The sequence below is a fragment of the Egretta garzetta genome, unplaced genomic scaffold, assembly GCF_000687185.1.
Source record: "Egretta garzetta isolate BGI_Z169 unplaced genomic scaffold, ASM68718v1 scaffold46, whole genome shotgun sequence".
In the NCBI taxonomy this organism is placed as follows: domain Eukaryota; kingdom Metazoa; phylum Chordata; class Aves; order Pelecaniformes; family Ardeidae; genus Egretta; species Egretta garzetta.
This window is the reverse complement of record NW_009260268.1, coordinates 7,144,044-7,210,172: the sequence shown is the minus strand read 5'-3', so window position 1 is coordinate 7,210,172 and position 66,129 is coordinate 7,144,044. Positions and strand designations below refer to the sequence as shown.

Genomic DNA, 66,129 nt, shown 5'->3' with positions numbered 1-66,129 from the left:
GCGTGGCGGTAGGCAGCGGGCGTCGGGCACACCTCACCTCCGCCGCCCCTCGAGGTGTCACCCGTGGGCATCCTGCTCCGCTTCTCGTTTCTGGAGCTGTCCCAATGAAACCTTTCTTTTTCTTCAATAGAACATACTATTTTGCCAGTGGAACTGCTGCTGATGGTGCAAAACCCGTGTTTGTCTGCTTTACGCTTAGGACAATTTTCTTTTTAATACAAAGTTTTCTGTGGAGTGACGGGTTTACACAGCGCTTCGTAAGAAGTGATAGCGTAGCGCTTGGCGCAAATAAGTAACGCTTCAGTTGGACTGATGCAGTGATAACATCGGCTGACTAGCCGTGCGTAATGAAAAACAGTTGACGTGAACCTGGAAAACAAAGTTTCCTGTGACAGGGAGAAACTCCTGCACAGTGCCGTATGTAACGTACGGTAACGATGGGTGGGTTTTTTCGTTAAAAAATTAGCTGTTTCTAAAAATGTGAATAGCTGTGATTGTTTGTCAGTAGGGTATCTGCTAAGACTGGAAATCAGTGGTGCAAACGGCCCGCTTTCTGTAGATCGAGTTTAGCTTACGGCATGTTTGGGAAGAGGTTCTACATGTTTGCAGTGGAGGCCTTGGGCTTAAGTATGAACGTCGTTAGCCCTTTTGCCCTGAACTGTTAGCCAAAAGGCAGATTCTGTTGGCAGCATCCTTTATGAAGGGAAGTTGAGCCAGGTATTTTTGATTATTCATGTACTTGTTGTCTTGAGTGTGTTAATGTGGCACAGAGGACCAAAGACAAACTCAGCCTTTCAAACTCTTTTGATTTGACAGAACTTTATGCTGTTTTACTTATCCAGTCTTAATTATCGGTCATCTTCTGAGGGAAATATGGCTGCTGCACCACTGAAAAGTCAATAAATTTACTGTGATGTGTAATTATGAATTTTCATGCACATCACTATAAAAGCATTGGGGTTGCAAAGTCAGACTTAAGGTTATATTTGAATCAATGTAAAATAAAAAAACCTATAAAATGTGTCTTCTATGTATACATAGACTGTTTTTCCAAGACAAACACTGGGGGGAAATAAGGAAAGAAAAATATTAACATGCTTGGGTTTATGTTCCCATGTGGAAAGAGGCTCTAATTAATTCTGTTTTCCATTTGGATAGCAGAAGATGTTAAAGATTAAGTTGAAATATGCCCACTCAGTCTATGTGGCCAGACTAAATGCACAGACTGACATCTCAGAATACTCACCTTATGTTGCAATTTTTTATTTTTGAGTGGTCTCGTTGATTTCAAATTGCAGATCTGAGCGCTCAGCATTCCTGAAAAAACATCCTTTTAAGTCAAGCCCCCCCCAAATGAGGATCAAATAGCTGTGGAATTTTTGGTCTGAGCTAGTGTGTTGCTGTGCTTTTTTTGTTATTGACTGTTGTGCTGCAGAAGGGCTTCTGTGCTCTTTGGGGAAAGACCACAGTTTGAGACCAGATCAAGCTGGTGATCTATCAAGAGAAGTTTGACCATGAGCTCCACCCGCGATCTGTGCTCCATATATGATTGCCCTCTAGATCTGTGATGAACACCAACTTTTTCATTGCAGGTTTCTATAACACCTCCAGAGGTATCTTCCAGGGGAAAAAAAAAGATGCAAATACTGTGTTCAAAATGCATTGAATGGTATTTGTGGTATTATGCAATGGTATTGTATTGTAAAGTCCTTTATTAGAAGGCTGAATTCATGTTGCCCAAGTGACAATAACTTTTTTACTTCCTAATTTGAAGTGCTGAGCTTAACAACCTTAATAGTGTTAACAGTGTAAAAAACTTAGTAATGTTTGAAGTAGAAAATTCTGTCATGGAATTCTGTCATATTAGTGTCAGTGTTACTAGGATCAAGGTTGGAGGTCTTGGGTCTACTGTAGCGTGTGTTTGGAGTAATGGCTGGAGAACGATAACCTGCAGTTTCTGTAGAGATGAGTTTGATGGAAATGTGACGCACATTTTGATAGGGGCGGTTAGGATTATATCATGTACTGACCAACAAAGAATGATGAGGCTCAAGTGTGTGGGGATCCTTCCAGCTGATTTTGGAAGGTCAAGGAGGAGTCAAAGACAAGTCTCCTTTATTCCTGATGCACAAAGTCTGACACTGTTTCCTGGGGCTTTCTAGGTTTGTCCTCCCCCCACCCCTATCCTATTTCCCTAGCTCCCCATTTCATACCCAGTCTAAGTCTGCTTTCCATTCCACCACGGCAAATTATCCAACATCAGGATTTTTTTTTCCTTCCATCGAACCCAACCTTTTCTACTTCATCCTAATATTTCCATTTGCATGCTCCTTCCTAATCTTCCCTCCAGCAGGATGCTTTTCTCAGGTGCTTTTTACTTGGATCATTGGAAGCAAGAAGGAAGTGGTGCCTCTGTTCTTAATGTCTTGCTATAGAGATCTACAGCAGCTGGAGGAAGCAGTTACACTGAATGTTTCTTGCATCACCCCTGGGGCTCTAACCTGGAATGACCATCTGGCAGATTGAAATTTTAGGGGGACTTAGCTAACAAAATGAGTATTTTGGGGTGAGGTTTGCATAGGCGCATAATGTATTTACTTCTTAACAGAACAACCACTAAAAAACCCCGTCCTGACACTAAAGTGACTGCCCCTTGCAAAACCTGAAATTCTTTCCTTTAAAACATGGAATTGCTGGAGATTCTTAAAACAATTTAAAATGTTATAATGTAAGCAAAACAAAGTCTATCTCCTCCCATAGTTTTTGGTTCCATTCAAAAAAATCTGTTCTGAAACATTAACTGACGATGCATAATTTCATTTTTAATGGTTAATGCATAGTAAGTTTATAAATTAAAACAGTATCACAATATAAAGTATTCACATATTCAAAGTGTTCAGGAGTATTCAAGATAGCTATGGCTGTCTCATCCATATTGTTGGGGTTTAACCCTGGCTGGCAGCCATCACAGCCGCTCGCTCACTCCTCGATGGTGGGATGGGGGAGAGAATTGGAAGGGTAAAAGTGAGAAAACCTGTGGGTTGAGATAAAGACAGTTTAAGAGGCAAAGCAAAAGCTGCACACACAAGCAAAGCAAAACAAGGAATTCATTCACTGCATCCCGTGGGCATGCAGGTGTTCAGCCATCCCCAGGACAGCAGGGCTCCATCACGTGTAATAGTAACTTTGGAAGACAAACGTCATCACTCCGAATGTCCCCCCCTTCCTTTTTTCCCCAGCTTTACGTTGCTGAGCATGATGTCGTATGGTCTGGGATACCCCTTTGGTCCTTTGGGGTCAGCTGTCCCAGCTGTGTCCCCTCCCAGCTTCTTGTGCCTCCCCAGCCTCCTCACTGGTGGGGTGGGGTGAGGAGCAGAAAAGGCCTTAGCTCTGTGCAAGCCCTGCTCAGCAATAGCTGAAATATCCCTGTGTTATCAACACTGTTTTCAGCACAAATCCAAAACTTAGCACCATGCCAGCTACTGTGAAGAAAGTTAACTGTCCCAGCCAAAACCAGTACCCGCCCGTATCTGGTCTTGAATTCCCATGTGTTTCTTACTTCTTGAGGTGAATTTTTGTAAAAATGTAGTAAGTGGAGTGGCCTTCTTGTTTCATCTAGGCAGCTCCAGCAGACAGCAGAATAGATTTCTGATCCCCCTAAATACTAAAAAGGGGGAGTTAACCTAGTTTACGGTCTTGACTTTCAAAGAACAACTTTCTTCTTGCAGGTCACCTCCTTCCAGATAATGTTCCTATGGCCTGTGAAAGTATCTTGAAAGTTGTGCTGGGTCCAGGTAGTATCCCTACAGGCCACTTTTCTTCAGATTCTATCACCAAGTCCAAATAATGCTTGGTAGTAGTGATGGAATATTTAAGAATATAAGGTTATCGTATATACCGTGATGATTAGTTGCTTTTGTCCTACTGCTGTCATCTAGTAGTTATTGATGCTCTAGTATTTATGGAACTGATACATTTTAAACAGGCTTTTAGATTCCAGGACTAACATTGATGATTACACAGATGTTGATGAGACACTTTCCCATTCTTGGACAGTTCAGAAATTAGGTATATCATTTGAGAATAACTGTTTGAGTCTCCTAGAGAAACAATGTCAGAATCGTCTGCAGATTTTTCTCCCTGTTCTATGGAACTTACAGTATGAAACTTGATGAGCAACAAATTTGTGGATTTATGTACAGGTGACTAAGAAGCTGCTGTTTGCTAGAAGTCAAGTAAGCTATGATATGTGTCACCAACACGGGGTCAGTGGTGTGGCAAAGTTCTTGAGCAGTCAAATCTCATGTAGTCAGTACAAAAAAATACTTGCTTGACCAACCATATCGTTGGAGGTCTTCTGGTAGAGCGTAAGATTTGTTACAGAAGCAGCATGAAGCTAAGCTCCCTACAGGATTCTCTTTTCCTGGATGCTTTCTAGGGGTTTATCTGTGATTACCTGGAGCACAGTCTTCGACACTGTAATAAAGCAACAGTTTGAATTTCAGGATTGCTGCCACATTACATTTCAGAACCAAAGTAAAAGTCTGCACTCAGAGGTGCTGGTTTTGTGTCTGAAGGTTTTGGTGAAGACTTGGAGAGCTCTACTAACAGACAGCTCCTTTGAAGGACAAAGGGAAATGGTTTTAAACTAGAACAGGGTAGGTTCAGGCTAGAGGTAAGGAAGAAATTTTTTACAATGAGGGTGGTAAAACACTGGAACAGGTTGCCCAGAGAGGTAGTGGAGGCCCCATCCCTGGAAACATTCAAGGCCAGGTTGGATGGGGCTCTGAGCAATCTGATCTAGTTAGCAGTGTCCCTGCTCACTGCAGGGGGGTTGGACTAGATGACCACTAGTGGTCCCTTCCAACCCTAAACATTCTATGATTCTATGATTCTATGATTCTAAGGTTAGGAGATGCTTATGAGAGCAGGAAACTTTGAAAGAACTGTTATTGTGACACAGATTCTCTGTACTGACAACTGAGAACAGTATTGACCCAAGAAGAGCCTTGATCCAACATACTGCTTATGAATTGTTGACCTTGTTGGAGCAACTGTGTATCATGTTTTTTTCAGAGAAATATAACAATTTTAGAAAAACATAGTTCAGGGTCAGAATTCCTCAGAGGAATTCGTATTTGACTTCTAGTTCCTTGCCTCCATGTTCCTTACTTCCACAATTCCAGTGTCATTTGTAAAGCTTATTCAAATGGTCTTGGAAATACCAATGATGCCTCCTTGGACTCCAAGGAGATTTTTTTTATAATCATGTTGTCATTGTGTAAAGGTAGTGAACTCCAGGTCTCTGTTTATTTTTACGAAATATCCTCTGAGAATTACTTCCTTCAGAGGTAATTTAGGAATTACAAGGGAGGCAGGGAGAAACAGACACAGAATATGTGCTTTATCACGTTTCTTGAATGCACACTCATTTCCAGGAGAAGGAGACTGCATACTTTGGATGTTTCCAGAGGTTTTTTTCCTAACACCTCAGCAGTACTGTCAGACTCTCTCTTTGTGAAAATACTCGAAAGGTCAAGTTTATTTGTAGCAGCACATTTCTAAATGGATTACATCATGTATTTCCATCTCTCTGAAATGAAGAACAAGACTTTAACTCCAAAAAGTAAGGTAAACTCACCTAGGGAGGAGACCCTCCTGCCTGCTCAAAGAGGATGCTGTTCCAAGAGATGCATAAAGCATCATTTTTACAAGATCCACTTGTGGCTAACCTTTTTTCATAATTGTTGTGCATCTCATGTCATAGGTCAATTGCGAAATGTAGGAAGATGGTTTGCCCTTTGGCTGATGATATCTGAAGCTCCTTGCTGTTGTCATCCTGAGATGCGAGAGCCATGCTGAAGGAAAATGAAGGCTTACCTCTCAGCATTAATTCTGTGTTCCTCAAGACGTTAGAAAAGGATGACACATGTTTGGGACAGACAGATCCAGCTACTCGTATGTTTTCGTCTTGCATGCAGTGAAGCGTATGGACATGTATAGCAGGCTATACACACTGAAGCTTCCTGAAGAACTGCTAGAGGTTAAGTAACTTCCATGTGAAACTGATGTAAGAAGGACTGTTGGAGAATATTTTAGCATAATACTTATTTTGCAGGATTTCTGGAATAGCTGTGCTTACAGGTAAACATTGTTATCCCAAGGATTTCCTGTAACAGAATTGTATTTGAACAGGGTCCTTTTTACAACATTTTAAACACACTTCGGCTTCCTATGCTTGTAGATATTTTAATATAATAATGTCCTTATCTCAGTGAAGTGGCATCAACTAACAGAATTGTTGGCTGTACTACATCTAAGTAGTCTGCTAGAAATACAACTTCACTAAGCATCAAAACAGTTTTGTCTACTTTGGGATTTTCCCACACTGAGAACTTGACGTTTAACCTTTTGGCCACCCATCATGAAAACAAAATTGTGCTACTTTTATCTACATGGGAGCATATTAAATAAGCCTGAAGACAAATGCACACGAAGGAAGTAAGGAACAGCATTGCTTTGAAAACCTTTTTATTTTAATAATTTGCACAGATTCTCATTGATGGAAGACAGATTACTTTGCAAGCAAAAATTCAAAGGAACTCACTCACTTGAAATAAATTAGTTAAAGATTAAACTACCATAACAGAACATATTTTTGACTGCAAGCAAAAGGTACTTTTAGTAGTAAATGTTGGCTTCTTTACCTAAAATAGTCTCACCTTTATCTCAGTTGGAAAAAGCAAGAGAACACTGATTTGACTTGGAACACAGCAAAGTTGTGGGCTTTTATGTGATACTGTTGGAGCTTTTTGCCTCATATGCATGCACACACAGCACATACATTTTTACCTATTTGTTCTGTAAAATATTTTGCATTATTTGTAGATGTTGTCGGATTCTCGGAGTTGGAGTATTGTTCTGGGTATTGATAATGGATTCTTGTGGATTACTTCTGCAGAGCTTGTAGGCATCATTTTTTCTAATTTTCAAGTGAAAAAGCCTGTATCTGACATTTAAGCTTGTCTCTATGGGAAAACTAGATTTTTGCCACAGAATAAAACTTCTGAATTAATGTAATATGAGAGTTAACACTTGACAAAGAACATTTCTTCTGTGTTTTTTTAATAGAAAGGGTAGTGATGTCATGTTTTATCTTCTGCACTTTACTTACATTGAACCTGAGCCATATTGATTTTTCAGATAGTTTGGGGTCGTAACTACTGCAAAATTTTACTTATTTTAATGTCACTCTGTGAGCTCGTATCCTGTGTTAGGCCACCTTACAGCAATTTAGTGTTATTGCATGGATTTTGCTGAAAGGCCATACAGGTTAATTCATGTTATACCAAATTCAGACAGACCGTATCTCCGAGGTAAGACAGACAGTAAGACAAAAACGAGACTGGAAATGGAGATCAGCCCATGCTTCAAGGAAGTTCAAGTAGTACATGGAAATCTTTGGTGAGAGCACCAGGCTTTTGGGACTTTTTGACTCATCTCTGTTCATAGACATAGTACATGAAAGATGAACCCAAAATGGGAGTGGGTTTTTGGACACTAATTTTGCTTGATAGAAAGCCTAGATTTTCTTAACTCAAGTTTTTGCTGTGAATAGAAGGAGAAAATATAGAGGGGTATCACTCTAAAAGAGGCTCTGCAAGGAACGCTTTCAAGGTTGATTGACTTTAAAATGTTGAGTGTCCATCACAACGACAAAGGAAACAGCCCATCTAAAAGGCTACTGCTCTGTGAGACATGTGGTGCTGTCATTGCAGCTTTAGGTGGCCCGCTCTAAATGCAGTACTTCTAGAAAACAGTTTTTAGGAATTATATTAAGTCCTTGAAATATGTTAGTGAGAGAGCATTATCATCATATTTTCATTTGCATAATAAATTTGTAACTTTTGAGGCCTTTTCCAGATATTTTAGGCTGTTTGCAATACATTTGTAGCATAGATTTACAGTGGAAGCACACATAATTGAAGAGTGATACTCTCCACTCAGAGAAGTACCCTGACCTTGTTTTGATAAGCTGACGTTAAAATGGAGTTTCTTATGGGAAATGTTTCCCTATTTCCTTTGCCTGGTGGTGGTTTGCATACAAGTGCTGAATCCATTTAATCCATTTTAGAAAGCGCTTTGAAATGTGAGAATTAGGTATGTGTATATACATTTCTGTGTTAGGGAATGGCAAGAAAACAGGCTAAGATCATTTTTTCTCCTCAGCTAGTTTAAACTGAACTTAGAAGAGCCACACAGTCTCTGTTCCTGCTTTTGCAGAAGGCAGATGGAAGCCAAGACCATGCATAGCAGCACTCCAAAAAGGTGCTGTGTTCCCTCTGCAGTCCTTCTGCAAGGGTATGGCACAGGAGGACAGGGGGTGAAATACAGAGCAAGAAGGTACCAGAGCTTGAGGGAGGAAGGGCAGAGGGCTGACAACCCTGAGCTGTTTGATTGCAGCTATTACTGCTTGGATTTTTTTGAGAATGGGGAAAAAATAATATATTGATTGTGAGTGCTGATGAGCTTCAGTCCTGCCTCTTTTTATTTACTTCATGAGTTGTGAAGTTGGAAGGATGGAAATTCTGGCTACCAGCTAGATTCTTGGTTTCAGCTGTGGGGCTTTTTTTTCCTCTAAAAGTTCTAGTAACAAAGTAGGCTGGTGTACATGTGCAGGTAAACCAGAGCTAACCTGCTATGCCTAAAATTAAGATAATATTGCTATTGGGAGATTCATGACATTCTGCTTGAAGGAAATGGCTGTGTCCAGTTTTTAAAAGGCAGAGAACCAAACATGATACAAGATCATAGTAATTAGTAGGCAGCATTGCCAAGAGGATTAGTAAACAGAAGCATAAAAAAATCTCCCTCTTTTGTTTGTCAGAGAGATGTACTTTCATGAAAGTTTTTGAAGATTGTTGATAATTACAGAGAGATTTAGTCTGGATAAGCTCTTGAAACTTCAAATAGAAATTGGAATCTTATTGAATCCTGTTCACTCCTTCACCAGCAGTACCTTCCCTCAGGTAGTCAACATCTTTCTGTGTCTTATTCATCTGTCCATTGGATTTGATACTAATATTGCTACAATAAGATTGCCTAACCTGGGCATAAATATGAAGTAAATCAAATGAGAGCAATTGGTGACACTAAGATTCTCATCCTTGCCTCACTGGATTATGATCTGCTAATGTTGGGGAAAACATGAGGCGTTTCATAGTTAGGAGTTGAGACGAATTTCTTAAATGAATGCCTGAAGAGCTGTGAATTGAGGTCAGACTTTAGAATGGCTTGGCTTTTAATTAGCATATGATTAATTCCTAATAATTAATAAATTGATAAGCAGTAATAGAATAGGGAAAGCTCTGAACAAGAAATTTGGACAAAAAATAATACTATTCCCAAAGACTGTTGTATTTGTGAGTTTTCTAAGGTGTGTGTCTGGATTATTCTGCAGACAAACCTTGCTTTTATTTGGACGTTTAGTGTGTAGACCAGTGATCTAATACACATTAAGCCCTGTATACTTTTGTTTGAATTCATGTTGGATCAACAGAAGAAACAACTTGTTTTGATTCTTTCAGATAAAACCACAAAGTTCAAATTAAAGTGGTATTTTTCTTCCTTGGAATAAAATTATGCCTAAGCCTGTAGTTTTCCCATCACTTCAACTTGAAGTAAGTGGAGCTTGCTGCTGGAACAGGTGATATTTTCTTTTCCATAAGCTGCAAGTTCCTGTTGCCTAGGTTTTGAAACAAATAACTGTTCTTGTGGGGTAAATCCAGGCATTTATCTGGCTGAAAAACACCATCACCAAACCAAAAAGTTCTCAGTCAGACCAGTTCCCTTATCCAGTTTGACACTTGGAAAAATGAACATAAAGTGCCAGAGCAAGGGCGTGCAGGGTATTGAGCCTTTAGGGAGGTACTGTTCTTTTTGGTGGCAGGCTGTATTCATACCAGGTTACAATGACTTTGAGCCAGAGCATGAAAGAATGGCAGAGGGAAACTGTAGATTGGCTAAAATGAAACAGAAATTAAGGTTTTGCAGACCTGAGTACTGGCATGAGTTAAGTTTAAGTGTGTCTTGAAAAGTCCATGTTGCAGTATGTTATTTTATACTTATAGTAGCATAGAGTACTTAAGATAATGTTGAAATATATGTCTGAGAATTTAGCAAATGCTTTTCTAAGTGTCTCAAGTGAAATATTAAGCAGTAGTTCCTGAGATAGTGTGAATTTCTTGAGAGAGCGAAGAATCTCAACATGCTTTCCAGGTATTAGCCGTGATCAAAACTAAGATGATATTTCTTGAGTGATACATTCTCTACAGATTCTCCTGAGTATGTATGTTTGATTATCATAGAGTCATAGAATGTCTTGGGCTGGAAGGGACCCCTAGAGGCCATCTAGTCCAACCCCCCTGCAGTGAGCAGGGACACCACTAACTAGATCAGGTTGCTCAGAGCCCCGTCCAACCTGGCCTTGAATGTTTCCAGGGATGGGGCCTCCACTACCTCCCTGGTCAGCCTGTTACAGTGTTTCACCACCCTCATTGTAAAGAATTTCTTCCTTATATCCAGTCTAAATCTGCCCTGTTTTAGTTTAAAATTATTTCGATCGATTGTACATACTGCATGTGTAATGTGGCCTTGAAGCAGTTTCTTTTCTGAAAATTGACTTTGCAGAAATATTGCTTTATTACCCATGCTTACAATTTGCATGTATTCAAAAGCATGTTTGTAATAGTGGTAAAATAACATATGTATCAAAAATAAGGTAGATTATTAAACTTTAAATACAGAGATAATCAGTCATGTCGCTACAAGCTCTACCAAAACAACTGAGTTGCGTAAATCCCACATGAAGGCATAGCTTGAATACCACTGGACTCCTGAAACATCAGTAAGGCCATAATATTCAGTGAGATAGGAGAGAAGTATTTTGGCTTGCATGTGGTTATGTCAAAAGAGAATTCAGCTTGTTTCTGTCATTCTGAGGTGAGTTTGTAGGTCTGGTTGTTAGATTTTTTTTTTTCCTCCCCATATTTAATTTGGTAATAATTTGAAAACGATAAAAACCACAAAGACCAGGTTTAAAGCTGCTTCTCAGGCAGAAGTGCAGAATGCTTGTATGTAGAGCAGTCTACTGAAAATTAAATGATTGTATAAGCATTTCTGTTACTCTTACTTTCTATGACAATTTTTTCCATCGAAACAAAACATCTTCACACACCACCACACAACAGAAGCAATAATTTCAAAAAGATTAGAAACAGTCCAGGAAGAGAACTATGCAGTCAATAGTCTTTTTTCCTTCTAGAAGGCTGGATAAAATGTCCTGAAGTATTGAAGTACTAAAACTCCCAAATATAAAATCAAGAAATTGTGAGTCTTCTGTTACATTGTGATTAGACATGTGATTTTTTATTTGTTTTTTCCAAATAGAAAGTGTTTTGTAGACACATTCATTTTTGATGTGTCTATTTTACAAACATAATTTAATCTCTTCGTTACAACTGAGGCCATGAAATTTTGTTTCACTGCAACAGTCTTACTAATGTTCTAGTTATTAAGGATGATGTTTGGAAAGCAGAAGGAAAGAGAGCCCAGATTTTGGACTGCCCAATATAAGTGTGCCTTTGCTTCTAATTGCTGAAGCCTGAAACCTATTCTTAGAAAGTTTTTCCATCTGTAGTTGAGGACTGTAACCTCTTAGCGGACAGCAACTGCAGACATCTCCCAACTTCTCTTTGTGTCTAGATGCCTCTCTGAAAAACAAAATGTATTTGGCTGTTTTCTTAGTTGTTAAAACATAGACATTAGTTAAACCATGTGCTACTTGTTGCCTTTCCTTGGTTTGACACTTGAAGAATTTTAGGGATGCTGTATGAAAAGACAAGAATAGTGAAGACAGTGGCAGCTTGGGATATTTCATTGATAAGATGCTGCATTCCTATTTGAGCTATATCATTGTTCTTCTTTTTATGAAACAGTTTGGGTTGGTTATTTGACCTCTGAAAAAAAGTTCAAGATACTTAGATTTTCTTCAAGATACTGATTCCACAGAGGAGCTTGCCTTATTAGGGCTAAAAAACTTTTTCAGATAGTGGTAGCGTATTTCCTGTTAAAAGTTTTGACAATGTAATACAAAGATGTAATAATTTACCTACAGTGTTGTTCTACCAAGTTTACATGTAAATCAGCTGGATGGTAACTATACCAGGAACTCCTGACATCTGTAAACTCTCATGCCACATAGTACTTCTGTAACCCTGGAGGAATGATTGTGCTCTTCTCTTCTTCTATTCCCCCAAGTACGGCAGCTTTAATTGCATTGGATACTTGACATAGCAATATCCGTAGGAGATTTACACTGGAGTGAATTATGGAGGTGTCTTGCCTATTACTGTCAACAGCTGTACTCTACATTAAGAAGCAATATGAAAAAAAGTGTTATTCCATTCTCTTCTGGAAATGTCAGACAACTGAAATAGTTTTAGCAGAGTTGTTTGAAGTCTGACTGCTGAAGTTACATGGACTCCTTGAGTTGAAGTTGCCCTTTTCTGTGATTCAAGAGCCTAAGTTCTCTTTTTTTTCTTCCTTTTACTTTTTTTTTTTTCTGAGCTTGGGTAGTGTCAACAATTTCAGTGGATAAAAATTCATTGCTAAAATTATAGAATACTGGAAATTGTAGCACAGAAATCCTGATTGTAGTTTCAGCTCTTACCATACAAAAATATTTGGATGCATTTGACTTAATGAATTATCACCTTTACATTTATAGTTCCTTTATGGTGAATGGCAGTAGCAATTGTAAACCCAAACTTTTTTTCATATGTTAAAATTGTTTCCTTCTGTCTTTGAAGGTTACAGAAAACAGATCAGACCTTGAAGATTTACACCTTTATGCAACTCCTCGGGAGCAACGGTTTCGTAGGTTTGCCAGTTTAGAATTTGAAGGACAGCTGTATATGACTCCATATGACTTCATTCAGGCTGTCACAAATGATGAACCCAAACGTAAGCAGGACTTTTATATTGATAAAATTGCTAGGGAAAATTCCAGTGGTGTATGTTATTTTTCCATTTGCTTTTGGTTACTACTTCTGGTTCTGATTGTGGTAAAAAGGTACTGCATCTTCCAGAATTTAATTTTTAATGGTATCCAAGTGCATACAACCCTGATTTTTATTAGATTGTGAACACCTGTATACTAGTCATTAGTTCTTGTCTTAGAGGTCACAGAGCTCAACAGGCGTGACAGTCAAGAAGTTCATTTGTTCCATTTATATTGACACAGTTACAGTTATGGTTTCTTTCTGAGCAGGCCAGTATTGCAGTAGAACTCTTGCCTCCTCCTCTGTATAGTTTCTGTGCAAATAGGCAGGCAAGATGGGAGTTCTCTAAATAATTTAGGATAGCATTGTTTTGCAATTTTTGCCAACTTAAATTGTCATCTGCTATCATGTTGGGGTTTTTTTGCCCTACAGAGATTGCATAACCGTATCACGGCTTTCTAAATAACACTCTTTGAGTCAGAGTTTCAGTCCCCCAGGGGATCCACTTTCTACACTTGAAAGTTGCCAGAGTTAGCATACATGTTAATTAAATTAATGAAAAATAAACTATTGACTTTAGTTCACTTACTGTAAAATTTTTGCTTTAAGTATCAAAGAGTGACTAAATAGTAAGGTGATCCATTTCTGATCTAGTTTGATTTCCTGGCCCTCAGGCTTGCAGTGCATTGGTAGCAGCACACAACTTCTGGGGAAAGTGAATATCTTTGCTCAGGTGTGACAAGTATAATAACTCACCTTAGGTCTTTCTTCCTAAAGTCTACACCACAAAGCTAGTATAGAGAACAGTCAAAAGCAGCTAAAACAGTCAGAGGAGAGCTCAAAGCTCTGTGCAGATGTTAGATTTTTCCCCTTTGTTCTCTTAACGGTAGTGAAACAAGAGGAAAGAATTCAGCCATGGCACATCAGTGATCAAAACTTGTGTAACTTTTGAATAAAGATATAATCTCATTGTAACAGTGAATACAGAAGACAGAGCTTAGATAGTGAAAACTTGCAAAACTTTGAAACTATTACCAGAAAGCAAATCTTCATGGTCTATTTTTTTTTTTCTCTGCAGTTAAAAGAGAGGAAGCAGATTCCTTATCACAGAAGTTAATACAAATACACATCAGCTCTTTGTATCTACTCTGCCCAGATCTCCAAGTCTTCCTTTTTTTGTTACTGTGGAATTGGGTTTCACCATGTATGGTCATGAAGCATTCGTGCCATGTACTGGACATCAGTTAAACATTTCATTTTAATTCCCTTTTATGACAGTGTGACTGGTTTGACCATATACTATATATGGTTTGCTATTAAGATTTTTCCATGCTGATTAAATTTATGCTTCCTTCTCTCTCACAGCAAATACTCAGATTTTAAAAACCAAACCAAACCAAAAAGCATTAAGCTCACAAGGAGATTCTGTTCATCTCGTGCCAAAGGAGAAGAGATTTGGTCAGGCACACTTCTGAGTTCAGTGTAGCAAACCTTGTTTGTATCAGAATCCTTCCTGTACATCCAGTTCATCTCTTGAGACTGAAAGCAAAAGTAACCTGGATGTCCTTTAGTTTTATAGACTACTATCAGAGGTTACATGACTGAGATAATAATTATAAAGGATAGTGTAAGAGGCTGTAACTAAGTAGAAGGGGATGGCTTCTTTGTAGTGGAAGTCATATTGTTGTGGACATTTGGACAGAAGGCTGACAAGTAGGAAGTAATAGATGAAGTAGATGACCTGCAGGTTTTACCACTTCCAGCTTCTAATCTCTGACTGCGTTAATTCTATCCTCTGTACTGTAGTTTTGCCAAAGTACCGCTTGGTCTGTTTGGGGCAAGTCTTAATTTTCTGTCTTGCTCTATGGAAGGCAGTAAGTTTAAGGAAGGTATTTTTATGAATAAAATAATATACATTCTAAACATCATGTTTTGTAGGTTTGGATCATTTTGTAAATAAGTCACAAGTTGTAAATAATTGGTTCCATTCAGGCTGACATACTGGAGCATCTGTATTTTGCAGAAAAAAACAAGAACATACGCTTGGGTTTTTTATAGATGAAGACTAGAAAGGTCTTGAGTTTTGTCAGAAAGCAAAAATGCCCTTTGAAGAGCAGTAATAGTAGCTTTTTATGTCTGCTTTATAGAAAAGCTAATAATACTAGACCTGAATGAGATTTGTGATGGAGTGAATGCACCTATTGTGATTGATTTACTTTGGAAATCTTGTAAACCCTACAAAAGTCAAGAGGGTGTTCACTTCCTTTTTTGATTAAACACTGACTAATATGGTAAGAGTATATTTTCTTTTATAAAATGTAACTTTTGACTCCAGACAGTTATAAAAAATATAAAATAAATGCTATAATTTACTTGTTGCTGCTGCCTTTATGGTGCAGGCTTTCATTTGGGAAAATATAATATTTTTAACAGTTATGCTTGATACATTTTTGTCATCTGAATATCCATTTATATATTTAGAAAGCCAATTAAGAGAAGCTTAGCTTCCCTTTAGCTCTAACTATAGTAATTTTAGCCTAATACTGAGCTGTAAGAAGTAGGTGTATACACTAAATCTTCACTTGCTTGTCTAGAGAAGATCTATATATAATGTATGCGGCTGGGAAATTACCTGATTGGAAAGTTAGATGTATTTATTCCCCAAGTTTCTTATGGTAGGCATAAACGTATATCAATTTGTATGGCAAATGAGGTTGTTTTGTTGGGTTTTGTTTAGTATTTTGAGACAAGACTTTAATTGACATTAAAAAATTAAACTGGAAAGTATATGAAAATCTGTTGGCTCACATTATGGTATTGCTGGTTATAACTCCACCATAGTTGGAGTGGGATTTCCAGACAGTCTTGGTGCTAACCTTTACCAAGATTTAAAACTGAAATTTCAGTGAGTTTCTAAGCATGAACTAATGAAGGACCATCATGAGTAGTTTCTATATCATGGTAATTATTTAATAGAGCATTAATTATCACAAGGAAAGGATTTCTAATATCACAGAGTGGTTTGCTCTATAAAAATGAGCCTTTATCAACCAAAAAGTTATCAATTTGACCACATACTATGCTACTTTTTCTACCTTTGTGAATTCTGATATTCACAGTGCTTTATCTTAATATTGAATTTGTGCAAATGTTTGTCTTGAGAGGGTGGCGATGAACCTCAAGTTCATTCTTGGGTGGCTGTGGATAACAGTTGTCAAATGCGAGTATCTTTTTCTCCTCCTAGAGTCTTTCATGTAAGGCCTCAGGAAGAAAGCATCTGCTCAGTCTTACTCATTATCAGTTTTCAGTGTTAACAAGCAGTTCCAGTCCTGAACCGGAGGCCCTTTTCAGCTCCTCTGTTAAAACTCCTTACAAAAAATTGAGCCTGACAGAGGCTGTAAAAGGGAGCACGAATCTGTGTTACTAGGAGTGGCTGAGGGAAGTCTTAGCACCTGGTGTAGTTTCAGTGATTTTTTTCTGTATTTGCTTTAAAAGGTATGAGTAGTCCCTGAAGCAAAGGCCACAATCCAGGTCTCCCCACAATCTGCACTCTAATACTACTGCTCCTAAATAATAATTTCAGAATATTGATACCACCGGTTAACATTAATGCCCTCTATTTCCTGTTTAATGTTTTAGTGCTGTATTTTGGAGGTAGAAAGTATTTTCTCTCCCTGAAGCAGAGTTGGATTAAAAGCTATACATCTGAATTGGTTCTTTAAAGTTAGGAGTTTAGGTATGTATTAAGCTAATTTTTTTTTTTTAATAACATAAGGAGAATTTTTTGGAACCAGGTTGAAGATTAGCCTCACGAAGTAGGGAAAATACCTCTTCTTTGGCTAGAAAACACAGAGTATAGATGCAGTCTAATTTTTATGACACCACATTGGTATAACTAAATTCTGTGCATTCATAACTTTGTCTTTTGTTGCAGATGCTAAAAAGTGGCGATCCCTTTCAAAGCAGGTGGGCAATAATTCCTGTGTTTTCTTATAACCATAGATTTTGATACACTTACTGTCTTTCATTATATGAACTTAGAGTCACAGGAGAAAGAAGGGAGTTTTTAAATCTTTATTTTTTAAAAAAAAGAGAGAGAGAGATTTGATTTCTTTGTTTTATCACTTCAGACTTAGCTGAATCCAGAATCTCAAAGATACTTGAGCAGCTGTGCTTGTTATATTGGATTTACTGACTTTCTCAAGCCTCTGTCAGTTCCTTCCTCAGCCCATATCGGACTGAGTTTCTTTACTGTCTAAGTTTAACAGGTGTATCCAAAGCTGCCTGAAATACTCATGCCACTCTCTACTGCTTGTGATGTTTAAGTGCCTCTTACCTTTTTCCTTTTTTTTTTTTTTTTACATTTGTACAACTGCAGAGAGACTCTGTCTGCATCCCTGTATTTTAAGTAAAGTACATTCATATTAATGGGTGAAGTTTGCTTTAGTCCAGGCTGGGTGTTTTAAAAGAACAGTTACTTGGAGCTTGTATGAAAAACTTACTGAAATCCAGGGGGATTTACCCTTGGCTTCAGTGAATATGGGCAGTGGTGAGTAATTTCAGCAACAAATACGTGTCTCTCCAACTTTGCAAACTCTTGGTATTCATGCAGATGATCAATTCTTGGAATAACCATGTGTGCAAAATTTATGTATGTGCTGGAGTACTTCCAAAGTCATTGTGGTAAACTGTAGCTAAATTAACCGGTAGATTTGCATGCACTTCCTTGTCTTTTATATTGATTTCCTAGCATTTACTCATAATGTGTTAACTACTTCATTAAATATTTGAGTATATACTTTTATCTTTTTTAAATCTTACTTTTTAGGAACTGAATCAGATCCTTATGGACACGCCACCAGTTTGGAAAGGATCATCCAAACTTTTCCGTAATCTTAATGAGAAAGGTGGGGGATAAGAATTTATTCTCCTGAAACAAATTACCACTTGTACTAATTTATTATGACTAAAGTGATGATGTACTTCAATCTGAATCACATTTTCGAAGAGATCAAAAGTGTTTGTTGCTTTCTACATTTTGCAGCATGGAAAAGTTCCCTTTAGTCTCTACAGGGTTTTAATCATGCCATCTTACGGTTAGCCTCTTTAAGTTAATTGGTATCTTAGAGTTTGTAAAACCAGTATTTGAATGTTTCAAGTTCAGTTTGTTGTAATGAAGAATGATCTATAGACCATACATAGAATATTCTAGTAAAGACACATAGTATCTAGTAAAGTATCTCTTTACTTTTTTTAGTAGGTTCCATGATGTGATTATTTTTAAAGACAGTAATGGTATCTTATATCACTGAATAAGCATTTTTGTCACAACACAAAGAGACAGTTTCAGAAATGCTATATATCCCTTTACATTCTACGGATGAAGGCTTTGATAGTTTTTAAAACTCGCACGACTGGTAAAGGAAGAGCCATGAGCCACATTCCCGGTTTCCTCTTTTTTTTTTTTTTTTTTTTTTATTAATAAGCTCTATCACTTCAACAACAAAAAAAAAAAACAGGAAAAAATATGATGGCTTGTATACAGACATTTCAAAACTATTTGTGGTAAATAATCCACATATTCCTTTGCTTATATTCAGAATGGCAAAGGTCTGGTGGAGCATTTTAAATATTTTTAAAAGCAGCCACAAGTACTTGCTATAAAATAGACACTTTATGAATGTTTAGAATACGCATGCCAACAACAAAATTCCAATCAAACGTGTGCATGTAGTTGATGATTCTAATTCAAATGCAGCTCAAATTTATTAAAGGAGTAAGTACGCACCAACTCTCAGACAGGGGTCCTGGGCTCCAATATCTAGTGCATGGATGCGCTCAGTTTTTTCTCTGAGTCTGCAGCCAGAACTCCAGAGGGGCAGAGATTGGCCCATCCTTGCACTGTATTTCCTTGTATTTCTTTGCACTAGGCTGCTTTCTATATAGTCAGAACAGCTGAATTTTGAAATATCAATTACATAAAAATTCAGCTTCAAAATCTGTAAAGTCAGTAGATTATCAGTTAAAAAAATAATCTGGATTTTGCTTATTAAATCTATAATAAAATGTCTGCAATGTGCAATCTTGATTCAACAATATTTTACTCCAGTTTTCTGCCTGTGAAATTCTACAGAAGTTGATGGAATTGAGAGAACTCAAAACTGGTGTAATAACCTGGTAAAATTAGTAATAAACTTTACTGCTTACATAGCTTTTCAGCGTGCTTTAGGAAAAAGTGGGTTCCATTATCTCATTTTGTAGATAATGATAAGAAAAGATGATGGGTCTTATGACTGCTAAGGTCATTCAGTAAGCCAGTGACAGGAATGGGAATAGAATTCAGGTCTCCTTAATTCTGATTTAGTGGTTATTTAATTTACTCATTTTCTTTAATATGTGCACATTTTAATATGAAGCAAGTAGCAAAAGCCAGTCAATTATTTAGCCATAGATTCATTTAAATCAGATGAGCCACACAGATTTATGCCAGTTGTCCTGAAGTTTTATTTTTGTTTTACCCTTGAATGACATCCCTCTCTTCTTTCTGATCTTAGTGTAAGCTTTTCTTTCTGTCCAATTGACATTTTGGAGCCTCTCTCCCATAACACTCAGAGCAATCAACCAGAACTATCTGTCTACAGCTACAGTATACCAGTAAAAACAAAAGGAGAGAATGCTTTCAAGGCCTTTTATATTGCTCTCTTCATGCCTGTGATGGACTACTTGACAATTGCACTTTCTTCCTCTGTTTTACAACAAAGAAGGTGTCATCAAACAAACAAAAATACTTATTTACATTTATTGACTGGCTATTAAAGAATGTTTTACATCACTGAATGAAAACCTTTGAGGTATCTGATTACTTGATAGCTGCTTGTCCAAACAGATTCAAGCAGGCTTTTGAAAACTTAATTTCTGCAAGATGCTGTGTAAAAACAAGAAGATGAAGCATAGAGCATGAGTTACTTAAATGGTTGCATTTAATCTTGCTAATCTTCAGTGTGGACCTGTGTGTAAATTGAGGAAAAGAGTAGGTGGTATTAAAAATACTTAGTAGCCTTCCTAACTAGATGTACCAGCAGTAGTAAAATCTTAGTTCTGAAGACTTAAGTTTGCTCTTGGATCAAAAGGTGGGAAAATACCCTTTTTTTCCATGAATTGAATGGAAATTGGGAGGGCAGCATTTCAGCTGGTAAAGGTTGAGGGTTTTAGTGATTCTTTCTAATACGTGATTTGGTTCCAAAGACAATTTAGTTAGCTGTCTTTCTTTTGTATTGTCTTTATATTCCAGTCTCTGTGATATCTCTGGAGATCTCTGTGGTTGGTTGTTTTTTTCTTTTATGTTTCAGGATAGTAGACATGATTCTCTTGAAGGCTCTCCTCTTTCAGGACAGTTGGCTTTTAGGGAGATGTGTTGCATGATCAAAGGTTTGGGGAGGCATTTGGACAGATCCAAGCGAAATATAGCTGAGATTTTCTTATCTCAGCTCTTCAAGAGCACAGAAAGTCCCTCCTGAGTATTATTTTAGGACAGAATTAATTCAGGACTTTTTCTGCTGTAAATATTAGTAGAAAATGCCAACGTTTCTTACTTTGGCAGTGTTGGAAGTGGTGATGTTAAATGTGTTCAAATCCACATGAATGATACAATGTTTTGATTTTTAGTTTTACAGGTTTTTCAGTGAAAAAAAAATCAGATTACTATTTACATAGTTTTGTCACATATTCAGTTAAGTCAGATTTTGAAAGATATTTAAACATCCAAAGATGTGGCTGTTTTTAGAAAAACTTTTGCACCTGACTTGGACTGAAATCAAGGGGACAGCCAGCAACTTTTGAAAATCCCAGCTGATAGGCATCTTTACTCTCAGGCATCTAAATACCTTTTTTTTACTCTTTTGAAATATCTAATATTGTGGACTGACTTTACATTTTTTGTTTTGGAGAACAGACAAAATCAATTGGTTAGAAATCAAGAACCAATTTTGCTAGTGCAGCCTCAAAGATCATTAGAGCTAAGGGGTTTTGGGAGAGCTGCAAATCATTGGTTTTAGTTCTTACTGAACTGTAAGATGTTTCTCTTCGTTGGTACGATGGGCATTCTGCAAGGTTATCTCTGTACCCAAGAACTAGAAAAGCAGAAGTACAGCTTATGGCACCAGACATACTATTTGGATATTGACTTCAGCTCTAATTTAAACTTTGCCTTAATTTCTTTGGAAAAGAAAAGGAAGTGCCATTCCACACTGTGAGTGCCTTTTGACATCTAACAAAAGATGAAAATCTTAGAATGTATTCCTTACAGATCTTCAGAACGTAGAAGAAGAGATAGTACAAATGTCTCTAACAGGCTTTAAAAATATTTAACAAAATTTACACGTTCATTTAGTAAGAGTTTTAATAGAACTTTCAGGTGATTATTATGAAAATGTGCATCTAAAGACAACTCAAGAGCCCAAATCTATGCTTTCATAAGTAACATGAGGCTTAAGTTTTCAATTAACGTAGGACATGCACTTACAAAGCATGTTTTAAAGTCAAAAACTGTATTCAAATGGTGTTGTATCAGGAGGGAGCACTATTAATGTTCTCAGAGTAAATGTTCTCATACTGTTAGAGTGTGTTGTCATGAGTTACTGGTGTGGTTTTTGGAAAGGAAATCTAATGAATAGTTTCTATTAGCATCTGAGAATCTACTCAGCTTCTGTTTAATGGGCCATTCTCCACTGACTCTAGTTGTTTGTTTGCCATATTTAATGTATTCCTCCTCTAAAATACTCACACACACACCCAGAAAAAACTCCCCACCCCATAGATCAATGTTTTAGACAAATAACCCATTGACCAGGTTGAATACAGTCACATGTACAGAAGTATGCATATGCACATATACAAAAATTTTCCTTCTCATACATAGATTTAATATTTTCAAATTTAAGATGTGAAGACAAGGTGAAACTAATATGGCATAACATTTTTTGTTTTTATTCAGGTGTGATATCTTACACAGAATATTTATTCCTCTTATGTATTTTAACAAGTAAGTATTTTTGGAGGAAAAAACCCCCCAAAACTTCCTTACAAATTTCTGAGCTCTGAATCATACATCTCTGTGTCCGTGCATCTCTGTGTCCATCTGAACCTCTCCTGTCCTACTGGAATCTTGTGTTATGTTTTATTTAAGTGCTTTATTATCGAGAATACCTTTTACTGGCTGTTGAGAAAGTTGAGCCATATGCTTCAGCTAAACCCCAGTTAAAAGCTTAAATTTATTTTCTTCTTTGAAATTCCTACAAAATTTCTAGTGGAGTTTAGCAGTTTCTAGCAGTTCATAAAGGACATTGAATATAGGGAGAAGAGAAAGATATACGTTATTACTGGTTTGTTTCACCGATTAGTACATAATGGGTGACATCAATGAGGCAGTGATAGAATGTAGAATATAAAATATAAAATATGTCAAAGTAAATGTTTATTTATGTTGCAAAACACTAACAAAATTGAATACTTATTCTTCCACCACCCATAAAAACAAAGTAGAAGAACTTATAGCTAGAGTAAACTAAGCCTGATACAGACTTTGTTTTGGTATTTTAAGAGGTGTTTTTTGGAAGGAGTTAAGTGTTTTACTTGTCTTTCCTTTGTATGTAATTAAAAAATTTCTGTTGGATTAATTGGGTTTTTCTTCAGACTTGGTTTAGATTCTTATTATGAATCAAAGCAGGAACTTGACCCTGAACCCTTACAGTCCCTAACTGCTGGATTGATGGATATTCTTCTATCATTTCTTTGTTATCTGGACTAACTATGGGCCATAATTCATCCATATTGCAAATCACTGAGTGTCACCAAAATGTTGCCTAAAGGCTTCACTAACAGTACCTTCAAAGTCCCCTCATTTTGGAAATAATTTAAAATTCTGACCTGATTTCAAATTTCAATGACTCTAAGCAAGTAAACAAGAAAATTCTGGGTCTCTTTCAACACATCATTTCTTTTGACCAGAAGTTGCATCCTGTACCTTTTTTGCAAAACCTTTTAAGGTATCTTTTAGAACACTGTGTTTTCACAGGAAATTTATTTTCTACAAATTGTTTTGTAACATAAAATGGACTCTAGTTATGAACTAACACTCTTAATGACCCCACCAGCCGTTACTGTGAGATTTTTTTTTTTATATTTCACATTCTATTTCTCCTAATCTATGAATTTGTGAGTGTGCCTTCTGTTTTCATAACATGGATAATATTTTACAGGTGTTATGATTTACAATTACTGTGTACACAAATGTACTCATTTAAATTAATTGAGGATATGGCTTTTATAAACAGACACCAAATAATTTCTTAGAGTTTTGTATTTGCTTTCTTTCCAAGGAAATAAATAATTGAATGGGGTTTTTTTGGCAGAGCCACATGCAGGTTTTAGGATCGCTTTCAACATGTTTGATACTGATGGCAATGAGATGGTGGACAAAAAGGAATTCTTAGTGGTATGTATATTTTCAGTCTTTGAATATTTTGATGTAATCTTGAAATCCATTTTTTCATCTGGAGTGAGACTCGTGGTGATGTCAATAATCATGAGAACATGAGGTATTCTTCACAGAATAGACTTGTTTATTTGCCTTATTTAAGGTAAATAATAAATGTAATGTAAATAGTATTTCCTTATTAAAGTGCATGGGGGTGTTGTATGTAATGATTTTTGAAGCTTAATTCCAGTTTTTATTCTGGATCTTTTTAATTGCTACTACATTCATAGATAATTAGGCTATTAAAGTAATACTGCTGTATCAATGGTCAGTAGTGTTATTTAATTGCCATAATGATGGAGGGACTTCTGAAATAATCTTTTCCTGGGAGACCACTTCACTTTATCATTCATTCTGTTTATAATCCCAGGTGACCTGAAAATATTGACTGACAGGATCATCTATTTTGGACAAGATTTGTAATGAAATAAACCTTACTGTACTGTATATATCTAGTTCAGCCCATGAAAACCATATGCTGAAGCAATTTGCTAAGCTGAGGTTCACTGATTTCTTTTTAAGGAGAATATTCATGATAGCAAAACTGACTTTGAGCTGAATAATTTTCATGTGCTTTGTGACAGTTGGCAGGACATTTAGAACTTGGCAGTAGTTTTGTTGCATAGCGGGTTTTCTTACATTATGAGTCTGAATTACAGTATTTTTCAAACTAGAGCTTTACTCGGTTTGTTACTTGAAAAAAGTAGTTCTGTAAGTCCTTCTTATTAATTATTTAAGCAGAGAGTTTATTTTTCTTCTGGTTAGAAATTCAAACAGTTTTAAAAGGTACAGACTTTGAAAGAAATGTTTATAAGAATTGAATCAGATGTTTCTAAAGAAGATATTTGCAGAAGACATCAGTTCTTATTTTGATACATTTTTTGTGTAGAGTTTATAAATAAGTACAGTAAATACATACGAGAAAAAGCCCACTGCCTTACTGAAGAAAATGATGGAACAAAATACAAAGAATGAAACAGACACACGGAATGAATTTAAGTGTCAGATCACTATTTATTTAACATGAAGACACACTAATTTTCTGTGTGCCATTTCTTAATTGTTTTCAAGTCAAGTTATAAGGCTCAATTCAGATAAGCTATGCTAACCTAAAGAAAATGGAAATGTGAAAGAAAAGTGTCCTCAACACACTGAACTTCCCTCGATTCTTCTTTTCAAGAAGTGACACACAGCCAAGTGACTGAGATCTGAGATTTGGGGGACTTGTTTTCTGGTGGCATAGCTGCAGCAAAACAGGTCTCATTTATTTTGGAAGCGGTCACCGCTTGCAATTTGTTGCATGCTGATCAATTTTTTGTCTTCTGATATTGAATGTACACAGCCTTACATTTGCCAGTTCCTAATAACCATCTCCTCTGGTTGGGGGAAAAAGCCAACAAAGATTGGATTAATTGGCCAAAGGAAAAACAGAAGAAGAAGAAGAAGAAGAAGAAGAAGAAGAAGAAGAAGAAAAAAGTCTTCCTTGACTCCATAAAACAATGTGGTGCAATAGTCTGACAACTTAAAAAAAAAAAAACCAAAAAGGCTTCCATTAAAACAGCTAAGTAGGAGGAAATTGAAGCAGGAGGCTGTCTTTCAGAAACTGATGCTGAAAATGAGATCAAATCAGTATATAAGGTGGGAAGCAAGGGCAACATTTGACTATGTATATTGATTGTATCTTTCTTTCCATCTATGCGTTTATAGTCCTCTTCACATCCTACTTTTTATTTGTTCTCTGTCACGGTCCCTGATAAAAATTTCTCCTTCTTACCCTTTCCTGTTACCAGACTTGGTGGATAGAAAAAAGAAAGGAGAATTTTCAAACAGTAGATATGCTGTTCTCCACCTATTATTGTATTTAACAAATTTTGTAGATTAAACCTGACCCTAACTCTGCTTGGTTGCTATGCCAGTGACCCTTCAAAAATTAGATCAAAACCCATAAGTCAGAATGTTAGATCTGAAGTGAGAAAGACAAAAACAGATAGATATGTAGGTAGATAGACAATGTCTTTGTAAATAAAAGTAAATATGAAAATAAAAGTTGATTCAGTGAGGCTGCAGCTGTGATAGACCTGGCCCCAGAACACACATTTGGCATCTGTACTTACCTTGCTGGGGTATGCATCATCTCCTATGTGTCTGGAAGCAGGAGACTGGAAGTGTTGCCATTTGAACTGTATCTATCATTTGCAAAATACTTCTCCATTGATTACAGTCAGCTATCATAAAATCGGAATTATAGCTAATACTGTTCAGTTTTGCAAATAAAGAGACTTTGAAGAGATTGGTGTAAGGATCACATGTGATGTGATTCTTGAAGAGAAGAGTACGTGCAGTGAAGAGTTGAAAAATACTTAATTTTTCTGATAACAGCTTTAGTGGTTTTGTAAACTAATTCCATGGTGTTTGTGCTTTCCTCTTTGCTTATGTCATAGGGGTGAGGTCAGGGAACAGAAGGATTGTGTTCCCTTGTTACAGGAGATCTTGTTTTTGCTGCTTTCAGCAGTCAGTCTCATTATCCTATTTCAAACAATGTTCCTATGAAAGTACTCCTAGATCCTTTTCGCATTCACTTTTCTGCTCACTGGTATCCTATAGCACTCCTCCTGAACAAAAGATCTATTTCCAGAAGTTTAGCAAGTGCTTTAATGATGAATGCAACAGAATCCTACTCCCTTTGCCTCTGTGGCAGGGGAAATACATCCAAGGATGCATTGCTTTTTACCAATCTTTTTTGATTTTTCAATTACTGCCACTCTTCTACTTGATGGCTTGTCACTTTTCACAAGGTATTTTCTTTCTACTGCTCTCTCTTCATTTACCTTTCTTCTTTCCACAGTTTTGGGTTGCAAACTGTGTAATACTCTAGGCCATCCTGCTAAATGTCCTATCATGACTCCTTCCTTGTCAGCATATGTTACAGTAATTTGTGCCTATAGGTTTTAAAAAATTAGAAAAAACATACCAAGGACTGCAATTGATCCCGTACTCAAAAATAGGTACAGTGACACACACAATATTCTGGTCTGTATTTGCCTTATAGGCAATTCCAGAACACAGTTGTCAATTTTGGAAATTTATAAAACAGTATTTATAAATGCGTTTGCTATTTAATTGCTAAACACTGTATTCACTTATTTCAGTGTTGTTATACCCCTGCAGTAGAATTTGCTGATCCCTTTGTCTTAGTTATCTGACTTCTCTGAAATACGGTATTCTGAAATCAAATTCGGAAAATTTGCTCGCAAAATTTATCACACACACTTTATCTTTCACGTTCCAATCCCTGGGGAGCTCTGTGTGCATGTCATTACTGTATCAGGTTTTTATCAGACTTCTGGTAGGTAAAATCAGATCTTTGAGACAACTGCCACAAATGTGTAGTTATGGTACCGCCATCTGTGTGCCATGATGTTTGGTTCTGAAAATACTGTATTCTAGATAGGACAAATTTGCCAGCCACAGTGTTTATTCTTTTTTCAGCCATTCTGAGATTAGCACATGCTACAAGTGGCAGTACAATATTTTCAGGTGCGATTTTTGAAAAGCTGAAGTGCACTGGTAGAGATATAGATGGGATCATAGTAATACTGCTGTGTCTCCTGTGAAGACTAAATAGGGTGTCACTTTTTTCTAATGTTTTGCAAATATTAATAAGTATTACTATAAATAAAAAATATTTAAAGAATACAGCTTCTTGCAAAGAGAGATAAGTACAGACCATCTCTTAGTCTGAAGACTGCAGTTTCCAAAAATAAATGTTTAATAAACTCTGTATGTTTTAAATCTTGCATTTGAGGTTTCCTCAGAAGTCATGTTTAAAGCTCTTAATGTAGAGAAAGTTGCAAAAGGGGTATTTTGCAAGACCTGAAGGTATTCTTTGAACAGACTTGAAAAAACCTGATACTTGATAAATTACTCTTGAGTAATAGTTTGTTGCTGCTGAAGAGGAATTTTTCACCTCCACCAGGTGTTTCTGCCCTTCCCTTGTGCCAGCGGGAGTAAGAACCGATCTGGTTGGAAACTAACAATACGAAAAAAAGATTGATCAAGCTGCCTACATAGCTACACAGATACTAATTAGTACTCAACAAGAAAGGAGGTGGTTTGGAACTCCCCCTTTTTGTATAGTCTGGGTTGGCTAATATATAATGCTAAATAGGATGTTCTTAGTATTGTGCTCCCAAATAGAATTGTTAGCCTTACTTTATGGAAAAAATACTTACTTTTCCTTTCTGTGTGGTGGTTAAGGTGACAGAAGGAACATGAAGGCATGAATATGAACAGTAAAGCATCATTGAAACACTGATATTTTAGTAATGTACTATATTTTAATACTGTTTGCAGTGTTCCATATGATGAATGATTGTTATGCATGTGAAATAGCCTAAAAACTAAATAAGAACAAAATGTGGTGGGTTTTTTTAGCTACAAGAGATTTTCAGGAAAAAGAATGAGAAGAGAGAAAGAAAAGGAGATGAAGAAAAACGTGCAATGCTGGTAAGTAAAATTAGAATAGTTGCAGCTGGTAGTTGGTTTGTTTTCTTTGATGTAGGACAAAAGTGTGTGTGTGGATATTTTGCACTGATGGCTTTCAAATTTTTTTAAAACAATAAATTCATATTGTTAAAAGAATATGTATAACTATATTAAGAAAAAAGCAATATTTAGCCTAAATGGCAGTTATTGGGGAAAAAAAAAAAGTGGTCTATAGAAAGGAAAAAATAGTGGTTTAAGTATTGCATTACCTGTTATGACAGTAGCATTGATTCCATTTGGAATCTAAATGTAGGAAAAGCGAATAGCAGCAACCCAGTGTTACTGTCTACAAGAGTGAGAGAGCTCAGTGGCCAAACCAAACTCCTCCTCTCGTAACCAATGGAAAATGTTCCTGCAGACTTACTGATACTTGTTATTAACATAATAGTTTTAAAATAGCTGATATTGTACGTGTGCTTACATTTTCTATTCCAATTTAATTTTTTTTATTAAATACTACTTATGACCAATGCAAAACATTTTTAGTTGTTTATATTATGTGAAAAGGTTTTTGTGGAATATTGAATACTCATTGTTACTTAATGTCAAATTTGCCTTTCTTATATGCCTACGACAGGTAAGTCAGAAATAGACAAGTCTGTGGTGGTTTGTCTGGAGGATGGCAGCAGTAGCAGGAACTTAATTTTACTGTCGGACAAGTAAAAATTAGGGACAAGCCTCTGTTAAGCCCACAGCAGAAAAAAATGTGTTCGTTTGCGATTTACATATTTATGGCAAAAATTCCTTATTATAAGAAATGTTTTGACATATATGCAAAGCTTCTCATAGTGCCCATTATCCTTTGGGGACTATAGAAGCTTGATCTCAATTCTTTGTCCCTGAACCCACAGGAAGTTTGAATTTCAAGAATTAATACTTTTTAAACCTTCCCTGAGCATAAAAAGGGATCTTTTCTTCAGACCCAGAGAGACCTATCTTTCTCAACTTTTCAAAACTGTAGGTCAATTGTTGAATCTCTCACACACGGTTTATTCTGAACAAAGGAAACTTAAACCCAAATGAAGAGCTTTTGGAAAAAGTAAAGATTACAAAATGGAACATTTCTCCTGAGAGTAATCTCTGCAACTCTGTACTTCTCTTTTGAAAATTTAAAGAATGAGATTGAAAATTAACCTTTTTTTCTTCACTGTCATTTTAAAAACAAATAATAAAATCTAATAATATATAAAATAAAGATTTACTTGTCTTAACTTATTCTGTTGTCTTTATTTTTTTTTTTCCTTCTTTTGGCTTCATTCTGACATGTGATACTTGGCTTGACCCGTTTTTGCTGTATGTCAGCATCTTCAACTTTATGGATATCATACTTCTACTAACAGTGTATGTACTCTAATTATTTTCAATTTATGCAGTCTTCACCAGTGAGGTGAAATAATATAAGAAAATGTACTGTAGTTGTCTTTTTCATCAAGTAAATTACTTCTGCTAATCAGTAAAAATGTGATGGATCTTTACTTGCATAAAAGGTTGTGCATGCTTCTTGCATGCATTCTGAAACAGACAAGCCTACCAGCAGGAAAGGTTGCTCTCTCTGTTTATATAAAATGAAGGAAACAATATTTTTAAAGGAAAGGACAAAGTATATCTTAATAAATTATAGACTTGGTTTTAATTAATGTATGTAAATCAAGTCACCCTGCATGAGTCATTTGATCCAGGTCTGTCGTGTCTCCGTGTGTATAATGTGAAGTAATAGTCAAATAAAAAGAAACCAGAAGAGAGCTTTTATATTTTTGTGCTTCACTTACAGAACAAATAAATAAGAAATGTCAGTGCTGAACTAGAACAGGATTTTACAGAAAACAGTCCCTGTATTATGTAGGTGACAGTAAACTTACTTTCAATCATTTCTGAGGAGTGGCAGAGAGGATCAACAAGAGAGATATCTTCCGGGTTTTGAATGTCTTCACCCTGACCTGATTCATTTTTGGATCACAGCAGAAGTAAAACTGTTGTAAAAAAGTTTGGTGTGCTGTTAAAATAGAAGAGTTAAACTTGTTTTGGTATGATTATTGTGATATTCAAAGTGAGGGAAGGGAACCCATAAGAATTAGATACCTAGTGAAATTACAGTTTTAAAGTCTTTAAGTCATTCACAGGAATGCATAGCTTTATTTCCTGTGAAATTAGCACATACAGTTTGGGCAGTATGGAGGAAGTCTGTTGAATGAAAAGGTGCAGCAGCATGATGTAGATACTGCAGTGCTGTGAGAATAACGTAGAAGGAAATGCAGGGCCTTGTGATTCAATGGATTTTAGATCAGGCTTTACTGCGGGGAAAGGTGCTGTACAGTGGTTGCCATATTCCTCTGCTGCCTTCTATTTCAAACTGAAACCAAACTAATTAGGCTTTCCCACTCATGTCATAGTTTCCAGCTTTAGTAGAAAAATCTCCTTATAGGTGTGGTCCGCTCCAGCTCCATCCTAACTCTGTATCGAGATGATACCCAGGTGTGCACCATCTTTTCCTGCCCCCCTGTGACCTGAATTGAGATCTCCACACAAAGGAGACTCAGATGTATAGGAATTTACAGTACCCAACAAATCCCCCTCCCCAGAATATTGATATTTTTTATTTGTATTTCTCCTACTGAAACAAGAATTTTAGCAGCCTTTTCAGTTTCCTTTGATGTCCTGGGGAAATGCAGATACTTGTGACAAGGTGGTGCAGCCCTGACAAGTCTGGGATAGTCCAAAGTGCTGTGCTGGGCCCTTTTCCTCACTTCATCTTTCAAAACAGTTCTAATTTTTTGAGAAATGTCAAGGTCTATAAGCCATAGGGTGCACACAGTGAAGTTTCAAATAGGTTAAATATTTTTGTCTTTTCATTTGCATAAGTTAATTTTTTCAAGTCATGTTCTGGTGCATACTGCAGTTGTGTGTTAAGACTACTTCAGCATGGATTGCATGAGTGCTTCTACTAGCCAAATGCCAACTGGAACATGGTGGTTAGGATGAGATGCATGTTAGGAAAATAAAATGTGCATGCCCATAAATACTAATTCCATTGGCTAAAGTAAATCTCCAGTAAGAGAACAAATTCAGTGACTACTTAAAATAGCTATATTACATTATTTTATGGATAAAGAATTGAGGTGTTTTTCATAGACATGACCCAGTAAATACCAAAGGGATAAATAAGTACAAGAGAAACTGAAGCCCTAAGGACCTATCCTGTACACACTGAAGTAAACCAATTTATTTGAATTTAGAAGTTTAGGACTGAATGGAGTTATATATGAGAATACTGTTGCCACAGCGTAGGAACTGTTACTCCAAAATAAGAGAAAGATAAAACCAGAATTTTTCAAAAAGGAAACGAAAGTATAATATACATTAAGCATGGGTATAATTCCTGGTAGTCCGTCATGTTTCTTTGATGACAATTTACAGAAAGAGCTGAGATGAATTGGTTAGTGGAGAAAGTACATAATAGAACTTGTAAAAGCAGTACACAGGTTGAAAAAAATTTTAGGTTATTTAGCATATTTCCTTCCAGGAGATGTGTTGCAGTGTTCTGCAGCCAGGCACACTTCATATTAAGTATCTTAATGCATTTTTACCTTTTTTTTAAAATTACATGTTGACTTACTGCTGAATTATTGTTTCTACTACTATTGTGTACTAAGAGCATTATTTGTATATGATATAAATTTACATAATCATTCATGTACATACGCATTTTTATAAGCATGTAAAATATAGCTGAAACAAATGAATACAAGATGGTCCCATAAGCACTGAGCCCATTACATTGATAAGAGCCCTTAAATAATGTCTTCACTCATGTAACTGTGTCACTACTGGATGTACTTCAAGCATAGTGAAGACCTGAGGAGATACTGTGCTAAAGAACATTAAGGGAAAACAGAAAAATAGAAAGCATGCTATATTTCAACTGTTTAAAGAATTAAATTTGTATTCCTGTGATTGACATAATGTGGAATACATAGAGACAATAAACCGTCAACTCTGTGCAGTATTCTTTATGATAACAATGTGGTTTTACACGTTGTACAGCGATCACATCAGTGTAAAACTTCTAAGAGAATGGTATGTGCTGACTCAAAAAAAATAGTTTTCATTTGTAGTTAGAAGACTAAACTCTTTCTGTCTTTGTCTTGCGTGCCCAGATGGATGTGAGTGGGAAGCCCTGAAAGTAGACGACCTAGTTTACATTGATTTCTGGAGAGAAAGAGGAAAATTCGTTCAGTTGCAATAACCCTAACCGAGTTCAGATAGCCTTCTGCTGTCTTTAGGATCACCTCCCCTAGATTCTTTGGGGAGGGGGCAGGGGAGAAAAAGTAAGAAATGTATTAGGTAGATCTTCCAAGACTAATTTCAAGATAAAGGAAGGCCTGTTTTACTAAGGGAGGATTTTTCAGGCTTCCAAATATGAAACATTTCAGAGCAAAAAGGTAAGCAAGCAAATTTTCCTTGGAGAGATTAAACACTTATTTTCATTTTAAACAAGGTGAGTTTGATCATCAGATATGCATTGTGTTCTCTTGATAAGTACGTTACAGTTGAAGTTGGACTTACTAGGTTTGTTTTTTGCTTTGCTTTATTGTTGCAAGGATGTCATCCTGATTATTGGATGAAATTAATTTTATATAACTAACTAGATGGTAGCATTTATATTTTGACCAATGGGAAAACAAATTTTGTATAATAAGAATATAAATATTTTTTGGCAAAAAAGAATTGTTGGGAAAACATACAGCAAAATAGTGAGTTTAGATGACATTTTCAAATGCACTTTTAATAAATATTCTCTCTAAATTATCTTATTTGGAAAAGTGGAGTCTGGTGATACTTTTGGCACAGCCAGGTTATGAGTAATACAAATGAAGCCATGCTTTTGATGATCAGTTGGAAAAGATTTTAAAGTCTGTAAACAGTTGTTTTATTGTTCTTTGGTTTTCAAACAATTGTGCTTCTTGAAACTTCTGCAGGTTCTTAAAACAGAGGGAGAGGACCTTGTCCCCAGAAGCTATTGGGATACTTTGAGACGTAGCACAAGCCAAGCACTCTTTTCGGACCTCGCGGAGGTATAAGACAACCTCTGTCTCTGGTCCATAAACAGACTGCTATTTTATTTATTTCTGTTCTGTTTGTTTTCCTATTTTATGCACTTTGTTTCTTTTCTTCCTTTTTTTTCTTCTTAAAGCTGAAAGTTTTCAGATAAAACTGATTTGGTTCCATGCAGTGCAATAATTCAAAGTTGTCATTTCCAAGTAAAAACAAAGTTATCCTTTGAAAGAGTTGAGAGATCGAGTCCTCTTCAGTCCTTACTGTAAAAAACATTTTCTGACACTAATAGTGACAATATTTCACAGTTAGAGAAATAATTCAGGAAACCTTTGTCTTTTAGACTTGGTCCAGTGATGTGACAACTTTAATGAGAGTTTCAGCCCTTTGAGCTTTTAATGTTTAGGTCCTTAATGTGCTTTTTCTGGATGCTATCAAAGCTTATCTTCACAAAAACAGTATCGTGCAAAGATTGTTTTAATTGTCCAATTGAACCAGAAATGTTTTAAGGTAACCAAAACAGTCTTTTTGAATATTACACGATCATTATGGAGGACTAGCAATGTCACTGTGCTCTGAAATTAATTTCCGTAGTTATTTAAATTCTGTTCAGATTCTTGTTTCACGGTATGCTTTCAGACAATTGAGTCAGACATTTATTTGTACTGTTCATTTAAGAGAGTTAGAAACTAGATCATTTAGGCTTGTCTGTGCCCCATACAGTGAGGGTGATTGCTCTGCTGGTTGTGGCATTAACGGACATGCAGCAACTCCCCACTGACTCTCTGGGCTCAAGTCCCATGCTTCATAAGCAGGATCATAATGAGAAAAGAACGTGTAACTGAAACGGACCTCCAGGGTAAAACAGGCTTTTTCTTTGCTTCATAAGCAATGCTTGCTCCATATTAAAAGTAATTAGTGTTTTGTCCCTGCTGTTCCTCTGCAGAAGCTCTTGAATAACCTGAGGACTTGGATTGACTTTTTCTAATTTCCAGGCTACATTTACTCATAATCCCTTTACACCAGTCTGTTGTCCCTTAATTTTTGTAGGGCTTTTTCTTCTTTGGTGTTAATCTTCTTACTCATGGTTGTGTTTATAAATGTAGTCATAGCCCACAGTTTTAATTATTGTAGGCTAAACGAAGCAAGGTCTTTGATTTTTCTCTTAAGGTAGAACCTACATGTCCCAGGTATCACATAGGCCTTCCCTGTACCTCTGTCAGCTTCATTTGCCTTTGAACGAAACAAGATGTGTTACAGAACTTGAGTTTTAGACCAATATTTATAGCAATATTCATAGGATAATACATTCATAGTAATCCTGCAGTAAAGCAGTATACCCAGCCTTTCTTTCCTTGCTTTTATATTGATGAGCTCCTCAGTCCAGTTATTAGTCCTTATTTATTCCACCCAATTTTAAAGCTCAGGAACATCAGTGTTCCTGTCTAGTCAGCTGAGGGAGATACAGAAGGCAGAGAGAGCTGCTCTTTTTGTTGACTATTTAAGGAGCTTGGGGCACTGAGTTTTCTGAATTAACTGTCATCATAATCCAAAGTTATTTGGCATGAATTTAGTCCCAAGTATAGATGGACTTAAGTTTGGTAATCTCCACATGCCTTTAATTTGAAGAGAGAGAGATTTTCTACATCTGATGCCTCAGGCTAGTATCTGTAATCTACAATGTAATTGAAGCTTAACAGCAGCTATATTAAATAAACATTGATTTAAATTGTCTGTAAAATGTATAAAAAGTCTCTCTGCTCACTTACAATTTTTTTCATAAAATGAATTAATTTTCCTTCATTTGCTCCACTAAGAATTTGCCATTTCTCACCATAATCATCTTTATCTTGCTTGGTTTAAGTTTGAGCTGGCTGGCTTTCATCCATATGCTTATCCCTCCCAGGTACTCTCACATCTGAATGATACTATAGCCATCTGTACTAAGAAAGTGGCATAAAGCTAGGTGACACTGGAGTCTGTGTTGTTTCAGAGCCTTTTGAGAAGGCCTTGTGTAAGTTGAAAAGGAGAGTAAATAAGGTTCATTGCTATGAGAATCAACTTACAAGGTCTCTTTGGGTGAAAAAAGTTATTTATCAAATCCAGTTTCTTCCCAGGACAGTTTACTGTGTTGTTTCTGCTGTTCCTAATTTAAAGCAACTACACCATCCTGTTGGAATATGCCATTTACCACTGTGTTCAGTTTGCGGGTTTATTCTTAAATTACTAAATGAAACTGGAAATCAGTAGGGTTATTATCACTGTTGAAAAATCAAGGACTTGCAGTAAGAAAGCTCTTAATAACTCAAAGCATAATATGCATACTTCATTCTCAGAATATGTTGCTACAAGTTAACCATTGCTCATGAGTTTAACTTACTTTTAGTCAACTCTCCTTAATCAAAAGCTTGAAAGTATTTTTGCAGAATATTAAAAAAATATATATACTGCTCTTCAGGTTAGGAAAATGGGAGGAAATGATGTTGCCATTGCACAGTAAGCCAATAATGTAACTGAAACACTTGTCTCTCCTATTTGTCTCTTTACCTGTATTTGTATTGCAGTTAGTGAAAAGGTAAAGAGAAGCGAGGCAGGGTTTTATGCTCATTTTAAAAACTTCAAAATATATTAGATCAAAAGCAAGTCTCATATTTGTATGTATGGAAACAGGTATGGTCATTGCATTTTCACTGATTAAAATACAAAACTCATTTTATTATGAACAATAAATAATAGGTTTAAATTATTAAGGCTTTTGTTTTTACCCTCACCCCTTAAAAGAGAGAATTTGTATAATGCTCTGAAAGCAGAAGGAGCACAGGAATAGTTTTCAGTTGCCTGCAATTCTGCAGAGAAGCATACTGGGTTGAGTTTCTGGGGTGAGGGTTTTGTATGGGGTTTTTTCATTTGGAGAGGCTGACCAAGTGGGAATTGTGAAAAGACTTGCAGATTGGATTTTTTAAATGGTTCTTTAGATATGGATGAATGCAACCTAAGTCTAAGGTTTTGAAATGTTTTTGCAAGATGAAAGGCTGTAATTTAACATTTGATACCTTTTCAGTGTACTTGAGGGAAATTGTTTGAATGTGCTTAGGGATTTAATTGCTTAAAAGACATAAGAAATCAGGGTATCTGCATTTCAGTATATTGTGTCCTGTAGTGGAGGATAACAATATTAAAAGACAAATAGTGATTACTTTTCTGAATTAGTTTGCTCACTCGAAGAGCAGAGCTGTCTTAATTGAAGAACATGAAATATCTCTCTACCTGTTATACACTATGTCATCTTATTTCTCCCTGGAGAAGAATATGAGAATAAAGAGGAAGCTAGAGTACATGAAATACAATCTTGAGAATCCTAAACTGATTATACTAAAGTACAGAAAAGTCTCTCTCATTTCTTTAGTTCTTGGATGTTGAAAGGAAAGGATTTGTGTTGTCACTGCCTCATGTTTTTCCTTGTTGATACATAAATACTCTTAATGGATATTGCATTTTACATTTTTTTACAAATCAGTATGTGAATTTGAAAATAATAGAGTATATTTCAGAGAATGTAGATATGAAGTGGTTTTTCATGGTACATGATGTTGAACTACTCCATACTGTTCAAAATTTCTTCCTAGTTTCTTCATTTAGAGTTTCTCTGTCTGTTATAAATTTAGAGCCTCTTCAGTTCTGAAATAAAGTCAGACTTAAAGGACTCTGAATGCAGCTTGCAGATTTGTATATGCAGACCTTTATAGATCTGTACAAAGTTTTCTATACTTAACAGTAAGTCTCATAGGTTTATAATCTGTCATGGTGATGAATTAGTGATGTTACATCTCCCAGACACCTGCTAGGTTTCTGTACTGTGTATTCAGCAGGCACACTCCCACAAAAATACGATGATGCTGGGTGGTAGCTTGCCTAGGAAGAGCAGAGACTACTGGCTCCCACTCCTCGCTTTTCATAAGTTCTTGTCTTTGTAAGAAAAATGAGAGCTTGGACAGAAGGATCTCCCTAGGCAGGTACAGCAAGGAGATGAAATATATTACTTTTTGAATTTCAAATGTTGGCAGATGCATATGAGTGCCAGAAGGACATTGCCATGGTGGAATACTATGGCTTATTTAAGAGCCTTATATTACTGAATTATTTTTCTAGCTCTTCAGTATATCAAGAGTTTATGTGTAAAAGAGGTAAAATCAATGCACATACACAAGAGTTAAGGGTAGTGAATATGTAGTGCAAAAGTGAAACATTGCACCATCAGTATACGCAGAAGATAGATAGTTACTTCTGTTTATATACTGATGATAGTGTCTTCCTATTTACAATTTGTGCTATTGCAAATGGTCAAAATTAGTTGGTTTTACTATTCTGATTCTGTGCCTTCAAAGTTGATAGTTATTTATTAAGGAAAACACATTAGTACATGTTTAAAGATTCCTGTCTGATGCAGAGACTGCATACTTGGATTGATGAGGAACATTCTTAAGAGAACGAGTCAAAATATTACTTCATTATTTCAAGATTTCTTACAATTCTGTTTTAAATATATTTGGGCAATAAAATTTAAACCGTAGTCATCTGCTACTTATAGAAAAGAATCATATGAAGTACACTTGACTAATGTGAATGGTTTTGAATACAAACCCATACTTAATAATTTTGAAATATAAAGTAAGAGTATATGAAGTAACTTCCTTTAGTTTCTTTGTAGTTGCATAGTAGAAGGGAAGAAGGTTGTGTACAAAGGGAGTTATTTTTATGGCTTACCTCAACTGACTAGAACTTTTTTTTTTCCCTCAAGAGTTTCTGGTTTTATTTTTCATGCTTTTTCCCCCCTTCATTGCAGCTTCCATTATATTATATTGTTGTTTTAAGTGTTTTCTACTAAATGCAATTAACAGCCTAGTGCTATTTTGTGTGAAAATTGCATGACTAAATTAATGTAATGGATTTTAATACTAAAGTCTTTTTTTAAGACTCTGAACATAAAACACAAACTCTTTTAATAGAAAAGTCTGATGTGATGATAGGGATTCTTGGATTATACTTCTGTAACTGATCCAATCATGGCCTTTAATTTTTTTTATTCTAATATTTAAGCGTGCTGATGATATTTCAAGTTCACTATCAGATACTACACTGCTTGTACACTTCTTCGGCAAGAAAGGAAAAGCTGAACTGAACTTTGAAGATTTTTATAGGTGAGTCTCAACTTTATTAATTCCTTGTAAAAAAATACTTGCATGCTTGTTCTAATTAATGTCTATTATATTACTATATACATAGTTTCTGCAGACATGTATATAAAGTTTATGTTCCCCTTGTGTGTCTTATATATACGAAAAGCAAAACAGAACAATAAGTGGACCAGCAATAAAAAGTCCTGTGCTGATGCTGCTGCATTTGCAAAGTTTGTTAGCACTTGTATGCATATTTGGTTTGGGGTGGAGAGGTTATACCCCAACCTTGTCCTTACTGTTATGTAGGAATTTTTTTCTGCTCGTAGGGACATATTTAAATGTAAATATTTTTCTGAAGATATTGTGTAGACACCTTAGAACAAGCTTCTTCTGGGAAAAAGTTAAAGCACAGTGGAAGCTATTGGTTTAATTATTGCACCAGTTAAAGTAGAATTTAAAAATAGAGGGAGAGTGCCATAAAAACAGAGCCACAAAAATGTATATTTCTTTGTGATAGAAAGAGATACAGTGTTTGGTTGTTGTTTCCTCAGTAAATACTCTCTCAATACCTGTTGTCTTTATAGTTATCATTTAACTGTGCATTCTAATCAACTAGATGTTTGCAAAATATTTTGCATTAAAATTATGTATGTCATGAAAAGTATTCAGGAAGTATTTGACACAATATAAAAACTGTGTCATCAGGTGAAATCATGATGGGAGTTCAAAACAAGAACCAGAAAAGAAGGTACTTTTGAAAAAGGCATCTAGTTAAAATGTCTATCTATTGCTATAAGACGTTGTGAATGCTAAAGAGGTTAAAACCTAGCAGACATATTCATGAAAGAGGGATCCATCAAGTTTTATTCAACACTACCTTACCAGCTCAAAAAATCAAAAATCAACTGTGGATTGGTGAGGGAAATATTATTGTACATTTACCTTGCACTTATACTTTTGCCTAGGCATCCTTTTGATTTGAGCTCCTTATAGTTCTTAGAATACATAGTTCTTATGTATTGGGAAGGAGTGTTGCACGCAATGTCTACAGGATGGTAACTCTTGGGAACCTGTAACAGGGAAGTGCTACAGGTTGTGGTTGACAGTCAGATGAACATGAGCTCCCAGTGCTGGGAGCTAATTTCATCCTTGGTTGTACAACTGGGACATCAAGCAGAATCAGGGAAGTTAAGAATCTCCTTTTTATATATAGCTAGTTTTATATTTGATCCATAGTATATTTTGAGTTTTGGTGTCCAGAATATACTAAATATGTTGTTAAGTCGGGAAGAGTTTACAGAAATATCATAAGAATAGTGAAGTATTAAAAAAAAAAAAAAGTTTGAGATTGAAAGGCTGCAGGAGCTCATCATACTTAGCTTGTTAAAAAGAGAAAGGTAAGGTTTATCGCAATTTGTAAGTAACTATATGGGGAATAAATTTTGCGAATTCATTTAGTACCATGATGGAATTTTCAGTCTAGCATAGAAAAATAAAGATCAGTGACCCACTGAAGAAGAAAATTAAGCAAACTAGAAGTAAATCAGAAATATAAGTAATAAGTAATTTTAATCCTTACTAAAACAATTCATCTTTGAATTAAGATTGTTGTATTGGTTAGAAAATATGTCAACATGGATAAGGGATTTACCAGATTTACCATCAGTGCTATGAAAAGGGAACTAATTGGTATAATGCTATTTGGCTTTATATTCTATGAGTCTTTTAAGGACATGAATAGTATAAATATAAAGTATTACCATTTCTTCATCTTTATGGTTGTGCTCTAGATTTATGGATAACCTGCAAACTGAGGTTCTAGAGATAGAATTCCTTTCCTACTCTAATGGGATGAACACCATCAGTGAGGAAGACTTTGCCCATATTCTTCTGAGGTATACAAATGTGGAAAATACATCAAGTTACCTGGAAAATATGCGCTGCAGGATTCCTGAAGAAAAGGTAATTGTTTAGCTAGGACAGCAATAGGCCACAGCATCCAGTCCTAGTGTCATCAAGATGAAAACAGCCTTGTTGGACTGAAGTTTTTCAGAAAAACTGACGTGTTTTTCAGGTTATTTGCTAAATAAAAAGTAGAAGAATAAATAGCATAGAATTATGTTCCATAGGATTTAGCTAGTAATATTTTTGAAATTTAGATAACAAAGCTTTATATGACATGAAAATTCCATTTAAATAGCAAAAACCATAAGACTTGAACAATTTTCTAGCAATGAGGCATTAAACCCCCCCCTTTTTTTTCTTACTTCTCCTTTGCAGTGCCACTGGAATAGCACCTCTTCAGAAGTAACATTGACACCCTTTATCTAGTTGTTTTATAGTCTTAATGGATCAGTTGTATATAATTATTGAGGGGTATGTGGTTCTTACTAGTGGCTGAAGAGGTAGAAAAGATAATAAAAACAGTAAAGGACATGAGGTAGATAGTCCTTCATTTGTTTAACAACAAATGTGTTGTCTGAAGTGTATCTGAGAGAAATGTAGTGGCAACTATGCATCAATGGTAATCGATAGCATAATGTTTAAAGTAGCCCTTGAAATAAGGGATGTTTTGGATATACTCCTATTTGTGTTTACAGAAGGAGATCAGATTAATCTGTCTTAGAGTTCTTAACTCTTTCAATAGCTATATATTTTGATAGCATTGACAGCAGAGCTTGTGAAGAAAAATAAATCGGTTTGGACAGTTTTTGGTTTTTTTTATTTGAGAAATGACATTGTAATTTCAGTCTACCAAGTAAGATCAGTCAGCTGACCTGATAGAAACACTCTAAAAATTAACAATTTTCTGTTCAAATAACTTGATTATCTGATTTTTCCCGTGGTCCACTGAGAGATAAATATAGCTGGGGAGTGGAAAGGGAAAGCGGGGCTGTCTCTCTTGCACCAGATTAGGTGTAAGATGAAGCGGTAAGATTGGGATCAGAGCTCCTTCTCACTGACCCTTTCTGAGTTCCCAGTCTAGCTGCCTGAGGTGTTCAGTTCTAACTACTCTAAAAGGTCTTCACAGCTTTCAATATTCAAAGCCAAGAAAGTGCAACAGAAAGGGTATAAAGCTCTTTTTGCATGGTTCCCAGATGTTTTTTGGTTAGGGTGAAATAAAGATTTCCATATATATGGAAATCTGAAAAAAAAGCACTTTGGGGCTTGTATAACAACAATGATATAAATATCACTTGGGTAACTGAAAAATAATGACAGTCATAGGTACAGAGAAATACTTCTCTGAATGGCGAAAGTGAAGTTGATTAAGTAAATATACATACCGACACTTTCTTTTAAACAAAAGGGAGTATTCTTTGAAGCTCATCTCTAAGTCTTCCAATGCCACTGTTCTGATAGCAAGTCTTCCATAGTAGTTTCCTCTTCTGATCTCTGATGGGACCATCAGCTAAGGAAAATTTCCATGTAGAAAGCTGTGTAACACAGTTACAGGTTTGCTTATTCTGGGAATATCCTGGCACTTGACCAGTGCCATATATCTGTATGTTATATGCTATACCTCCACTAAGTAAAACAAGACATTGCCATTTTCCGTATCTCCACATCACTGGCTTGGTAAATGTGCTGTCAGTACAGTGGAGAAAGTAAATCCCTGTGACAGTCTCCTGTGCTGGCCACAGGCTTTTGAGAATGGGACTTTGCCTCTTATTACCACGGAGGCGTTGTTCATATGTTTGCACTTTGTTTGCACTTGTAATTACATAATTCAAAAATTAAAATATATATTCTCTGTTTTATTGCAGTGATACACTGCAATACTAATACAAACCAGAGGGTTCCATTTAGAAGAAAAATTAGTCTGGTCTGTAAAGAAATAGGCAGCTCCTCTCACAATTGGCAATGTTAATCTTTTGTGGCGCTGTATGTAGAAGCCTCTAAAGCAACCTGGTGATCATTTGGTGTACTGTAGTCATGTTAAAATGCTGAGCTGGCCTGCTGCCTGCTCACAGGCTGTTTTCTTCCTTTTACTAACTAGATGCCAGATAGTGATTAATTTAAGCTGGCATCTTGAATTACTACAAATATCAGCTCCTAAAGAAAGTCTATGCATTTTTAACAGTATTGGTGCATTATTATAACAGTTTTCTTTGCTGTAGTAAAATATAATCTGTCCAAATAAATTTAAAAAGTTAGTTTCCTTTTCATAGAAAATGAAAGTTTCCAGTAGGGAACTTCTGGGTTACCTACATGTAGATAATTTCTGATGCCAAAATGCAAAACGTATGGCAAATACGGTATGTTATTACAGTTACTAGTTGAATAAAATATGGTCCTAGGAAAGGAGAGAAACAGTAGAATGCTGTATGCCAACTCTGTTTGAGTGTCATTTTGCCTGCCCTTCTGCTTCTTTTGTGTCCTTTGCTGGTTCTCCCCGAGAGGAAATAAACATGTATGATTGCAGATGATTTCAGCGGGAATTGTAGAACTCTTAAATCAAGCCAGATATTTTTCTTATTGCTAATATGTTGTGGAGTATGAACAGTTTAGCCATGGACTGCAGCTGTGGCTCCTTTATCTCCCTGCTTCATCTCCAGTGTCAACTCACGGCAGCAGTTTGCATCACTACTGGAAACACTGAAGCTGCAAAAAGGCTTGTTTGTAGACCAATGGTTCTCAGCCTTACCTATGCAAGGGCTACTTTCCATCTAGACTGGTCATCTTCCCTCTAGTTACATGGAAAGAACCAGAATTTTTGCAGTAGCCTGGTCTCTTGGAGTATCTCCTATGTTCAGAATCTTTACAGACAAAATTGTGCAAATTAAGGATTTTAAAAAACCATTATGAACCTAAAAATGTCAGCTCAAGACTTTGATGGCCATTTTCTATTACAGCTATTATTGCTATTTTGCCATAGTACCTGAGCCATCCTAGTTGGGGACGGAAGTTTCACTGATCTAGGTATGTCATAAATATGTGACAAAATTATTCCAGTCCCAGCGATTTTTCAGTTTAAACAGAGTGCAAAAAACAGAACGTGGATATAAACTATTAAATGTCAAGTGCAACAAAAAAAGAAGACAGTATTGGTTAGTATTAGCAAATTAAGCTTTTAAGAGAAAAATTTAAAGGAGAATAAGGAGGTGGTTCTGTTTGTGTCTGAGTTTCCTCCCAGTTGCAAAGGGTGAAACAGAGAACAAATATGCTTGTTGAGAAAAGCAATTCATGATGGAGATGGGTCAAGCGCTCCAATCAAACAGTTTATAAATCTTAGCTAGAGCTTAAGTAGGATAACTAAAGCAGTTGTTTACATCTCAAGTGGGTGGAGGCCTATTAAAGTCTTTTATTTTAACAATATTATGTTGTTTGCCACATTTACCACAGTACTTTGCTGCCTCATACAGGTTTACACCCAACCTCTGCTGTTTTCTCTTCTGTCATAAACCGACTTCAGTATGTTTTCTGTGTTTCACCATGCCATAATGACTATGCATATCTCTGAAGAGAGACATAGGTCAAGATTTTAGTTTGAACAGAAACGCTCACGGGTCTTTCTATTGTCTTCAGGTTTATTATCAGGGAGAAGTAGTTAAATAGGATAAAAGCAGACAGAAGAGTAGCCAGGGATGATAGTTAAAGGAGGCCGTGGAGATCAAGGTTTGATGAAGAATGCCATCCAATGTTCAGAATGGCTGACAGACCATGGAGAATGAGATATAGGCTATGGTCCTCGCTTAATTCAAATTCTCTGTTTAAGGTCTCTTCCAAAATTGCTTTAGAGATAGTTTATTGGGTCTTTGGATTTGTAGCTAAGATGAGAGAAAAGTAGAACACATATCATAAGGAAAGAAGAAAAAATAAGCTCTTTTAACAACAGCATTGTCAGAGGAACTTTCACAGAAGATATTCTGAAGTCTGGTCAAAATGCAAAAGATTTTTTAAAAAGCTGGACAAACCCTGCAATACTTGATATTTGGAGTATCAGGTGAAGAGACCTAGGTGTCTACATCTAGGTATGTAAAAACTTCACCTTAAAGTACAGAGCTTAAGTTAGATCATAACATGTTATTTACGAATTCATTCAATTTATTTATGTGAGCAGACACACTCGCATATATATAATAGTGGGTTGCAGGTTTTCAGTAGCAAACATATTCCAATATTCACACAAACCTAGACTTCTATTCTCAATATTAACTGCTGTATCATAATAATCCTGGAATTCTTAAAGATTGCCTTAAGCAATGGAATAATATTTTTGACTGCTTTTTGGGTGAGATTTGCTATCCGTTGCAGTGGCAAAGAGGATTCTTGCATTCCTCAGGAGACTCTAATTCTTTACTTTATTGACTTTCAGTACAAATCTCTATTTTTTTTCAGTGAGTGTAGTATCTATTCTTAAATGGAATAGACATATGTAACTGCAAGGTTTATTTATTCAGTTGTCATCACTACTGATAACTTTTATGGTGCATAATGTTCTTTTATTTTTTAGGGTATCACATTTGATGAGTTCAGATCATTTTTCCAATTCTTGAACAACCTAGAAGACTTTACAATTGCAATGCAAATGTATAATTTTGCAAGTCGTTCCATAGGTCAAGGTAAGTGTTTATATTTTTACAGCAATATGTTGATAAAGATACAGAACTGTTGACAAAAATATGAAAATGTTTTTTAATTCCTAGTTTGTAGTTTTAATGTCTCAGGTAAAAGGCTAAAAAGGCTAGGGCTCCAGCTTTGAGAGGAGAAGGCTTAGTTATAAGAGATACGATAAAGCTTTACAGAGTCATGAAAGTGGTGGATAAGCTAAATGCAGAATAGTTGGTCATCAAATCCTACAATACAAGAGTTAAGAGGCAACTGATGACACCAGTAGGAGATCAGTTTAAAGCAAACAAAACCATTTCTTTACACAGTAGGCATCTGGAATCTGGCCTTCTACGAAGGTTGTAGAATGAAACAGTGTCAGAAGGTCCGAAGAGGGGTTAGACAGATTTTTGAACAAATCAGTAAGTAGGTGCTGAAAGAACTAGGCAGGTATGTACTGACTAAAATCTTTAATACAACAGTTGAGATGCTTGGGAGTGCAAGAAGAAGAATATGTGAAGTGGTTAGACTTGTGTGGTCTCCTCAAGTAGCATCTTCGTGGCTCTGACACAGTAACACCAACACAGTCCTACCTCATGTGGCCTTACCAAAGGAGTATACTGTTTTCTCTGTGCTTTATTTCTTGGGTTCTGGTTTGTGTCAATAAAGTAAATGCCATCAGTATATATGTAACATAGGTTTAATTTTAATATGATTTTCTAATTTTGTTAGTACACATAGTATATAGACTGTTATCTTCCGTGTAAAATAATGTATACCAATTAAGCAGTATCATTTTATATCAGTTGAGAACTACTTGGTTTAGAACTGTGAAATTCAATCCTAATTTTCACATTTCCTTATTTTTTTGAGTGCTTAAATGTGAAAACTGAAGTTAAAAGTTTATTTGTATTTCATAATATGTTGTCCACAAAGTAGGATTGGAGTAATGTATTTTATTTTTTCTTCTGATGTTCTCTTTACGCAGATGAATTCAAACGTGCTGTGTATGTAGCCACAGGTGTGAAGCTTTCGCCACATTTGGTGAACACAGTGTTCAAGATTTTTGATGTGGACAGAGATGACCAGTTGAGTTATAAAGAATTTATCGGCATTATGAAAGACAGACTCAATCGAGGGTTTAGGGTAAGGATTCTAATTTTTATAATTATCTTAGATGACTTTACTACCTACCAGTACTTACTTTAGCACCTGTAGCACCAGTAGGTTGCAACAGTGTGTATGTTTAAAGACATATGTTTTATAGAAATCCTGAAGCAGTCTGTAAGATAAATTCCTTCTTAAATTCATTACTGTTTTAGTAGAAGGCAATACATAGAGGATATAATGTACTTTTGTGGTACACAAACCAAACTGGAGATGAGAAATCCTCTGCATACTATAATTTCTTCTGTATTGTGTGATTGATAGATTGGCATTAAGAATTTTAACAAGGGTATCAATTATGTCTGGGTGGTTGGCAGGGAAAAGAGTTTGTCTTTCTCAAATTTGGGCGGTTTGATTAAAGGTCAATCATTGGCTCTTATAAAACGTTATTTAAAATACCAAATCTTGATAATGACTGTTGGAAAGAGTTGCAGCAGAAGATAATTTTAGTTTTCAAATAAAGTATTAGTGAAGTGGTGCTGAACAATGCTATATTCTAGTTCAAAGCTCCTTTTGATAATTTAACCCTGTATCTAATATATTAAATTACAAGAACCTAGAGGGCAGGAAATTACTTGCAGAAAATTTTCATAGGGAACAAGCTTGTAAACCATGCTTTGCCTTTTAGGTGAATGTGTAGGCCTTGCTGCCCTCTTCAGGTTCTGTGTAGTATAGGGGAATTTTATAGTAGTAGAAATATTTTTAATTAGAATATGATCAATAAAAGTCACATATTTTTCTTCATATGACAGGCGTTAACATTTTTAACTAAATGTAAAATGGTGTTCTTACTGACAACCTAATCTTAGACATAAATCTTAAACTGTATTATGGTTCCTAAATTCACATTTCAGTATGTTATTTCTGTAATGTAATTTTAGCAATTTTTAGTTAGCTTCCTAAATATAATTTTAGAACTTTCTGTGAAGTGGTGTTGAGTCTAATAGTTTACTTGTTATTTTTGTAATAATATGATCAAATGTAAAATGTGGATGACAACCACTGTATTTGTAACAAACTTATTTCCTTGTTGGTCCTCAATTCCTATTATTATGGTGTGGGAATGATGATTGTTTCATAACTGTTTCAAGATGTTCAGCTATATGTTTTAATTGTTTACTAATTGTAAGTGTGCAGTGTATGTTAATTTAACCAGAAAACAGTCTGCTTACTAAGTAATTTTTGTAAATGTATTACATGTTTCTATTTCACAAAATGCATGACAGAAATCACATACAATCCTTAAGAACCTATATCATCCAGCACTACTCAGTCTTATGCATGTAGCTTTCGTTTGCCTTGGCCACTATAAAATATTCCGGTGGACTATAGAAGATCTATAAAGGATAGCCAAGGATGTTCAGAAGAATAGCATGGTCTTTCCTAAATTATATGCCTAATTTTAATTAGATATGAGATATCTCCTGGATTGCATTGGAGATGATCATGATTTGGTCATATAATTCATTTATATTCAGACATGCCTACATGCCGACTTGTTAGATTATTCAGAAAAATGCATTCTCTTCACTAATCAGCAGTATTCTAAGACAATTACAGTACCAAACTTAGGAATTACAATTTCCAGTAAGTTTTCGTAAGTGTCACACAAACCTGATTTTTCCAAGAGCAGGTGGTAGCAAAAATTCTGCAAAAATTTGCCTTTTCAGTTTAAAAAAACACCCCCACCCAAGCCAATCTTGCTTTAGAATGAAAAGAATAAAACACATAAGAACCTTTTGCCCAGAAAAAATTGGCACAAAGTGTCATTATTTTCTTCCTATTGTTTGTACATTAAAAGTTACACAGTATTTAGCGTGGCCAGGACAAGTAAAAGTTTACTCTCTTGCTCCTACAGTGTGGAGGGCTCAGATGTTGTCTTGTGCTAAATCAAAACTAACAAATCACTAACCTTTTCTTTGGTAATAACTGTTTCGAATCCACATTAAGATTTGGTCAGTTCCGTTATACAGATAAAAGAACAGTATAGCTTCTGCTTATGCCATATTTTGTAGCAACGTGGCATTTTTTGCCGTGAGAATTTTGAACCTGTCTGCAAAGTGTAAATGCCCGATTTTAATGTTAAGTATCCTACAATTAATGTCTGCCCAAATCAATGTAGTCTCCGATTATCAGTTTATAAAAACGTCTAAAAATAACAGTTAAAAATAGGCCTATGATTTGAAGTATGATTTTTCAATTGACATCTTATACTTAGTAATTCACCTTTTTTAAAAGTTGTTTTACTAAAATGTTTGCCCAGAAGAATCTTGAAGGCATCACAGAGCTTGGCAGTAGGACCATGTATTTTGGAAAAGGGCATTTTGTGGTTACATAGTCTGACTAAAGCAAACATATTTAAGAGCAAGTCCAGTGAAACTGGAGGTCTGAAAGGTCTGTCAGTACCTACCAGCTTTGTCCTGTTTAAAAGCTTAGCCATAAACTTACAAACTCAAGGAAGGTCAGGTACTACCCCTTATAGGAACAGAATAATATTCATTGTAACATATATTATAGATATGTTTTTTGAAAAGTAAATGTCTCAAACTGTTTATCAAATGAAATTTCTCTCTTTCTGGAATCTAGTAGTGTAATCTGAAACCTTTTTTGGTTTTAGAAGTTTGAAACAAACTAGTATATTAAGCTGCCATCAAGTGGTCAGTCAGAGCATTGCCATAAACGTACTAAAATGTGCAGACATGAAAAGCTTTATTTTTGCTTGCTGTTTGGTTTAAAATAGTTATTTCCTTTCCTTTTTTTTAATTTAAAAATATATAAGAAGATTCCCTTTCCTTTATAAATTCCGGTTTTAAACTGAAAGATTTGGAACTTAATGACTGATAAACATTTTATCTAGCACATACTATACTGTATCTTCTAGCTATTCGTCACTTAAAGCCATTTTTTTGTATTTTCATGATACCGTTGTCTTACGCTTACCTCTGGCTGCCTTCACATGTTGTCTGCATCTGCGCACTTCTCCATCTTCTGCTCCACAGGGCTACAAACCTATACAGAGGTATACTACTTTCAAATCCTGCGTGAGGAAGGAACTCTATAGCAGATAAATGACGGTATGTGTTAGCCGCCCAGTCTGAGTGTGCTGGCATGCTTGCAGGAATGGCTGAATGTTAAACTGTCACTGCTTTGTTTCCCGTGCCAAAATTCAGGAATGGGTTACCTGACTGTAAGCAATGTAGTAGCTCAAAGCGTCACGTTGTGTGTTTGACTGAAGCAATAGAATTCTATTCTGGAGTTGGCAATGACTGACTTGCGCTGTCACTGTTTTGTAAGCCAGCTATGATCTTGTACTATGTTTGAAAGAAGGAAAAGTATTCTTTCATAGTTTCTGTTGCTGTTTTCTGTCTGTCCTGTGACCACTTTTCAGATAGTTTCTCAGATACTTATAGCTAATAAGTATTTACCAATGAAGACTGTAGAGGCAGGTTTTTCTTCCTGAGAGACTGCCAGTAACTTTAATTCCACTTTGATTTATACAGCTACACTTCTAAAAACAGTAATGTGGTTTTGGATCGATCAGTGCTGTACCAGCAATTTTCAAAAATCGGCACTGTGCCCACACATGACCACCATGGCTATTTCTGCATATCCACTACATGAATATTCATTCTTACAATTAGATTGTACTGTTGGTTTCAGTGTAATAACTGGGGTGTGCATATTCTGTAGCCATATTGTGAAATTGTTTGCCACACGCTGGGCACAGCAGAAATGTGTTAGTTGACATTTCTCTTCTTACATAAAGCAAGAATTTTCTCCTTTACAGTTTAAGGTTTTGATGCCAGTACTTCTTTCCTGTTTATATTCATAGACTTTGCTGTAGTTGCTATGAAGGCTGCTAACAGCTCACATAGGTCCCAGATGCATTATTTTGCAGAGGTGAAGAACACAGAGATGTACACTATGACAAACAAGGCGGAGTAGCCAGCCCACCTCGCGCTCCGGAGCCAGGAGGGTTTGACTGTCTTTAATTCTGATAAACAGAAGCACAGTATTAAGCTGAGGTTTCTTGTCAAATAACCATCTTCAGATGCCTCCATACATCAGCATATTGGCATCTGACCTTCTGAATCGTCCCCTTTCCTATCACATGCCTCTCTGAGCACTCGTACTCCGCTGAGTGAGCTGGGCCTCTGATTTAAATCTTTCTTCCCTAACTCTGAAGCAGCATGGCAGGAAAGCAAGGAATGTAGGTAAACTAAGCAGAAGTTTCTTGGATCCTGTTTATCTGGGGTGATGGCTGTAAGGATGAGAGGCGGGGTGCATTTACCCAGACTGGTAGCCCACCATGTTTTGATGTTTTTCTTTTGTAGAGTCCTGTGCAAGATAGGTAAGGGAGAGGGAATATATCTAAACTATTGACCTATTCCAATGGCACAGCATGTCCTGTACCCCAAACTGTGTTCTCTGAAACTCTTCGTGCCATTTCTTTTTCAGTGAAGTGTCACATCTTTTGAACAGGCTGGTTTCAGTAGAGATGGCTTGGGGCACACAGTGAAGTGTCACATCTTTTGAACAGGCTGGTTATTTTAAATTCATCAGTAGAGATGGCTTGGGGCACGTCCAAGCTTATACAGCTGATTTGTCCTCCTAGAAGGAAGACAAATTACATTTGATCTGCATAGTCTTCTTGTACATATAACATTTAGCATCCATAGGATTATTTCTTTATTATTTTGATTAACATTTTTTAAGTTATACTTCCTCTTTATAAGTGTAACTCAAATACTGAAGCACTGTACTAATATGTGAGGAACAGAAAAGGAAATTTGATCTTAACCAACAAAGTGACTGGTTTCTGGGAGGTAGGAATGTGCACTGGGAAGTGTAAATGACTAGTGAAATAATTCAACATTTTAGTAATCCAAGTCACCAGGCACATAGGAGGAAATTCGTAGCTTTAGATTAATTTTATGTAACTTCATCTCTGAAACTTTTGACTCTCAAAACTTCCTTTGTTCTTTTCCCATGTCTTTTTAAAAATCATTTTAGGAGTACTTTGTCTTTTTGTCCCCGCTAATTCTGCCATAACCTACATTGTGGTTGCATATCAAGTATTGTTCAAACTGTAAACTTTTCAAGATATTGAACAGCTCTTACAGAAAACTGGCAAAATGCTGTACAGTCATGATGCTTTCTGAGTAATTTCAGTGAAGGTTATGTGACCAGGTGGAACAAAATGCAGTGACACAAAAGAATCCAACATCTAATCCTCAAGCCTAATAAAATTAGCTTGGTGAGAAGAAGAGAGACCATGGTAAAAGCATAAAGTTTACATACATCAACACCTTGACAGAGATCTGAATTCAGGCAATAAATTCATTCATTCATCTTTTGAGATGGAGTAAACTGGAAGGAAAACACTCAGTGGAGATTTATAACGGGAGATATTGTTCATTCTGTATAAAGTCATTCTCAAGAAAAAAAATTTAAAGTTGAATAATAGTATGGCTACACTACACATCGGATATCTGTTCCCTGTGCGCTCAGGAATGCAGTGTAAACCTGTTGTGGTTTAACCCCAGTTGGCAACAAAGTACCACACAGCCGCTTGCTCACCCTCGCCCCCCTGGTGGGATGGGAGAGAACATCGGAAGGGCAAAAGTAAGAAAACTCATGGGTTGAGAGAAGAACAGTTTAATAGTTGAAATAAAATAATTTTTTTTTAAATTGTAGTGAAAAGGGAAAAAAAAAAAAAAGAGGGAGGAATAAACCCCAGGAAAAACAAGTGATGTGACCACTCACCACTTGCTGACCGATACCCAGCACATCCTCGAGCAGTGATTGCTGCCCCCCAGCCAATTTCCCCCAGTTTCTATACTGAGCATGGCATCATATGGTCTGGAATAGCCCTCTGGCCAGTTGGGGTCAGCTGCTCTGGCTGTGCCCCCTCCCAGCTTCTTGTGCACCTGGCAGAGCAGGGGAAGCTGAAAAGTCCCTGACTGGTGTAAGCACTGCTTAGGAACAACTAAAAACATCCGTGTGTTATCAACATTCTTCTAGTACTAAATCCAAAACACAGCACTGTGCCAGCTACCAGAAAGAAAAGTAACTACCTCAACTGAAACCAGGAAGAAAACCTCAAATACATAAAATTCCCTTGTCTCTGCAGACACATCAGTCAGCTGCTGCTCTTCACTTGAGCAACTGCTCCTTGTCTCTTGTGGTAAATTCCAGTAACATATCCAGTTGTTAGCTATTCTGAGTTCCTTTTTGTGCAGAGTGTTACTTAACTTACAGTATTTCTTCAAATTTGTTGTAAATATTTATTAAAGTTTGTTGCAAGTGTCAGTTAATGGAAAGGGAAACTTTAGCCAAAACACATGTGAAGTGATTTGGAGTTAGTTACTGTGGAGGAGAACAGAACTGTCTGTCTTTGCTGTACAGTGTGGAGTGAAAGTGAATTTACATAATTCTAAAAAAAATGTATTTTCTATTTAGTTTATAAATTGAAAAGATAAAAATACTGAATCATTGGAGATTTGAAATTGACCAATTTCAATTGGCAAATGAAATTTCAGTCTGATGTACAAAAAACCACATAAATCTATGTGAAATACAAAAATCTGCTGCAATTACATCCCAAAGTTAGGTGCGATACAATAACTCTTAATTTTACTTCGTTCCAGATATAGATGTACAGATCATTGTCTCTGCTTTGATATACTTTCTGTGGTAAATGTAGAACTCTGATGAAAGAGATTAAGATGACTGGCGTAGGTACCGTAGATTATACCGTACTTTGAATCTGCACCCTGAAAAGGGATGAACAGCACATTGTGCTGTACATTACATATCTCTAAATTGCACTAATGCAATTTACATAACAGCGTAAAGAACATTATACCCTTATAATAAATAATTAAAATCTCTCCTTGGGGAATAACTGTACAAGCTCTGTGTGGTTCAGACGGTGTTTGCCAGAGCCTGTCTCCCTGCATCGCTCTCCCTGCAGGGCCCGCAGCCTGGCTCCGCACTGGCAGGTATGCCTTTGCATACACCGCAGGGCGAGCAGAAAAAAACACATGAGTAGAGAGCTGCCTAACAGAGCTGAGGGGAGAACTCTATCTCGAATGCCTTATGGAAGGGTCGTCTAGGAAATTTCTAACGAAGCCCTTCCAAAGCTAATTTCCGAAGGATGATAGAGGCCAACTTCAGGAGGGATTCAAGTCCATCTGAAAGTACTGTTTGCCAAACTATTTGTGTGCTCAGTAACTGTAATAGATACTGCAGCTGTAATTCCAATTTTGTTCGCTTCTGAAGTATTGAAAATAAGTATTAGATGTCACAATTGTAAATCTAGAAAGTAAGTTGTAAGTCCCAGTAATTTCTTGAAAATCTTACGATTTTTGCATTAAAAGAACTGTTTTCCAGATGTTCTGAATTTTGTGGGGCTTCTAAATTTCTGATTAAAGGGTTTTAGGAAGTAACAGTTAATAGCTACAGAGTCCTGGGACTGACTGGGAAAGGAAATTTCATTTTGAGAAAGACATGAAAGACCCAAGCATGAATTCAGGCCCTCATTGCTAGTCATGTCTCAACAATAAGTTGCTGTCTTCTATAAATGCTTCAGTCAAGCAACATTAAGATGTGTCATGCAGTTAACATTTTGAAAGCTTTGAATTTCCATACTTTCCTAATATACAGCAGTTGAATACATCTATCGTAAGAGACAGCTTTTAAAAAGAACTAAGAGGACGTTGCTTGCTTGTTGAAGAGGCTGTTGCTTACCTCTTCTCTAAAGCAAATGAAGTAGGAAGTGTGTGATAGGCGTGCCTTATCCACTCATCTTACAAAAGTAACTGGGAATTACAGAACCCAGACTTTTGATCCTAAAACTGACTAGAACCATAAAAATGTACCTGGGTACAGTGGTAGGAAAATGTTCCAGTGAAATGTGAAAGCATTGCAGAGTATGTGGACAAAATGTTCTTTCTATGGATTTGGTACGCTGAGGGTAGATACAACAACACTCCATACACTAGAAATAAGTAGATGAACAGTTAATGTACTTCAGTGTTTCTTTTACTGATTTTCATGAACATTCCTCTGAACCTGTTTCATAAAATAAAAAATAAATTCATATCTCAAAGCACTGGTTAATCAACTGAATGTGCTTTTTTTTAAATAATGCAATGCATTTTGCAAGTAATGCATTTTTTTTCATAAGATTGACCATAAATCTCAATGTAATTACGCATTCGTGTAAGTATTGTTTCTAATATTTCATTTAAAGTCTGGATTATATAGTGCTGTGGCTTAGGTTGTTTTCTGAGTATTTACAACTTCTGCATAATGTTCTGTGCTTTTTAATTATACAAGATGAGTAATAAGAATAAATGAAATGTAGGCCTCACTCTCTAATGGTTGATTTTAAAATGCTGCAATGTCACAATATTTTCAGCTTCTTCAGCCAGTCCAACCAAAACAAGCTATCAGACAATCTCTCACCTTGACACCATCTGCCTCCAGATACTGGACTTAATTTTGAAGATGGATTACAATGTAAAATTACTTGGAATTTTAAGCTTCTCACTTATCTACAACTGCAATTCCTGTTCCTTACTGAGCCTCTTTCCCCAGTTGAAATATTTAGCCCCTCTCCATCTTTCTGTATTTTCTATCAAAATAGGCTTGTGAACTTAGGAATAACAAAGAAATAGTGAGATCCAGTGATAACTACAGGCAGTGTAGAGTCTAGCGAATCTCCCAGGCCAGTCTTTGGACAATACTCCTCTCCATTCAGTGGGCCCTTACTAATGTCAGTGAGCTACAATGAGATTTAGGATTAAAGTAACCTAGTATAAAGAAGCTTTTCTATCATCTGCCTATTTTGTATTTGGCTTTTGTTAACGCCTCAGTTCCATGAACATCAATAATTTTCTATGCTTTTAATTTGGTGTTAGAGGTGAATTTTTCAGTACAGTCATAGAATCATAGAATCGTTAGAATCATTTAGGTTGGAAAAGACCTTTAAGATCATCAAGTCCAACCGTTCAGTTGACATGAAGTAGCAAGAAACAAAACTAGAGAGAGAGCAGGACATACCTGAATAAAGAGGAAAGGTCTTACAGCTTTTAATATACATAGGCTATTTGTTGAATGCTAACTGTGTGCTGTGAGGTGAGGATGCATTTTGAATTCTTAACCCATGTATGGATTTATGACCCTCATTCTACAGAAGTACTTCTGAGCCATAGAAGTACTTCTGAGCCGTAGAAGTACTTGATCTTTCCTGATTTTAATAGGAAAACATGTATCTAGTTTGTGTGAGTGTGAACCAAATTTAATGTAATACTAAGGAATTTAGGGAACAATATCTTTTTCCAATCATATTTTTTTTTACTTTTCACAGGAGACTCCAAAGTATGGTTGGAAGGAATATTACTCTTGCGTGATGACTGTAACCAGTGAACATCTCAGAGATCTATGGAAGCAATTTCGGAGACGAGATATGCTGAGATAAAGGAAGAAAGAAGGATTATCTGCACTGGCTAGAACTATTTATTCGTGTGAATTCTTAATGAAGAACAAACTAACCCAGGTGAATCGTGAATCTTCCAGCTGCAGTAGAAAACACAGGACTTCTTTTCCACTTAATGTAGTGATCATCAGCTCTTACAACCGCTTTTAAGTATGTATTTTATTTGAATGATAAACTATCACCTGACTGGGAAAAGTCTTTTTTTTTAATAATACATTAATTTAATAATACATTTTAATATTATTTTTTATTATTTTGAGATATGTTTGTCATTTAAAAGAAAACAAAAATAAGTTTTACACCTGGGTAGGCAAACATTTTGGCAATGAAGAGAAACTGCCCCATGTCAGCTTAGACTGTGAATTTGCTTTCAGAAGAGCACTATTAAAAGTTTGTGCTAAATTGGGAATGAGAATACACTAAGTAGCATAACAATTCCATACAAGTTGAATGTACAAATTAAATTCTTAGAAGCTAACAAAGCTGTTACTTTAAAAAGAGTAAAGCTGTTATGGTTATAATGTGAATGATAGGTATTTACCTAGGAAAGGTACTGTATGAACTATACTGTTCAGATTCGCCAAGTCTTACTATGACATTTGTTAATTTATCCTTTAAAAAAATATAGTACAGATTTTAAGATGTCTTATTGAGCTGTATGTTGAAGAAAATTCAAAATGTTCAAATTCAGGTTAAGTAACACACACTTTGTAGTATTTCTTATAAATTTTATCGCCATACATATAAGTTCACTGATATATTTCTGGTAGAGTAAAACTTCACGTGTTTCTTGTGAATAGTGCACTTTTATGTGAAGTAAGATGTGGCACCGAGTAGAAGTTATAGTTGTTTAATTTGCTACTCTGGAATGCAGTATCTGAAAAATAGATAAATAACTTGTGTTTGTGTCAAACAAAAAAGCAAAACAAAACATGAATGCATGCAGCAGTACAGAGCAACACTCTCTAAGTAATTTTATTGGAATATTATGCATCAAATGTTAGACATAAATTAGGCCTTACTAAGTTTATGGAGACTACAGATAACAACCAGTAGCCACCATGACCTTTCATGCCCTGTAGGTTTAGATGTTACTGAAACAGTGGTAAGGACACTGTTACATTTGGGTTTCATATTCTGTAAATTTTTCCTTTGCTATTCAGCAGCAGTGTTTTGCCTTACTCCCTTTCAAGATGATTGTTAGGTGGTTTGAATTAAACCCAAACAAACATGAGCCCGTATTTCTTATATCCTTCTTGAAAAGGTTCACTGGACATTAAATAAGTCTGTATCTATCTAGGAACAATGTGTGCCTTGAAATATTTTGAGCTGAATATACATACGCTAAAACGAATGTCAGGAAGTTGTTATCAGAAAGGCAAATAGTTGGTGGAGTCTGACAATTAAAATAGAACCAAAATAATGGGTTTAAATCTTTTATTACTCCAAATACCTGTAAGCAAACTTCTCAAAATTATATTTAGTGCACATGTTGCTCAAATTCCATTGTACATCACATGTGAATAGAAAAGATGTATAGCATCTGTGTAAGTACACCTAAGTTTAGAAATGTTTAATCTATAACAAGATTCATCTCTGCTAAAAATAAAAACAAAATGAAAAGGAAGATGGTTTTTAAGAAATTCCACTCTGTGAACCTTAGAAAAAAAAAAAAAAGTGCTAAGCTGTGACTTTTTATCTGAGAAAAAGCCAGTTCAGAAAGCTTTTGAAGGATGCTACTTTAGTCAATATTTCATGGTAAACACTTACCAGATTTCCACCTTGGCATCCTTAAGCTACTGACAGCAAGCAAAAACAAATAAATTGGGATGAAGACACAATAAAACATGGATAAGCTGCAATCCCTGTGTGATCATTTAGGGAATTAATTGTATTCAGTGTATCGTCTTGGTACGCAAAACTGTCTCACTGCTTCTTGTCAGCATATGCAAAAGCCAATTTGCTACTTCGGTGATGATGGACAAAAAATGGGAGGAAAGGATAGGGAGTTATTGAAGGGGTTCCCGTCCTTCCTCTGCAATCACTACTGCCCACGCACAGCGATCCTCCCCTTGGAGGAAGCAGCAGCAGCACTGTCATCGTTTTGCTCCTTCACTGCCCTAGGCAATAGTGCACTTTGCTTTTCTGGCTGGCTTGAGACAATTTTATCATTTTTCTATATATTTCCTAACTTATATTCACTTAATATAAAATAGAATGTGAAAGTGTCAGATTAGTTTTTAAGAGCATTTTTTCTCATATTTAATAATAAGTTATTTAATATGAATATATGCATATAATATTCTTGTTTATTTCAAAATAAATGCACTTGAAACTAGTTTTCTTTGCAGTGTATATCATTCAAATTCTTTTGTCCTAAAAAATCCTTTTTTTGTGTGTGTAACGTGAATGTACAAGTGCTTTGAATTAGAGCATCTCACCATCACAAAAAACCAGACTTTTTTGCTTCTCTTGGTCATTTCTTTAGATAGCTTTGCTTTTCTGCCACAGAATTCTGTATAAAAGAGCTGGAAGTGCAAGGACAGACAGGTGAAAACAAGCCAGAGTAATGGGACATGCCATCTGCTGCAGAGGCACCCCTCGGATAGGCAGCACTCACTCTGCACAATGAAACCTTATTCAAAATCCACCAAATTCCTGGCAGCAGGATGCTGCAACTAAATTATGTGAAAAATTGCATAAATGAAGGCTTTTTGTAAAAACAGCTTTTGTTCTCTTCTGTAAGTTAAGAAACCTGTAATAATATAAGAAGATATTCAGTGGATGCTCAGGAACTGCCCACTGACGCCCAGGCCAGCTGTAAATTGTGATAAAATGCGAAGTATTAAACCTGCAGGTTTGGGTAGCTTTGTGAGAGTAACTAACTTTTGCCTGAGCTCTGATAATTCCTAGTTCCCAGCAGAATATCCTGTACTGCAAGCTGCTCCCCGCTAATCTTCTTCTGACGTTTCAGATCGCGCTGGCAGTTGCTCTTCCCTGCGCATTTTGGCAGTAAGTCAATATGAATTACTTCCACTGCAGATTCTTGTGTTGTATGACATAGAAAGTTACCAGCCTGAAGAAAAAGAAACGCTATTTAACAGTGACTGGCAGCAGATTGATGGTCAAACTGCCTGGTTTCTATAGCTACGTGATCTCTTCTTTTCCACCTAAATATCCGAATAAGGATGCATTGAAACAAAAATGGAAAAAAAAATAGAATTTTTCATTTTGATTTGTCATTGCATAATGTTCTTTATGTAATGATGTGTCTTGCTCTCTTGTCCCACTGAGGACATTTTGAAGACACTTTCTAGCAAAAGAACTCCAGACTAACACTTGCAGAAGGAAAAAAATCAGACCAAAAGCTCACTATGCAAAAATGAAGCTGAAACAAAACTATTTTGTAACAATACCAAGTCTGAACTCTCCTTAAAATCAAGCCAAAACTAATATGAATACTTTCTAATATATGTGAGGTTTGAACTTACAGTATTTTCCCCTATATCTGAAAATCCAGGAAAGCATTTGGCACCCGGAACCTGTCAGCAGATGGTGCCCTTACATACGTTCTTTTTCTTACACACAATTAAATACATGGGGGTGTGCTTTAGTCTTGAATGGGTAATGTTAATTTTTACCACTAGTTTGACATATAAATTCCTCCCACAGAGGAACATTATTATTAGCAAGGAGCTTTCCATAAAAGTATTAGTGCCCACTTGAAAATTTTAATATAAAATACCTAATTTTATACATATAAGCATTCATAGAAACAGCAACATACTAAATGCATTTAAGTTTCAGTACAATGTTTCTGTTTATACAATGTAAGCAAATAAACCTTATTTATAAACTCCTGGGTTTTTTTTAAAAGCACACAGAGCTGAGTTACCTATTTATATGGTCACCTTAATATAAAAAGAAATTAAATTAAACAAGTATCATTGCACAGGAACTTTTCCAGGTCCTGTTTCATAGCTATCCATTGCAAGTAACTCTTCATTTACAGTTTTCTCCTGACAACAAATTTACAGTCTTTCTTTTTAAGTAGCCATGCCCGTAAGCCATGATTTTTTAGTAACTGTTTCTACTGTTAAAGCGGGTTTAGGGGATTTGCCTGAGGTTGTAAGTTCTGGTTTGAAACAATGAACTCTAACCCTGAGCCAGAAGCAACAACCTGGATTCAAAAGTGTGTAGTGCCATAAAAATAAACTTTCAAAGTATTCAAATCTCTGCAGTAAAATAGTGAGCCTTAAGTTGGTCACCTAGGGTCTCTTAATGGATCCATGCAAAGAATTGCACGAGATCTGGTTTAAATCAGCAAACTAGTTAAGCTAGTTAGCCAGGCGGTACTGAGTACAGGAATGTTTTAAGATGTTGCTCCTGGGAGCTGTGCATTCTCATAGAATCACAGAATCATAGAATCGTTTAGGCTGGAAAAGACCTTTAAGATCATCAAGTCCAACCGTTAACCTAACCCTGCCATCCCACCACTAAACCATGTCCCTAAGCAAATGCGCAAATGTCATGCACGTCTTTGTGGCCAGTAGCACGTGTGTGATGGGGTGAAATGGCTCAGGTAGGAATTAACACAGAAAAAAAAAAATCACACATATATGTATGTATGTATGTATGCGATTCAGCTGAAATGGCTCCCAGTTACAAAAGTGCTGGGGACAGCATATGAGAGGGAGTGGGAATACACTGCCTGAGGCAGAGATGAAGAGCGGGATAATGGCTGTCTGGATTCAGAGAGACTTGAGCTGCCGTGGTGGTCACTATCAAATTATGCTTCTTGCCAGAGATAACATAGCTTGTGAAGAGAATAATACGCCATTGCACTTGGAAACTGCATGACAAAACGCAATACGAGGAGCAAGGACTGGAATCCAGAAGTCCCTGTGTTGGGCAAATGCCCCAAGAGGCTGCTGAAGCATTTATACTTTTTCTCGGCCTGTGAATCTTGCAAAACTGGCTTACAGACTGGCAATTAAAACACTTCCATAGGAAGTGGAAAGAAAGAAGTTGTGCCTGTCGCAACTATCTCTGCATTCTGTGCATGGGCAGGTATCTCATCCCTGGGCAATGATCAAGCCTAGATGTGTGACCAAGGTAGCGAGTGGCTCAGCCCTGTCAAGGTATTTCAGCTGTGCAAAAGTGGGTTTCAGCTGCCTGATGTAAAAAAATAAAAAAAGTCTGTCAGACTGGTAGGTTTACATTTAGATGCCTGCTTTTGGGGTCAACCATTAAGCCACATAACTTCTGCTCCAAAGGGCAGAAAGCACTGGATCAGTGCACACAGCATGGGATGTCACTGGATGCGATAAGGTTTCTTATGTACAGCTCTTTAGAGGCTTTCTACTCTAGGGGTCGTCATTTTTGCCTAAGTAGAGACTTATACAGTAGAACTGGTTTAAATTTTTCTCGTTTTCCCCACGTTAAGTGGCAAAAGGGGAAGCAGCAGGAGAATGAAAACTCCAAGATGAATACATCTGGGAAAAAACAATGCAATGAAAAAAGAACTGCTGAAAGCAAGGGAAGAGTGGGTGGAGGATAAACCCAAATGCAACTTTAAACAACCTCCCTGAAGGCAGACTCTGACAAATACAGTATTGTATCAATTCAGGAGCAGCAATCAAAAATTCCAGGGAGGACTTCATTACTTGAAAAGGAGCTAGATGAGACTCTCATGTAGAGACCCAGGCAAATTTCCACATTCTGGAAAAGTAAAAAAATAAAAAAAAAAAATTAAAAAATCATATGCCAACAGTTAGGTTTGTGCAGCCAAAGAGTTGCACATAATTAAGTACCCAGCTCTGATGAAGCGAAAGCAAGGGGATGAATACATCTGGGCGAGCCCTTTGATTCAAATACATCTGAGAGCTAGACTGAGGCTGGAGAGGCTACTAAGCTGCTCGTTTTCGTGTAGCTGGGAGCCACAAACTCTACACAGATGGTACTTGACTCCAGCTGGGATCCAACATACATTTGGTGAGTGATATCTTACAGCAGAGACATTGCAGAGAGATTTCTTCTTCTCTGTGTGGTAAGTGTGACCCAACACCCACACATTCTGGAGAGGAGCAAGCGGCAGGGTCGCTGTGGTGAAGGCCAGGGAGCATCCCTGGTGAGCCACGGGTTCGCCTCATTAGTGACCCGTGCCTGTAGGCCTGAGCCGATGCGTGTTCCTGCTTCCAGCCACTGCTCTGTGTATTGCACTTGTGCGAAGGTGAAAACTTACACTCTTGTCCTGTTCTCCCTCCTCCTCTTGCTGCTCCACTGAACATACAGGATGCATGGTGGGGGAGAAAGTGTTCCACCGTTTCAGATTGCTTCCATAGAGGAGGAGATGTTGAGAGTCTATCAGCTGTAAGTTGCTAGTCAGATTCTCTGAAAAACACTTCTTAATTTGAGAGCATTTTGCCTGTGTGTTTATTTATCATTCACTGTGTTCTGCATGCACTTGGTCTGGGAGTTTTTAATTGACCAAATATTGTGCTTAAAATCATCAGGAAGATATTATGAGATTATAAAATTAATCACGCTTTGTAATTTTCAGACAGTTCTAGCACAATGAATCTGTGACATCTTCAAATGACCTAATAATAGGAAGTCTTATTCTTCCGTACTCAGTTGTTGTAACGGTAGTCTTAAGAGTTCAGTGTAATTGTATAGCTGAAATGGAATGAGCTAGATCCACGTACAGTATTTCCAGCTACGCATCATAACCTATGAATGGACAGCAAATGTGAGCATCTATGGCCAGCCTTGGGCATTAAACACACAGGAGCCTAAATGAATGCTAAAGTAATGCCTTGACAAACGCTCTCTCACTGCAGTACTGTGGTATTCAAATCACGTATTCATTAAGGAGAACACTCATAATTTACATAATCACTGCTGTTTCTTTTGTGGCTCATCTTACTTTTTTGTTCTTATTGTTTTGAAATTTTATGACCTTTTAAACTGGTACAACTGGACTCTCTATGCTAAATTACCAATAACAGATAATTTTTCTCTGCTGGATATTAAATATCTTCCCTCGCTTGAAATTTCCTTCTATTTTACTGCCATTACTTTATGAGATGGATTGTCAGGAATTGTTTATCACATCTTAATAAAATGCATTCAAGATGTCTGTATAACTTCATTAGCCACGTGCAAACCTACTACTGTTTGCCTTAGATGGACAACTTGCACAGGAGTAGTTTTTAATTAGGACTGCACGCTCAAGTACCACTATTTCCACTCTCCGCTTCTGTATCTAAACCCAGCGGGAATCTACCTGTCAGCGCATGTGGAAGGAGAGAGCGCCTGCTTCCTTAACGTCATCTGATCAAGGACCTTGTCAAATGGGATGACAAGGAGAAGGGGGGAAGCCAAACATACGGAGGCACAAACCCAACCGAACAACACTCACAGAGACAACAGCAGGGAACAGCCCTGGTCAGCCGGACTAATTGATGAGGGTATATGGAGCAGGAGGATGCCTGGTTCAGCAAGATCAGCTGGAGCAGGACCTCGTCAAAAATGCAGTGAGCACCAAGCCGGACCAGGTGGCGAGTCAGGGACTGTGGAGCAGGTAAGAGGGCCTGGGATCTGGGCGGGGGTGTCAGACAGCCAGGGAGGCTGTGCCAGATCTGCAACTGTGCGTGTGCTTGTGAACGTAGCGAGTGGGTGGGGGGGCGTGTGCTCTCTCTAGTGAACCTCAGCCCTGACAGCCAAAGGGGAGAAGGGGACTTTGCTGTTGGTACTTGTGTGAGTCCTATACGTAGCTGCCGTTGAAGTTGCCACTGGTTGAGCAGGGAAGCAGCAGCCACATCCACCAGCCCAGTATGGAGACACCAGGTCACCAGGCTGGGCTCCAGCGGCCAGGCAGGAGGATGCCCAGCCCCAGAGCTGCGGGTGGCCGCCTCTTCTTGTAACACCCCTTCACACTACTGAGGTCGCACAACCTGATACAAAGAACAGTCAGGTATGGTAATGTTAGAAAGGTATTCCAGAAGAGACACTTTTTAAAAAATTCCATGAGCAATGCCTTGCATATACCTTGCCTGAGGGGAAAAGCTGAGTGGTACCACTTACGACAAGAACATTTTGTTTTGATTTGCCAAACACTCGAGCCTCCTCCTCAAACCCCAGGTAGCCTCAGCCCAGCTCCCGACAGGAAGAAAAGCCAGGAAATTACCTTCGTTTCCTCTCTTTTTCTTGTGAACATTTCATACAGGCATCAGTAAACTGTGCCCCGAGCAACCTCTCTTACTGTAGAGAGAGGCTGCCTGAGTACAGTCATTTGGGAAATATGTCCATGAATACCTAATGGTTTAGATTATCCCAGGATTTGCGCAATGCTCCTTTGAATATGCTCACCCTTGAGTTGTTCTGCTTCTACCTAAAATTTCTGCAGGTCGGACCACAGAGGGAGGAGGAGGAGGAAAGGCACAGAAGAAAAGGTCTCTCGTGACCCACCTGGAGAGTGATGAGAGTCACGGAGGGAAGAGAAAGGAACTGTAGGAATGAAGGAGAGCTAGAGAGCCCACGTCCGTGGGGAGAAGCCACGAGCACGAGGGCAGGAGAGAGGGATTCTTTACAGCTCTCTGACCAAAGGATGCTCCAAGGTAATTGGGACTATCGGTCAAGGCAGGCTGTTTTGTCCCAACTAAACTCAAGTGAGGTTTGCCTGTTTATTTCACTAAATGGGCGAATTTTGAACCAGAATGACCATGATTTTGGAGCTCCGGTGAAGAGCATGCTGTAATAATTATTATTAATGTAATTATTAGCATACCAAAGAAGAAAATCCTGATTATTGTGAAACTGAGCAGTGAGAAGAGGGTGGCAGTGGCCATGGAAAAGTTAGAAAGCTGGACTACAGAAGCCCCTTTCCATGAAGGGGTAATGAAAAGCCTCTGACCTGAAATTGTACAATATAATTGAGGTCTTGGTAACACGTCATCTTTTTACTCCCACATCTCTGGCAAACTGCCACCTCTCTATATACATAATTTTGCATAATAACTATTATTTCAAAGGATTAATTACCACGTTAAATTCTTCTCTACTGTTTACCATCTTTCCCTGGCATACGTTGTTGTTAATGAGCCCCGTATCACGTAGAGCATTTTAAAATGGTTTATGGGAGAAAGCTTTTCATAGCCACCCCGAGTATGATGCAAAAACTAATTTGCCCTTGCGCACATAGTTCCCAGCTGCTGACTTCCCACGGTACAGCCGTGCGTCCCTGGAAACACCCAGCACAGCAGATGCACGGTCCTTCGTACCCGAGAGAGGTCACTGTCAGGTATTTCCAAGTAAGTGCAAAAAGCTGTCAAACGAATGAAATTGCCTTCGTTTCTTTTAACTTTTGCCAGTAAAGCATGGGGTATGCCTTCAAGCAGTGGTAATTTTGTTCCTTATGCTTCTAAAGTCTGTTTTGAATAACGATGGATGGCTTCATTAAACATACCGAAGTCAAATCCTTTAAATGTTCTATTAAAATGTTGGCCTCAGTGATGACTTGCAAAATCAATTACAGGTAAAATAAAGTGGTTTTATTCTCTACGTCATGTTGGTTTTCGTCCCCTTCCTCTTGTTTTGTGAAATACAGTATGTAGGAATACCAAATCTAGTTCTTCAGTACCATTCACCATATCTCTGCCTTTTTATTGAATAAAACATCATCTCCTGTTACGCAGGATCTTTTCGTAAATTACTATATTCCAATCTCTCGATGGCATCGTATCTTGTTCATTTCTCTTCTATAATAACTATACATTGCAGAGATGGTTTTGCTGAGCCGTTCGCAATGATACAGGAGTCTCTCTTGAATAGGCAAGGATCATTTACTGCCACGGGATATGTAATACTCCTCTCGATACATCATCCTGTATTGCTCGTTCACCCAGTGCATGGTGGCTAACTGAAATTCCTCAGCCTAATCTTACAATAATGAGGGGCGCGTGATTTCGCATTATGTAAAAGCGCTGCAGCCGTATGGTCAACTTCTTTTTCTCTCTCGATAAACACGCTAGCAACTCTGTTTCACGCTCCGGGACCTGGCAGCACACCTACTATTGCTTTTGTCAGATTTTCTCTGTGGATTTTTTTCTCTCTCTCTCGCAGCCTGTTTCCTAATCAATGCCAGTTGTATGCCTTCCAGGTTGTGATTACTTAGCTTCGTGCGCAGTCTCCCGTGTGAGACACTGTACAAGCCTTTTTTCCAAGCCCAAGCACATTTTCATCAACCAGCTCTTCCCTACCTACCGCGCAACCCGTGCTCTGAGAGACTCCAGCAGATTGCAGAGGTACTACGGGCCGCGCTCGGCATTTCTAATTCTGGCACGGTAATTCAGCAACAATTTGGGCGCACATCCCATACTACGACATTTCACAAGCATTTCATTACGATGGCCGTAACGTAAAGCCTTTTCGGGAAGGAGTGAGTCAGCACAGCCCTGCGCCACCTTCCCTTGGGCCCAGCCCCCACCAAGCGCAGGCCCGGCCACCGCGGCCTCCCACAGCCCCTCGCGCGCT

At 36.9% G+C, this 66,129-nt stretch overlaps 1 protein-coding gene across 1 annotated transcript; it reads left to right on the top strand.

Moving 5' to 3' along the window:
* Positions 1-12,974: 12,974 nt before the first annotated feature.
* Positions 12,975-55,575, top strand: MICU3 (mitochondrial calcium uptake family member 3). The gene is made up of 13 exons (XM_035897832.1): positions 12,975-13,023; positions 16,996-17,027; positions 17,890-17,968; positions 22,054-22,101; positions 23,471-23,553; positions 28,030-28,101; positions 29,443-29,481; positions 33,117-33,212; positions 38,290-38,390; positions 40,160-40,331; positions 44,827-44,935; positions 45,910-46,067; positions 55,465-55,575. The coding sequence occupies exons 1-13, from the start codon at positions 12,975-12,977 to the stop codon at positions 55,573-55,575; spliced, it is 1,149 nt and encodes a 382-aa protein (XP_035753725.1).
* The last annotated feature ends 10,554 nt before the right edge of the window (positions 55,576-66,129 follow it).

Coding starts and splice junctions, on each gene's coding strand:
- MICU3 (XM_035897832.1), top strand. CDS start 12,975: ATGACTCCATATGACTTCATTCAGGCTGTCACAAATGATGAACCCAAA. Junction 23,554..28,029: donor ACAAAAAGGAATTCTTAGTG/GTATGTATATTT, acceptor GGGTTTTTTTAG/CTACAAGAGATTTTCAGGAA. Junction 33,213..38,289: donor TCTTTTCGGACCTCGCGGAG/GTATAAGACAAC, acceptor CTAATATTTAAG/CGTGCTGATGATATTTCAAG.